The sequence below is a fragment of the Phragmites australis genome, chromosome 10 (assembly GCF_958298935.1).
Source record: "Phragmites australis chromosome 10, lpPhrAust1.1, whole genome shotgun sequence".
Classification (NCBI taxonomy): Eukaryota; Viridiplantae; Streptophyta; class Magnoliopsida; order Poales; family Poaceae; genus Phragmites; species Phragmites australis.
Window position 1 is genome coordinate 6,083,260 of NC_084930.1, and position 72,089 is coordinate 6,155,348.

Genomic DNA, 72,089 nt, shown 5'->3' on the forward strand with positions numbered 1-72,089 from the left:
AGAGAGCTCCCGCCTTCCGTGCGATAGCGCTGGTTCCCGTTCTACGTGCTCAGCGGCTTGGTTTGACCGTGGGTAGAGCTAGACAGAGTGGCGGAACAGGACGGGCCCATGCGTTCTCGAATCTCGACTAGCTTATTCTGTGAATGTTCTGTGATTGCTTTAATTTAATAGTGATGGTACTATCAAAAAGTATAAGGCTCTACTTGTGGCCAATGGTTATACCCAAAAAGAAGGTGAAGATTTCTTTGATACTTATTCACCTATTACTAGACTGTCCATGATAAGAGTATTACTTTCCTTGGTTGTCTCACATGGTCTTCTCGTTCATCAGATGAACGTTAAGATAACTTTTCTTAATGAAGAGTTGGATGAGGAAATCCATATGGATCAGCCTGATGGGTTTGTATTAGAAGATCAGAGGAATAAGGTATGTAAGTTGCTGAAATCTTTGTATGGTCTCAAACAAGCTCCTAAGAAATGGTATGAGAAGTTCCATAGAACTTTAACATATGTGGGTTGTGCAGTTAATAAAGCTAATAGATTTGTTTATTATCACCATGATGAGGGTGAGGGAGTTATTATATGCCTGTATATTTATGACATACTGATTTTTGGAACAAATCTTGACGTGATTAATGAGGTTAAGCTGTACCTATCTAAAAATTTTGATATGAAAGATCTAGGAGAGGCTGATGTCATCTTAAACATCAAGTTGATCAGAAGTGAGAATGAGATTACACTTTTGCAATCCCATTACGTGGAAAAAATATTGCGCCACTTTGGCTACATGGACAGTAAGATCGCTCTAACACCTTATGATCCTAACTTAATACTTCGAAAAAATAAAAAAAATTGCTAGAGATCAACTGAGATACTCTTAGATAATTGGATCACTCATGTACCTAGCTAGTGCTACAAGGCCTGATATCTTATTTGCTGTGAAGAAATTGAGTCGGTTTACTTCTAACTCGGGTGATGGTCATTGGCATACGCTTGAGTGAGTCATGCGCTACTTGCTAGATACTATGAATTATGGACTTTACTATATTGGATACCTATCAGTACTGAAGGGTTATATTTATTCAAATTGGATATCCAATATTGATGAGATCAAGGCCACAAGTGAATATGTATTCACTCTTGACGGTGCTGTTGTTTCATGGAGATCTTGCAAATAGACCATATTGATGAGGTCAACCATGGAAGCAAAACTCACAGCATTAGACATAGCTATTGCGTGAACTCTTGATGAATTTGTCATTGGTTGAAAAACTGATATCAGCTATCTTTATGAACTTCGATAATCAAATGGTTATTGTCGAAGTGAATAGTTCTAAGGACAACATGAAATCCTCAAGACATGTAAAGAGAAGATTGAAATCTATCAAAAATCTGGAAAACTCCGGAGTGATAGTGTTGGATTATATACAAACAGTTAAAAACCTGGCAGATCAATTTACAAAGGGACTATCACGATGTGTGATAAATAATGCATCGAAGGAGATGGATATGAGACCTATGTGAGTTATACCATAGTGGTAACCCAACTTATATGATCGGAGATTCCATGAGTTAGAACCTGGGAAGAACAAGCCATTGGTTAATTGAAGAAGAGTACCACATAACCCACTCGAGTGAAAATGCAATACTCTCAAAATATGCAAGGTAGGTTGGCTATTGTCTTAACGTGTTCTATTGGTTTTAATTAGCAAAGATGCTATCCTGCAAGGCATTCTTGAAAGAATACACCTATATGAGCACGATTGTTGGTCGCAGTCTAAGAAACTTAGGTGATCTCTGATAATCTCATGAAGAGATCATGGAGTACGACTTATATGCTTCACCCGAGGGGTAAGTATCAGTTATGTCATTAAGTGAAACTTGTTTGCACGAAACATGTAATTCAAGGTTTAGTCTATTGTCCAAGTTGCGAATGAGTGTAACTTAATATTCTAGGTGGATGTTCAATCCTAGTAGGTCTCTATCGAAACACTGATATATAAAACATAATTAAAAAAGGCAAATCTCTATAGGACTTTGAGATATGGTGGGGGATTTTAGAATATATGAGTTTGGTCCATTATATTTGTGTAATTCCAAATAAATCTCAAAGGTCCAATCATGTGGAGGTGGGTATGTATCTTTTAGTCCCACCTTGATAGTAGATGTGGAGGAAGACCAACTTAAAAGGGTTTATCTCTCCACCCACATAGCATGTGTGGATGAGAGGACTAGAAAAATACACGCGCGCGCCCGCTCACCGCACCTACATGAATGGTCAACCAAAATAGGGTCCAGTTGCTTGCGCAAGTGCGGCTTTCTTTTGCCGTTTTATTCTTTCCGCTGCCTGGACAAACATATAAGTATATAAAAATCGTGTCGATTAAGAGTCTGATCGTGGTGCATAACAGAGTCTGATCATGGCGCGCCTCAACCGCACAATCATCCTTCTATATATATTTGCCAGCCGCATTCACAAAGAAATATACATAATTAGGGTTTTGCCAATTTCTCTCTATTGTGCTATTACACGTAGTCTGCTCTATGCCGCTGCGTCGGTGTGCACTGACGAACGGGAAAGCAGATCTCTGGAACCCGTCACTCTTGTGCTCCTTCACCGAGAGAGGATGAATAAGGTTTTTGGAAAACGCTCATCGTGACTGCTCACGATTTGCTTTCTCTACATCATCGTGATCTTCTTCGACTATTTCATCATCTTGGTCATCGTCTACTGCTTCAACATCACGAGAGCCTTTGCATCACACGTCGTCATTGGGTGCGTACATTGCTATCTAGTCGAACCTTACTCGAGTAATAGTCGAATATAGTTGAGACTCATCAGAGCTACTCGAGCTATACTCGAGTGATAGTTGAATCTAGTCAAGACTCGTCGGAGCTAGTCAAAACCTAGTCGATGTTGATTATCTGCATCTATTCTTGTTCATGTTATATCATGATTGAATTAAATTAAATCTGAAAGTGCTATTTTTTCAACATTTGTAATCATGAGGAGGAGCATCCGTAGTCATACTCTGGGGATGTAGGCTTTGGCTGAACCTCGAGTGTCTCCAGTATCATTCATGATTGTGTGTGCATCATCTTGGTAAATCAATTCGTCGCTTCCACAAGGCTAAATTTTCGTCGCTTCCATGAGGCTAAATTTCCTAACAAGCACTGCATTTGTTCGCATGCAGCACACTAAGGGTGTGTTTGGTTGGATGGATGAGCTCATCCGGGTAAGGGTGAAAAATGGATAGTAGGTATCGAATTATCCGATATTCGTATATATTAAAATACGAATATGGATATTCGTATCTATATTCATTTCTAAAATGGATACTAAAATAGATGTATCCGAATTTGTTTTTGAGATTCGTATTCAAATGTGGATATCCGAATTACTTTGAATTTGTATTCAAATTTGACCAAAAATTTAAACTTCTGACATGAATTTCGAACGAAATTTCTAAAATTTCGGTAATTCCAGTAATTCCAAATGTGAATTATTTTTTGCACACCAAAATAAAAATTCTTGTCATCAAAGGTGTAGGATAATTGCATATAACTGGTCGATCAAGTAGATATTCGAATGCAGATTCGGATTCGAACTATCTGATTCGTATCCGCATTCGAGGATATTTGGATTTATTTTCGTATTCATATTAAAAATATGTATACCAATATAAAAAGTGGAGTATTCTATCCGTATCCGATCGGTTTCCACGCCTACATCCGTTAGATGACCATCCATTTTTATGATGTTTGATACGCTGGATGGGTAGGATGGGGCAGCCAGGATGTAGAAATATTCTCTAATATGCTGGATGAGATGATCCAGGTGAAATCGAGTGAACTGAGCCATCCAAGTTGGTTTGTGTGTTGTTGCATTAGTTAGTGCGTGTCCGTTCATGTTTTTCATTTAACACTTGATTTTATTTGGGAGTATAAGAATAGTCTAAAAATTCTAAATATTTTAATGAGTAAATTAGAGCTCATTAGCAACCTATTTTAATTGGTTTGATTCAAATCATATGAGTCAATATTTAATTAAAATTCTTCAAAGAAATCTACTTTCAAATGAATTCCCAAAAATCTGAGAAAATTTACTAATATTCTTCTCATGTGATATATTAATTTATAAATATGTTTCTAACCCTAGGTTATTTGGTGAAAAAATGAGTTCTTTTATAATACTCCATTTATATGCAATTTTATCATTTCATGTAATATTCTCTTTTTAATTCAATTTGAATTTAATATGCACAAATTCATTCAAATGCTTATAGAATGTATGTAATACGAATGAATGATTATATCCACTAATCCTACTAACCAAACAGAAAATTAGCACATTCTATCCATTTTAATCCCACAAACTAAACAGAAAACTAGCTCATCTCGTCCATCCTAACACAAAAAGTAGATTATCCTATATAAAATATATAGATAACTATACCATCCAAACTCACCCTCTAACTAAATACACACTAAACTATTCATGGGTTTAGATTCAAGAAAGAGCTAGCTCGCTGGAGAAGTCCGAAAGAATTTGTCAGGTTTTCTGTTGAAAATTAATCTTTTTTATGATAGGTTTAGTTTTGATATGTAGGAGAGTCCATGTTAAAGTAGAGAGTTGGAGTAGGATTAGAGTCCTAATAGGAATAGGATTGTATCGGAGTAGGATTAGGAGTTTAGTATTTAGCCCTTATATAATGAAGGGAGGGGACACCCTATAACGTGCCACGGAGAAGAGAGATGTGCGTGAAAAAAAAATCGTGTTCGTGAATTATAAAGTGTGCGTGTGTGAGAAATAAAGTAGCAACGTGTGTTGAGAAAAATCTCGTCATTCTTTTATGTGTTTGTATTTTTCGTGGTTGTTCAATCCTGGTGAAAAAACCAACATTTTCAAGGTGCGGTACTTTGCACCGTCGTCTGAAAAATCCTTCACGCAACTCGCACAACATCTCGTTCGCACGTTGCGCAGATCGGTCTCCGCCGTCGGATGCCGCCGCAGAAGCAATGAGGGGCGCCTCCCCTCCCCAGCTCCCCCTATAAATTGCTCCCCTCTGAACTCAAGCAAGCTGCAACTGCTTCCGATTGAACATTAGCTACTAGTACGGTTCCAAGAAGCTACAGGTGATAATTGAAAAATGGGAGCCAGCCTTTCTTGCTTCGGGTCGGGAGGGTACTACCAGGACGTCGACGAGCCGGGGTACGAGCAGCAGCCGCAGTCGTTGAGGAAGGTGCGGCCGAGCGACGAGGACGGGCTTGGGTACGTCGGCGAGCCGGACGTCGACTTGAAGGCGTCGGAGTTCATCAAGAAGTTCCGCGCCTCCATTAGTCTCTCGGAGGCTGGAGCTGATGATGTACACGCAACGGCCGGGCACCAGTGAAATCCTTGTTCTATCTGGGTCTCTCTATCTCTAGTTATCTACTGCGTCTGCTGGTCTTTGCTAGCTGCTGGCTAGTCTGCTTCCTTGGTTCTTGTGCCATTTGTTCTTGTTTGATAAGTCCCATGCATGGCTATCGATCTACACTAAAAATCTATGCAACTATGTAAGGATGTGTAAATCTGTATCTAGCTCCTGAATAAGAGCAATGCTGGAGGAGCTTACAGATGTAGATGGTTACCAAGTTGGTCTTTGAAATGAAAGCTTAGTTTGTATATCTCTCATCTTTTCTCTTAGATGCTGGTATGCAATTCTGCTAGAATTTGTACCGTGATGGCCGAGTTTTAGTTCAAGATTTGAGAAAGGTTTTCTCAAAAATAAAAAATAAATCAGAGAATGAATAGCGATACACTGAGCAAAGACGTGTGGTTGATCAGTTAATTTTGGCAATCTTGTGTTAAGAGATGAAGTGTTGGTTCATGAGACTGGTTTCCTCCTTACCCTGAAGCCCTAAATCAGACATGTTCTTTTTTTCACAAGCAAGAATGTTCATGGTAGGTTACCCACTGTGAAAATAGTATTACTATCATTTAACGTAGCAAGTGATGATCAGTTACCTTCAGTTTTGCTGACAGTACCGACTGTAATTGCATCAGTGAAACCCATTTGGATATGCAAAACAATACTGTAATCCCACAATGGAACCTCCTCTCTTATTATATCATCCTCCTATTTTCACTTCTTGCACTTTGTCGCTGATTATCTTGTCATCAACAGCCCTTACAGAAATGATGGACGATTTATTTCTTGGCTAGCCAATTGTAATCACGATAAAATAGTAATTGAAGTTGTGCAAACATATTTCTTTGGAAAGTACGTTAATATATTTTTTTTAAAAGACAGCAAGAGAATTACCGAGCATAAATTAGAAGGAAAAAAATAGGACAAAACAAAAGGTAGTGCGTCAATATATTCAGAATGATCGATGAGCGTTAAAATGATTTGAGCGAGTTGCTTTTTAAAAATATATTCAGAAGAGATTTCAAGTAAAGCGAATTGAAAAAAAAAGATTAAAAAAAATCATTTTAAGGACTCAGCGAATTGGAATTTCAGATAGGACGCATAGAGTAAGAGAGCGATAAAAAGCATGGCTGAGCAGTTAAACTTGTTAAACAACTCTACTATTCTTCCATTTGAGATTCATAATGATAGTTGATCCTCGTTATTTTTTAAGATGCTTCGTTCCTACAGCACTTTAGTTTTCTTTCCTGTGATTAAAATTTAACTGCAATTAAACTCGCAGGACGTTTATGCCACTTTTCCATATTTCTAGAACTTCAAAATATTTGGTATAGGATTAAAAGGTTTGCACTCATCTTAAAGAAACGGAGTAGACGATCAATCTTCACACAATATATTTCACATGACTAAAACATTACCTAGATGCAACTTTTCTCGAACAATTACCTAGATGCAACTAGCAAGATAGTTAAGCAGAAAGGAAATGTTTTGCCTTGCCTGATACTTTTGTAATAACATGGAAATTCCCTACTGAAAAAATCAGAAAAGAATTCCTGTCCGCAAAGGAGTGCCATTTTGGTTGCCGTATGGTCTTTTCAGTGCAATGGACATATTCTACAACTACATACAATTCACCGTTTAAGCACTTAACCACAAAATGAACCATTAAAAATAATAAAATGAGTAGTATGTCGATCTTTCCCGACAAAAGTTCGATCAAAATCTGTTCTGCTAACTTGTCCCCGTTTCATGTATAGTGGTATCTCGTAGGCCAGAACCGTGTTCCAGCCTAGCAATGTAACCATGTCCCTGCCGATTATTGTGTCACATTACATGACTAATAATCAATCTTGCAAAGTTTCAATAGTCACCTCTTGTACTCGCTGCCATGACATTTCCTCCATGCCATCAAAAGTTGGCAGCGAGCACATGTAGTCTGGTGTGTTGTCTGGCTATTTGTTTGCTTCTGACTGTATCTGTATGATAGTAACAGATATATTTATAAAAATTATTTGTGAGTTATGTCATACTCAAACGAACGGTCATCTTATAGACATGTCTGCTATACAATCATCTTCGGGTATTTTATCAGTGACGGGTCCTAGAAAACCGCTTATGTCACTCCGTCTGTTTTCACTGTTTTTTGGTAGTGATCCATGACAACACCGAAAAGATCTAACCTTCCACTTCTCTTGAATGTCTATGATTGAATTTCGATGAATATATCTGATTTATAATTGAGATGATTTACTCTTCTCTTTGAAGAAGCGGTTCAATTCTTCGGATATTATATTTGTCGGCTATTGTATTTACATAGCCCTCCTGGTTTCATAAAAATTAACCACAAAATGAACCATTACAAACAATAAAATTATAAGTGTGATGATCTTCTCCGACAAATCTTAGATCATAAACATATTTGTTCCGTTAACTTGTCCCTGTTTCATGTATTGTATCTCATAGGCCAGAACCGTGTTCCAGCCTAGCAATGTAACCATGTCCTGCCTACCAATGTGTCACGTTAGATTATCTTGCAAAGTTGGAATGTCACTTCTTGTTCTTACTTCCATGACATTTCCTCCATATGCCATGACAAGTTGGCAATGATATTCCCCTACAAAAATAGCAATCATATTCTGAATTCTGAGAACATGTGGTGTGATGCGTTGCCTGGCAATTCATTTCCTTATCCATCTGTTCCATCAAAATCTAAGTCCATCACAATTCAGATATAATTACTCGCAAAAAAAAGCAGATATGAACTACCACATATCTTTTTTCTGATTTCCACTAAAACTACAAAATGTACACTGCAATTGGCATAACATTTTTCTCAAGGATTTTTCTTTTTTCTAGTAAATATTAATAGCACGGTCGACAAGGATCATCAACATCCAAGCTCCCAAGAACGTGTGATGCAAACTTTCCCCGCCAAAAGTCGGGTCACATCAATTTGTCTCTGAGTTCTCATCCTTTCTTTCGTTAACGTTCCAAATTCCCCCTCTGGCCATGATCACTTAGGGGTATCAAGTGTTCTCGAACAAAACTCTATGGCTATCAAATCGTCCCATGGCAGATAAGAACGAGCCAATGATTTTTGACAATTCATTGGACCGTGTGTCGGGAAAGATCGTTGATTCGTTGCACACCAATGGCTTCGCCGACTCATCAGCCCGATCACTTACATTCTTCAGTGCGGGTGCAATTACCAATTACTCACTGTGTTTGACTGTCAATCCACAGATTTTGTGAACAGACCGGTGAATCTGAACATTCTAAAGAGATGGTGGAGATATCGTTCTGATGAAATGGCATATTCTAGAAACCCTCACTTTCAATTGTGCCAAATGGTGAGACACCTGCTTGACTTGTATACATTTTTTGTTGGAGGACAAGAGGAGAGAGAGAGAGAATTATGTCATCACTTTAGACAGCATTGGACGGAGGAGAACCATCTTCAGACTGTTGGAGGTTGCAAAGGCTACTTGGGAAGTACCGGTTTTCCCCTGAACAAGTACAGCATGTATCTTGAAACAATCTTAACCATTGTAAATGCTTATCTTGTTGGAAAAATTCTGTACGACTGAGAACAGTAAAAGGGAGTTAATAGACGTCCCGTCAAATTCTTGGATGACTTTTTTTTATTTCTCACCTAATGCACTCAAAACAAAGAGTGAAAAAAGAAACGTAGAGAAACAAAACAAAATCACAATGATCATAAAAAAAACCATAATTTTATTGGATGGATCTGAACACTAGGTTCTATAAAAAATTAATCTAAGTGTCATCGCTCGCAAACTCTTGCAACTTGAATGAAAAACACTTAGATTCAAAGAAATAAGAGACTAAAAAAGAAATTCTCCAAATTGATAGATCTAGAGGATGAGGATTGTTCGAGACCAATTTATATATGATTCTTATCCCTCTAGCAACAAGAAGAACAATTACAATAAGGTGGAAAATTTCAGCTTTCAAATAAAAACAAAAATTGCAACAAAAATCGAAAAACTTGCAACCAAGCAAAAGAGTCAATAGAGAAAAACTAGAAAGAGATGAACACAAGCACAAGAGAAAATAAAACTTCATTTCTTGCAGAGAAATGACCTATTTTTGACGGATTACAAAGTATATTTACATACAAAAACTCTCACCTAATACATAGGCTAAGCACTCATATCTTCTCTCTTGAAACTCTAGCACACAACTCTCAAATGGATAGTTCAAGGGCTCAATCAACCCTCTCCTCTATTTATAGCCTAAGTTCTTTGACCCCTAAGTTTTCTATATTGTTCCCAAAATATCCCTCTCTACCAATACACTCCTAACTACTACTGAAGATATTTTTGTTCATCTTTTTTCTTGTCCATCAAACGACGTGATGTCTTAATGACTTAACTTCGTTTTGACGCAAGCTTTACGATGATGCCACGTGCACTTCACACTTTTCCACAGTTTTCAGACCAAACCGCGAATCCGTCTCACACATTTCTCAAAGCATGACTCGCTGCCACTTACTTACACTTTAAGCAAGCCACCCTATATCGACGTGTATACTCCGTCTTGCGATCTTAACCGTCGGCAAGGCTCTCCCTCCCCTGCTCTCAATCCTCGGACCACCTTGTAACTTGCACCGACATCCCTTATGTTTGACTTTATCAACATGCTCTCTTCATCCACCTCACGCTTTGCTTGCACACCACTTATACAGCTAGGATCACCTTTGACTCTGTCCGGCCACCTTGATCGTCCGATACCAAACACCCCGCTTAGTCTCCATCATCCCGCCGTCGACCACCAAGTTGCATCCATCACCTGTATATCATAAGACAAGCTCAAATGTATCTCCAATTCCATCTCCAATTAGACAAAATCAAAAAAATTTGTTGAAGAACTTATCTCAGAAAAATCGTGAATACCAGATGATCTAGCGTGTATTGTCCTCTTATCAACGAACCGGCTGCACTAAAAACTTTTTGGAAAATCCTCCGACAAAGCATCTGGTGTACACTCCTTTATCGTCGGATCATCCGGTGAGTGCAACTCACCAAATAAGTTATTTTACAACCTATCCGGAATAAATGCTCTAGTGAGGCATCTGGCGTTCACATCCTCTATCACCGGACCATCCGGTGTATAGAATTCCTGAATTCCACCTCTTAAAATGCTCCGGCGTACACAATGCCTCATCGCCGAATCATCGGACATGTACAAATTCTCCAGCGCCGGATTATCCGACAATTGCAAATTTCCTGGTTCACAGGCAAACACTCCAACTCCAATATCTTTGATTAGTTTCAAACATAGACAAACACAATTATGCTTGTACAATATAAAAGATGATCAAACCAACTCAATAAACTTATCAATCACTCATCACAAATAAACGAAGATACGTATCAATTTGATTTCTCAAATCCTTAAGTCTTTACTAACCTAGTTGATCTGGTAGTTCAAGTACGATTCAATGAACCTTTTCACCTAATAAAGGATACCCTTTTCTGTTTTTGAACGATTCTTTAAGCACCGTGAAGCTGAAAAACTATGTTTCTGATTTATGACATCATAGGCATTATGTATTGTTCAGTGAATCAAACCTGAGAACCTAATTCTCATCTAGTTTGGATAGCTCCTCAGCGACACAATCTTCACTCAAATCTTCAACTTAATACTATCATCTGGCAAGTGACAGATACTTGGCTATAACCAAGATTTGCGCTCATCTTGCCAAGCTATAACCCACAGAATCAGGAAAATAAATTAAAGGAAAAAAAAAAAGGCGAGCCGTTCTGTGGGGCAACTATCAAAATTAGTAAGTTTTGTCAGATCTCTGTGACAGTGCTCATCTGAACAGAGTGTAATTCCATTGCTCAATGACAAGTTTAGAGCACAGAATTTACGTTGGTTGATGATAACCTATTCCAGATTGGAGCCACACCTGAAATTTCACTTTCAACCAGCAGATAAGGCTGCCCAGAGCATCGATTCTCTGCTACGCAACAATCTCATGTAGCATGTGCAGTTGTTCATACCTCTTTTATCTCTTCTGAACCTCCGGTTCTTATGGGACTTTTAAACACATTTTAGCATGTATGTACGCTGGCAAGTGAGCAACTTAGCATTAGCAGAAACAAAAGGTGGGCACTGGGCAGGAAAGGAGATGAGTACATGCACCGATGATACATCGACTAATCTACCGACATTCAACAAACGTCAATGTTTTAGTGACCCAAACATAGATTGACATATCTACCGGACTTCCATATACCAAGTTGAGTGCCATATTTTCACAGGCATTCACATGAAAATCACTAACAAAGAACTGACCTTTCACAAGTGGCATTGGCAGGCAAATACTGGGACTAGTTTTCGCTTCTACTAGTTGGACACAATCGTGACATGCCAGACCCTTGTTTCTATGACATTGAAGGTGCAGCAGTCGCCATCTTTTACCTTGTTATCCTCGCAAAACCTTTTCCAACCTGGTCCAGTTATGTAGCAGTAGGTGTTGGCGGTGTTGTCCATGGATGTTTTCAGTGTAATTTCACATGGTCCCAGAACGCCAACTGAAGAGCAAAAGGTCCCTTTCACAGCCTGCATTGTTACCACAATCTGCATAAACTCAGTATTTTTGATAAACTAAATGTCACAAGTACTACTCATGTAGATGTTGAAGATTAAGTGTTATAAGAAGAACACGGCATTTTCTTTGATGTTTTTGTGCAGTGTAAAAGTATTTGTCTAGGTTGAAACACGTGCAAAATTACAGTAGATGCGTTGCTTTCCCTGAAGAAACAATAATTATTTAAGATAAAATGTTTGATTTTCGTTTCATAGATCAGAATCAGGGACCTATCTTTGCAATTTTCCAAGTTATCAGTTCAGGACTTCATGTCAGGTCATTGTCACCATTTAACTCAAGATACTGCAAAAATAATCAAAAGAAACATAACAATTGAAACTGATGTCGTGTGTTTCTGAACAAACAATTTGAAGTTTGTGGGTTTAACTGCTTGGTGAGAAAATCCTTAGTAGGAAAACTTGGTTTCGGAATTTCAAGGAACAAGGGGCCTCATTCAGACTAATGTATCCTTTTTTCACGATTTTGTATACTAGCCAATTAGCTTAAATAAAAGTCTCAGAAAATGTAGTTCTTACAAGCAGGGGTTTAAGATCATACCAGGTAATCTGCTTTGTTATTGAATGCGGCGGCACTTTGCTGACAATTTTCTCCTGCGATACAACCTTCTTTGCAGGAACTGCGGAAACCTTTGGTCTCTTGTGTGATCCATGTACACATGCATTCTCATTCCTGTTCTTCCTTTCCCTCTTGACAGGTGAAACTCCAAGCTGCTTGGCACCTGCACAATTAACGTATCACATAATCTTAAAGTGACAATCCATAACTGAAGCTATTCAGGACTTGCAATGCACTGGGTCACCTTCTTGAAGCACAGATTTTGGCCCTACTACATCATCAGATATGTCTGCAGCTGCTGCTGCTTCATACTCCTTCAGGCACCCGTTCTGCAGGAACACCTCAACTGTAAACACCATGTTGCCTTCATACCGGAACACCAGGATGTTCCCTTCGGACAGATCATGAGCCGTGAGAAACTTCTCCCAGCCATCTCCGAGTAGCACACCCGGCTGATCTCGGTCTAGCTCGATGCGCCAGAACTTGCCGAGAGCGCTGCAAATCATGGCGTTTTGGCTGCTTGGGCAACTTTCAGTCAGGTGCTCTTGCACAAACTTATCAGGGATTTTCTGGAAGAACATTGGCAAAAAAAAAGAAGCAGTGCACGGATAACTACGTTAGAATGCTAAGTCTGTGACTACACAAGTAGTAGCATGGTAGTTGGTGTATGTATTGTCTGAAGAGAGAAGCAGGTTTAGTTTGGTCACCATCTTTTCCAGGTCGTCCGGGTGAAGCAAACTGATGAACCGGGGCCTGTTCTTGCCTACTACCACACCCGTGCAACCATGCAAAATTTGTTGAAAAACTAGCAAAAGTTTGTCAAAATCGATCTAGAATTTAACTCATGTGATGTTTACCTGCGTGAGACGTGCAGAAGCGCGCGAGGCAGCAGGCCGCGTCGAATGCCCTGACGGTGGCCACCCCGCGCCGCTCGAGCCTGAACACCACGCTCCACCCGACGCCGACGCCGTGCGCGGCCGCGAAGTCCGCCCAGCCGCCGCCGAGCTGCCGCGCCCCGCCTCCTCCCGCACGGCGCAGCTCCACGCGCCAGACCTTGCCGAGCGGGCTCACCAGGAGCACCACCACCGCCCGGCCCACCGCTCCCTCTCCCTCGCCGGCATCGCCGCCGCCGAGCCGCGCCGCGAACTCGCGCGGGACGCGCCGCACGGATCACGCACAACGGCACAAGTCGGAACACGTAGCATCGCGAGCGCGCGAGAGAACATGCATGTCAGAAGAAGCCATGATCGTGCAGGAGGACGGCGGTCGTGCCGCTATTTACCAGCTTGTGAAGGCAGGACGGCGACAGCGGCGCCACCGTGTACTTGGGCCGCGCGCGGTGGACGGAGCGCGCCATGCTCGGTGGACGTAGCGCAGTGCGGTGGGGCTGTGCGCGTGGGAAGAACAGGAAGCGGGCTGCGACGGTTGGAGTCCCCGAGGAGAGGACAGCCATGAGCGATCCATGACTAAGCCAGAGGTGGATCGGAGCAGTTAAACAAAGAAAATTATTCCATGACTCGCGTCAAAATGCAGATATGGTTCAAGCTTAGCTTCCCTCCAAGGTTTGTTCAAAAGGCTTGAAATTCAGTTATCAAAGAAATTGCAATAACCCTCTGGCCAATGCCACTAAGCATGAGCAATTGAGTGAGTTATCAAAGAGATCACAAGGCATGACTACAGATTCACAGTAGCAGAATGCCTTTGCCTTATAGTGCCTAATACCTTCTACAAAGAAAACACCGCAATTATCAGTTCAGAAATTACTAGAAAACACAATAACGATGCACCTTAAGAACTCTAGGGAAACAATCCTCGTTTTTTTCGTCGAAGCAATTCTTTTTTGAATAATAACATGAACAGATACAATATGACTGATGAATTCACAGCTCCCAATTATGCTAAAACAAAACAAATACTGCCCCAACGCAACAGCAAAATGCCAAAATAGCTCACTATCTTGCGTCTGCTCATGTTATAGAGTGCTCGCTGTTCAGTCATGGATGGCCTCATGGGTAAGCCAACATAGCACAGCAAACATGTCAGAACTGACTCAGTGTAGATGTATAATGCCAAAAGAAATACACCAGTGCTGTGCCTCTGGAATAAGAAAGAGAAATTATACGATTTGCTATCGAATAACTATCGATTCTACAATTCGCTATCAAATAAATTCTGTTTACTTCTGTACCATCGAATAAATGTTTCAGTTCTTTATATGCCATCGACTTCCGATACTACACTCCGATGTACTGTTTATGAACAGTACTCGAGAGTAAAAAAAGTCAAAAAAATATATCGATTTTTGTGCACGCTCTATAATTCATAATCAACCCATTTTAATTGTATTCACTAAAAATACTGTGTAAAATTCAAACTAAAATTTCTCAAAATTTGCTACTTTTGTAATACTATGCATTACCAAGAACTCATTTTTTCACCGCGGGAGATAATTTTAGAAATTATTACATCACATTAGAGGAATATTAGTAAATTTTCTCATATTTTTTGTAAATTTTTATGAGGCTTAAAAATTGCAAGAAGTTACAAAAATAGTACATTTTGAAGAATTTTAGTTTGAATTCTACACAATATTTTTAGGTGAATATAGTTAAAACGGGTTGATTATGAATTATAGAGCGTGCACAAAAATCGACATATTTTTTGACTTTTTTTACTCTCGGGTACTGTTCATAAACAGTACAACTGAGGATAGTATCGGAAGCCGATGGTATATAAGGAACTGAAACATTTATTCGATGATATAGAAGTAAACAGAATTTATTCGATGACGAATTGTAGAATCTGTAGTTATTCGATGGTAAATCGTAGAATTTCTCAAGAAGAAATTGCTCCCCAAAGAACAAGTCGAATGTGTCAGAACAGTTATGAACTACAAACAAATAATGTTGAAAATTTCGACCAAAAAATGACTTTCAAGTCATTGTAATTACCTGTCTTGCCTAATATGGTAATTGGTAAGAAAGCCACACAGCAGCCAGAACGGTAAAGGAACGAGAAAAAACTGGATTGCAGTACAACAGACTTGCCAAGGCTTCCCCAACGGTGTCAGCTACAATGTTTACTTCACAAGCTTGGATACAGTTAGTCTAAGCAATGGAGGAATACAGAGCAATTTAGAGCTAAATCAACACTAGAGAATATATCACAGATTATCAAAAGAAACAGCAGCACTAACATTGAAGAGAACAACGAGAGCAACTCTCCGCGTTAATGTACATTGCAGAACAGAACCGATGGGTAAAGATTATGTACTGATAGGAACTTTGCAAGTTGCCTTGTTGTGACCATAACCCTTACACCTGCTGCAGCGCACTGCCCTCTTAATTGCAATGCGAGGATCAGCTGGCTTCTCTTTTGGCCGGCCAACCCGACGACGGGTTCGCACTGGGCATGGGTATGTTGCTGGACTCTGAGCTGGATCAATTAATGTAGGAGGCACAATAACATCAGGTATTGGATTTATTGACATGGAGTAGGTCAAGCGGTAGCATTCCGTCGTGAAATACTTAACACAGTAGTCATATGCATATTGTCCAGCACGCTCAAATACTGCAATTGCATGCATGCATGGCAACCCAGAAATATGCCACCTTCGGCAGGTGCATTCCCATGTGTCTAGGTTCACAACATTAACCGAGTCATCACAAACCTTAAACACATTACCATTTTCACCACTTTCTGTTGGGATGACATTGAGTGTGTGGGCTTTGCTCACCTCTTCCTGCAATCTCTGATTAGCTGCAGGTGTTAATACCTCAGTCCATGCATTAGAAGACTCCCTGCGCATGTACATCATCTCCATGAGCTTGCATCTGATCGTGTCAACCAACTGCACAACCGAAAGCTCATATCTTGTGGGGATCCACTCAACAACAGTGCCAAAAATATTGCACGAATACTGGCCATGCCGCAATCCCTTGAAAAAGGCATCTGACCACCGCTCAGGTTTGATCTCCAAAAGCCAATCAGAAAGCTTGTCAGATTCACCTTTGATGAGCTCGATATACTGATTGAACTCGTCAACTGTGCATGAATATATGGCCTTCTTAAGATGCTCAACCATGGAATCTCTCAGTTCCTCAGTCCATGCATCATCCAGTTGCGTCTTAAATTCTTCAATAAGAGACTCCACGCAGTATCCATGATGACTCTCAGGGAAAACCAAAGATACTACATCAAATAGTTCATTTTCTCCACTCGATATAAATGTCATGGCTCCAGATGTCGCCAGTGAAGATTTTAGTTGCTCGAGAAACCAATGCCAATTTTCACGACCCTCAGCATCCACAACACCAAATGCAACTGGGAACACATCGCCTTCCCCGTCAACTGAAGTAGCGGTCAGTAGCTTCCAATGCTTATTTGGTTTTGCAGTTATCGCATCAAGAAAAAGGAGTGGCCTGCACCCATGCTCAAAACCATGGAGCGATGCATGGAATGCAACAAAGAAACGGAATTTTGAATCTTCCAAAGCCACAACAGTTGCCACACTTTCAGGGTTTGTTTCTACAATCCTTTCACAAAACCATGGTAGCTGACTGCATGCCTCTTCATGTGAGCTATAAAGTTCTTTTTGAGCAATTGATCTTCCACGCCAAGCCTGTGAATAGTTCAGGCACAGTCCATACTCCCGTTGAAGATCATTTGCAATATCTCTTGGCCTGTAGTTTGGACTATCACGTAACTTTTCTTTTATAACACTAGCAACCCATCGTTGAGAAGCCAGACGATGACTTTTGACTGTTTCTGATTCACAGGTGTGGCTTTCAGATATTTTCTTGACCATGAATTCTTTCTTTGCAGGGGACTTGGAAGCATGTATTCGCCATGGGCAATCTTCACCAGTACATTCCGCAGTCACACGAGATGAGTCATTCTTGATAAATCTGTAATGGAATCTATGCGCAATGGCATACTTATGTAAGGCATCACGAAAATCCTTAGGACCTTCGAACACTTGGCCAACTCCAGTGATCACATTCTTCCAGCTTACACAAACCTTTTGTCTCTTAGACCCATCCTGAGTTGTTGGAACAACTGCAAAGGCATCTACAGCAGCAGGAGTGCCCGAGTCAGCAACAATGCTCTTTGACCTGCAGAAATGACTCGTGTCATTCCGTCATTTGTTAATGCGATTACAAAAATGTTATGACAGTTGGCAAGTACCTGTTGTCAAATTTCTTCATGACATAAATGTATGTTGTTTCAGACTCCGCATGGAATTCAACCATGCGGCGTAGGTCCTTGTCATTGGAAATAGAAATCAAGGTTTTATCATTCTTTGGAAGGAAATACTTGAGTGCAAACTGGTCGAGCTTCAGATTGTTAAGTGTCGATGATATCTCTTGCTTAAATGCACTAAAAGTCCAGTCACTTTTGACAAGCATTGCATGTGCCTCTCCACCAGAATAAGACATGTGACCATCTGCATCAGTGGTGAATTCTCCACCTATTTGAAGAACAGCCACAATTTGCCCCTTCCTCATAAGTATATGCTTCCTACAAAGAGACAACAGGTCCGACAATTAGGCTAATTGTAACAAGACTCTTTTAGAAACTCCATGTGCGAGCGAGAGGCTAACCGAGTGCGAGAAACTTCATTAAATAATCAAGGTTACACGTTTACAGAAGGAGTAAAACATATCTCCAGCAATGAAATGCAATGCTTAATAACAACCAACCATCAGCAAGAATTCAAACTCCGCACTAGTTCTTGAAATATAGGCTTCCATGTGAGAACAGAAGGTAGTGCTCCTCTAACAAATACTTTATTTCTTGCCAACTAAATGGACGACAAGACTGCAATGATTAGAGCATTCCAGACTTGTCTCTTCCACAAACTAACTCCAAATTATTTGATCTAGGTATAGTAGCAATGTTTTTGGATCACACACTAGTTGTTTGAGCATTTTAAACATTATCTCACGGTTTCCTTTGAACTTCCTGCTAGAAACTAATGCAAGGGCCGTGTATGAAAGGTTGATTTAGCTGGTCCCTTTTCTCAATCACAGAGAGGGCGTTAGATGTACAACGATACATTACTTTGAGAAAGAAAACAGCAGAAATTGCATAGTCCGCAGTAACAAGCAGGGAAACCCTGAATCGTTCTGATTTTCAGTTGAACGGTTTCGCGTGCCCAACTCGGATCGGTCAACCCGATTTCAAATACACAGCCCGAACCAAACCTAGCAAACAATCCGCTCCCGCAGTGCAGGCGCTTCGATTACCTAGGACGTCGCCGGATCTGCGAGTCGAGGGCGCGGTGCTCCCGTCCGGGGGCGGCGGCGGCGACTGGAGGAGAGGGCGACGGGAGGCGGTGGAGCTCCCAGCAACGGAGGGCGCCGACCTGAGGCCCGACGACGACGAGAGGCCACTCGACGCGCGCGAGCGGAGGAGGGTGGCCGGCAACGGGGCTCCCGGTTCCAGCCGCCGCTGGTATGACTCGGAATGATAAGGCGGGCGTGTGCGCGAGTGCGGGTTCGGATCTAGGGTTCGCGCGCCAGGACTCGCATGTCAGAAACCATTAGAGCCATCGTTTCAGAACCGGAGTTCGCCTGCCGGTCGGTCGGTTTGACCTTTTTATTTTTATATTTCGAAATTAAAAAATTGTAAGAATAGGTATCCTTTTGAAAAAATATAGAACTAGACTATTGTTCTCTATTGAAAGAGCTGTCAAAATTATAAAAATAGTTTAGTTTTGCAATTTTTTTAAATGGAGGCTATTTTTGTAACTTTTTTTTTTCGAAATAAAAAAAAATCAAGCCGGCTCAAGGTTCGTGGGGCAAGGCCTTTGAGGCTGCTGGGTCGATCTGGCAGGCCGGCCGCTACCGGGTGGAGCCACGGCCCACTCGGTCGGGCTGCACAAGCACTAGAGCAGGCCCAGCCACACACACGGACGTGTGCACGGGCTCATTGGCCAGCGGAGCGGTGAAGGGATCAATGGGCGGTAAGCAATTGCGGCGAAACCGTGTCAGAGAGCTCGCCGGAATCGTGCTCCTAGCGAGGAATTATGACGATGAAGATGTGACGAACATCTACGCACTATGGGGAACTTGTCTAGAAGCTCTTCGACGGCAGGCGATACTTGGGGTGGTGCTAGATGGCGGCCGAGGAAGACGGCAGTGGCACAAAGAAACTGGACAACATCACCCTTCAACTACTCGTGATCAACCTGCATGGAAAAGGGGCCTAAAACTCCCTGGGCTACTCGGCACTAAGGCCAAACCACATATAAGGGCATATGCACACCGGCGACGACCATGGCACGACAGTGGAGGACCAAACGCATGGTTGCACATGACCGCACGAAGAGAGAGCATGCTAACAACAACCTGCTAGCTAGGAGGGTGTGCAAGGGGACTGGGATGCTCACCGAGCTTGAAAACGGCAAGAAGTTAGACTACGGCCAGCGAAGCGACGGTGGGGCGGCGGCGGAATGGCTTGGCTTCCAACGAGGGTGGGCTCCGGTCAGGCTTCCGGTCCATGGAGAGCGGCATAGGGACGGCGGTGACCTTATGGTGCTTCTCAGCAGCTCGCGGGGAAGAATTAGTGACGGCGAAGCTACAACAGCGAGAATGACGATGGTGGCGATATGGTGGTGGTGGCGAAGTGGGAAAACAGAGAGAGGGAGAGAGATCAGGCCGCTCTATTTACAGAGGGAGAGGGCGCACAAAGAGGCGATGGGAGCACGATGACGTGACACAGGGGGGCAACGATAGCGGGAAGGTGCGGTGCGGCTTCTCTGTGGCGGTGGCAGGTCTACGCTGGCCATGCGCGTGCATGGGCGCGGAAGTCGCACGACGTCAGACGCTCGGGAGGCGGCTATGAGGGTGGAGAGAGAGGAGAGTGGGCAAGAGTGCAAAGAGATGTCGGGGGGGGGGGCGAGAAAGTCGCTGGCGTATTCATTGTGTTGGCCATCGCGGTGGCGCGGCGTTGTGCTGGAGGAGAGGGAGAAGGCGCGGACGTACGAGCGTGGGATAGACGACACATGGATGACCAAGGCTCGCACGTGGGCGCTAGCGAGTGGGTGGTCGGCGAGCGAGGAAGTTGGGCTGGCAGTGCGGTTGCGGCCTAGACGCGGGAGAAGGGAGGGGGAAGGGAGCTGGGCCGGTTGGGCTGGCTTGCTGGGCCACGTTGAGAGGGAAAAATGAGAAGCAGCCCGAGGAGAGAAAAAAGCTCGGGGTGAAAACAAGAAAAGGAAAACAAAAGAATGTTTGGGTTTACATTCAAATGAGAGATTTGAATTTAGATTTGACTTTGGATTAGAATCAATTCAAATGGGAATATTTGAATTATGAATTAGAAGTAAAGCTTTGAGATTTGGAAGATGATTTGAATCAAATTAAATTTGAGCTGAATAGAATCTAAGAATAAATTTAAAATTGAGAGACAGTTAATTTTAAATCTCCACTCAAGGAACCATAAAAACCATAAAACAAATGTAGATGAATCGATTAATACATGAAGAAGTTTAGAGTTTAAGGTGGTGCATTTTGGAATACTTAACCAAAGTAATACATTTGAATATTTGAATATGTATGTATACATATAAGTATATATTTAAATGTATAATTCCTTGATTTTATTTGATTTAATTAACTATAAATTTTTTAATTTGCAGTGAATCTTGCTATTACCTAAAATGCTAAAACTCAGGATGTTATAATAACTAATATTCATATACTATATAATGTAAACATTATTCATCAATAAATAAAAAATTATTCTCCCTAGTTACTATCTATGTATGTCTCTTTTCTAATTCCAATACTCGGCACCGGTAAGCAAAGCGGAAACAAACATCTTTTAGGCTATCTCCAATTATTTTTTTCTTTATTTTATTTTCTTTCTGATTAGTCTTCTTGTTCTTATTTTTTTTCATTTTTTTTTTATCTTCAATAGTTTTCTTTCAAGTGGATTCACAAACGAAAAGAAGAGAAAATACCGAGGTAAAAAGAAACCGTTATATCGTTGAAGAGAACGAGAATTAAAAAAAAATAGGACTAGAAAACAGTTGGAGATGGTCTTTACCAAATGCGACGGCACGTCCGGGAGCCACTTCGATCCTCGGCCGGATCGCAACGTGCAAAACAACATTGAGGGTAAAAAAAGAAGAGGACTTTTACAGTACACCAAAATAAGTGCATATCGTCCATTTTTTCATCCAGTGGCTTAGATTGGCCCAATAATACTCTATCACCTATCAGTATCATGGGTATCATTAAAGAGTATCATGGGTATCATAAGGGTAGGATTGGAAAAAAAAAACTATGATAAACTTGTAAATTATATGTTTAATTAGGGAAGATCAAAATGTTAGTTTATTCTTCGGATAAGCTTTCACTTATTCTGTTTATTTCATTTATTAGGGTTTTCACCCTCCGTCGGTCGGTCGATGATGGGTGACGAAGGTCCGAAGTCCGGTCAGTCAATGACGTAATTACCCCTAAGGGTATCAAGATAATTACAATAATACATACTAAAATAGACAGTTGGATCACAACAATGATACTCTTCATCATCTAGTATCATGGTGTACTATAAAGGTTCTCAAAAAGAAACGATCGGTGCACGCAACGAACATAACAGATTCAGTGCCCCGTCGCTCTCACGCACGCGATTTGCCACGGATATATACTCTTTCATCTCCCTTTGGTGGATAGACGACGCGATCAGTGCCTGGCACACACCATCCATGTACATCACATCACCAACCAAGGCCACCCCACCGTCGCCGCATCACCAGTGCTGGCTGCTCCTGAGACAGCGTGATGAGACACGTTTAGCACGCCAAAAATCGTGCCGCAAACCAGAAAAAAAAAACCCAGCGAAATGGCACGTCGCCCTGTCTAATGTTTGACCTCCCATCGTTCGAACGTGATCGAAGCAAAGCCAGCCCAACTCGCGACAGGAACGTGTGTTGGCGTGATGGTTACTGTCAGCAACGAAAAAGGGCGAACCGGCCTGAAAGCGACGATTCCTCGATTTGCCAAAGATATACAGGGCGCTGGGCGCTACGAGTTGTTTGCTTTCGATCGCCGAATGCAAAAGAACACAAACAAGGGGCGCCGAATCAGAATCATATCGTATCGTCGCCACTAGCCGCCCTGCACTGGAACATGCATCGACCAAAGTGTGCACGTATATTTAAACAGGTCCAAAAGGGATGTTGGTGTGTGGACTGCTAAAACTGCTTGATTCTGTAGTTATGTATGGGGTTGCGAAAGGGGATCTGGATTTGTTAGTAATGCCAGCCAACTGAGTTCGATATCGACCAATCGTTTAGGTTTGACATTCTTGATTGGGTTTCTAAACTTATAATTGGATTGATTTGGTTGCCCTCAATGTTCTTGATAAGGCAGCGCAATCTAGAGTATATATTCCCATCGGGTGAGCATATTTGTTTCCATGTTGGAGTCAACTCATATTTACCATCGTATATACATCTTGTAAGTTGTATAGTAAGACTTAATAACTTATTATTATTCTCTTGTATTTGTAACTCTTTTGACATAGTGAAGATAGTTGCTATCACCTATGGTTTTTAATTGCAAGGTTTTTTCACGTAAAAATTGGTATATTATATCCTCACTATCACGATCTACTTTTGTGTTTCATGGATTTCTAACCAGTGGCACGACAGTCGTGAGACGGATGGGACCCATGGAGGTCGATCGAGTTTCTAGGAACTGAGATCACGTAGCAATCACGATACTATTGTACGCTGGGGCGAAGCTAGGTAGGTACTTAGTGCACCGTAACCAGAGTAAATTAAAATTGAGAAAACAAGTGGATAAGTGTCTTAGTTGATATGTTTGATGAGTCATTGATATCGTTTGAGTTGAGATAGACTTGGTTAACATGCGTTTGTTGATGTATGTTCTTATTCATGACTAACTCAAGTTGAAGGAGAATAGAATTGAAATGATTTTCTCTAAGTCTAGATGATTTGTTCTCACCAGAATATCCGGTGCCTAGGAAATTGGTTTCACCGGATGGTCCAGTGTGGTGCTGATGCTGATGTCGGAGGTTTGCAGTTTGATGACAAATTTTGAAACGGGCACCTGATGGTCCAATGTTTGCTACTTGTGTGCACCAGACTATTTCTAATAGAAAATAATGCAAACTGGGTTCTGGTGAGTTGTACTTATTGAACAGTACGGTGATAAGCTGTGTGAGCACTAGAGAGTACACCAGAGCTTTTTTTGCAGAGATGGTGCAATTATGGAGTGTGATGCAGTGGCACTCACCGGAAAGTCCAGTGTGTGCAGGCTTAAACACCAGACTAATCACCGGACCATTTCTTTTCGAGGGATTGTAACAGCGTGTTCTAGTGGAGAAGAAGGCAACGGATGTTCCGGTGACTAAATAGTGAACACCAGAGCAATGCACCAGACTTTTTCTTGTAGAGAGCAAATTCTATGAGCGCAAAATGGAGTTGAACTCACCATATGGTCCGGTATTCAGTAGCAGAACACACTAGAACATCCGGTGTTCACATTTTCTATAAGATATGCTCTGAGTTGAAGTTTTTTATTTTGTGCTAACCTAAAGATGTTTTGGAGTTTGAAGAAACATGTTTGGTTGTTTCATGGTGTGCAGGTGATGGATGCAACTTGGCGGTCAACGGCGAGATGATCGGGGCTAAACGGGGAGCCTGGTGCCAAACAAACAAGGAGACCGAGCGAAGTCAATGATGATTCTAGCGGTACACGTGAAGGTTAAGCAACGTATGGGATGGAGGTTGACGAAGACGGTGTGTTAACAAAGTTAAACGAATGGGATACCGGTGCAAGTGACAAGGTGGTCCGAGGGAGCAGGAGCGAGAGAGACTTACCGGTGGTCAAGATTGCAAGATAGAGAACACGCGTTGACATCGAAGCGCTTGCTTGAGGCAAAACAAGTGGTGGAGAGTCACGCTTTGAAAAGCGTGCAGAGAGTTTCATAGTTGGGCTTCAAAACCGTAGGAGGACTAAAGGAGTATGTGGACCAATCGCAAAGCTTGCATTGAGAAGAAGAAAATCGTGAAGGCAACGTGGCCGTTCGATGGACGGAGTAAGAAATAGACCAAAATACTCTCGATGGTAAATATGAGTGTACTATAAGAGAGGATATTTTAGTAACAAGATAGAAAACTTAGAGGTTAAGTTTTCAAGAGCTATAAATAGAGGAGTACAGTTATGGGAGGGATAGAGCCAGCAATTTGAGCCTATTGTGTCACCTATTTGAGAGTCTAGTGCTAGGGTTTAAGAAGCTCATTTAGGAGTATTCTAGGTCTACTCTCTTAGACGCTTACAAGAATTACCCTTTGCTTACAAAGAATGTTGAACTGAAAGACAAACGTCTTAAGGAGCTAGAATCTAGATTGAAGACTACTGGGTGTTTAAAGGATATGCAGCCGAACTGTTCCACATGTATAGTCTTTCAGGATAAGCTTAGCTGAGTTAAAAAGCAAGTTCAAAAACTTCTAACAGAAAATGAGTATCTTCTTTCTCTAGTGGATCCTTCCACCTGCATGTTCTTCTTATTGCTAAGGTATAAACGTTTATATATTTATGTATTTGAGATGATATTAAATCTCATTGTCTCTAGACTATCAACTTGAAGAGTTGCTTCTTCGCTGACTGTCTCTTGGTTTTGTTATTCGTTCAAGTTTCAAGCTTTTGTGCTTAAAGATATATATAATGGTCTGAAATAGAGTTTATGTTTCTATTTGTGTGTTTTTAGAATATTATGTGAACAAGAAGGAGGTCATCTATTTTATAAGAAATTTGTAAGCCGTCTATTCAAGCATTTCTAGTCGTCACTTTCGGGAAAAAAAATTAAGTAGCAATTGTTTTATTTTGATCATATGTATATCATGATAAATTAATCTTTAGGATCAATATTTGTTTTGTATGATGTATTTGATACCATCATAATTTAAGTTCTAGTTTTGTCCCTAGTTGTAGGCGCCAGCCCGGACGTGTTCGAGCGTTAGCCGTGTTTCGAGTTGCGCAACAGCACAAGGTGGATTGCGCGCCCTCGCCTCGCCGCGTTGCACAGGTGAAAAGCGAGAAAGTTTCGTGGAAACGAACGTGCCGACGGCCTTAGTCGCGTATGGGCGCGCGGATGATCGGATCAGTCGCCTGTTCTTCACGCGAGCGGACAAGAAACACCTTTTAGCAAAGGCAATCGCCTCACGATCGCACGCACGCACGCACTCCGATCCTCGGCCCGATCGCAACGTGCAACGAAGAAATTCTAGTGCCCCATCGCTCTCGCGCACACGATGCTGCTTCTCTCTTTCACCAACCTTTTCGCGCGATCGCTGTCTGGCACACACCACACATACCTCGTCGCCGACTAACCGAGTCCACCACCATCGCCGATTCACCGGTGCAGTGGCTGCCGCTCCTGACAAGAGTGGTAAGCCGCATTTGTCACGTCAAAAACGCGACGCCGCTTAATCGAAGTGTTACGGCGAAATGGCAAGAAACCTCGCCAGCTCCCTGTTGATGTTGACCTCATCGTATGATCCGCGTGCGTACAGAAAAAAGGCAGCCGAATGTGTGGCGTTGGTTACTGGTAGTGTCGTGCCGATCGATTCACCGCACCACAGCACGACCGAATCGGCCTGAAAACCAGCCGAAAGGAGTATTCGTCAAAGATCGGGTACTGGCTGAGCACTACTGGCTTATGCTTTCGTCGAATGCGAAGAGAACAAATCAAGGGGCGCTTAATCATATCGTCGCCACTAGCCACCCTGCACAGGGTTTGAGATGCTCTTCCTGTTATAGTTTGTTTCTTACTTAACCTTATGATTCCAGCTTGATGATGAACGTTTGTACTATGAACCGCGCTGCGTGCATTAAGATGATGTAGATGCCGAAATTGACTTTCCAAAAGGGGTGACCGGAGCAATTCTGCCCCAAGTCTCACCTAAATTAGGCAGCTCTGGTGGCTCCCCGCCGTCCGCTCCCTCACTCACCGCTCTCATTTTGACACCTCCGTCACCGACCCTCCCCACCGGTAGTCCTCCATCACCTCGGTCGGCGGCGCCCTCGCTGTCTCGCCGCACCGTCCACCATCTGCCTCCCCATCGGGTTCGCCTCCCTCCCTAGCACCTCTTTCGAAGCCTGAGGAGACCGAACCCCCAAATCACAACCCTGAATCCCTTAATCCCTAACCCTAACACGTTGGAGTTCAAGTGAGAAGCCCCTCCCTCGAACCCTAACCTCTGGGAGGCTCGAGGCTCACCTGAGATAGAGGAGATGGAGGAGAGGATGAAAAGGAGGCAGAGAAAAATTCAGATATAAAGAGGTTCCAAATTACCCAAACAAAGTATAGCAATCCCATTCCAAAAAGACAAGCAAGTATGCACATGTATTTTTATTATTTTTTTTTTAAAAAAGCAAGCAAAATGTGCGCATCTATATCTATACTACAGACTAAAGAGCCAGGACTCAAGTGGCCTATCTACTGTAGCTCATGCATCATCTACTGTGTCTACTGTTCACACTATCGTATGTACTGTTAGTCACTGTAGTGCATAGCTGTCCGTATTGTACATACTGTTCACCAAATATATATATATGAACGACAAAAGATGGGTAGTGATGTGTGTCTATAAGCACCATCCTAAAAGATATCTCTCGAATATGTAGCACTACTCTTTCCTGTCGCCAACGTCGGTGGACGTGAAGTAGTCGAACACTAACTTTTTCTCACCTAAAAAGCAAAGCAGCGTGAGTATGAAGGTACTCGCAAGACTTAATCCATAATAGTTACTTAATAACAAACCGACTCTAAGGAGAATGCATTTGAGGATGCGTAGAAATGAATCAGCCATAAAGGTTAAATGAATTTCATATGCAGAGCAGAATTTAACTTAATGTGTGAGCATCTACACCTAACCATAAGCAATCTTCAATCCTGAGATAATTGACATAACACATCTATCATTGGAACCATCTCAACTCGTTATCAACATCACCATCAATTCCCAACATACTATGACAACGTCCCAATATCTAAACTGTACGGTTGATGCAAATGGACAGAAGTATACTCACAACAGATAGCGTGATAATTTGAATTGATCTTATACTCTGCAGTGGTACATCTTTACCCACATGACACGATGACCATTCAGCTTGTGCTACCCGCTAAAGCACACACAAGGAGTTACTTAGGACAACCTTTTTCAATGAGCCCGACCGTTTGAACATGCACCTATAGGTGCGGAGGTCCACTAGAGTTACTCCCGGGGCACCTTAGATACACCTACAGGTGTGAAGATAGCTAGAACTATTATGCCCATAACACTTTTATGTCGTTACCTCTGTAAACCTATTATGCCCACAACACTATAGGCCAACAAGCCAAAAGGTTACAGCTACAAAAGGTATTTGGTTTATCTTACCATTATCTCGATATGTGATAAGTACGGAAAGTGTTAGAGCCAACTGCAACAACAGAAGATGCTTAATTGATGCGATGCAGACGATTTATGGCATCCGGGACTCCTTTCCCAACATACCCCTAGCATCGCCCGCATCTCGTCCCATCCTCACACTCTTACAACCCAACATCGTCATTATCTTTGTGAATAATTAAATAAGCTCTAAACTCGTGAACGATGCCCGAACCACGGATCGACTTCTACTAATGACCTAAGCTTGCTAAGCACATCACATTTATTTTACGTTTGACAATTACATGAGAACCACCCAAGTTACAACGGATAAACAAAGTCAAAGTAGGGCAATGCAATGTTAGGATCTACCCATAAACCGATATTGACTCGCTAACATGTAAACATACATAAGCATTATTAACAACCAAAGTAATAGGCAGAGTATGCTTAGATACTTGTTTTGCTGCTCAACTTCACAATTAACAACCACAAAGTCTTGATCACCCCTAAGCACGTCCGCATCACACTCCGGTCCTTTGTTCTATAAGCAAGAGCATGTGCAAATGCGATTAGCATGAATGAGGTGCAAAGATGTATGCTACAGAAACAAAATAAAAGGGGATGCAATACAAAGATGAGAGTATAAGACACGCGAAAGGACTAACGAGTTCTAAGATCTAAACCATATTGGAACTTCTAACAGGAAGTTGGAAGTTTCGGGTTGAACTCGGAACTTTTGGCTTAACCTCCGGACAGGGGTCCTCGTTTAAATCCTAACTCAAACTAATCTGAAACTTTCGGGCTAAGGCCGAAACTTTCGGATAATCGGAACCTCCGGGTGTTCCTCCGAGCGAGGGCTCTTGGTTAGGCTTTCCCCAGTTTAACCTAGAACATCCGGGTTATACTTGAAACTTCTGGGTAGAGTTCCTCGGGTGGTTTCTGCTAGGATTACTTGGAACTTCCGGGTCAGGTTCTGAACGAGGGTTCTCGGTTAAAATTACTCGGATTAATACGGAACTTCTGGGCTATACCTGGAACTTCCGAGTAGGGTTCTTGGGTATTTTTAGCTAGAATTACTCAGAACTTCTAAGTTGTAACCCGAAACTTCCGAGTTTTAGCAGAACGCGAGTTTTGCGCTGATTCTTCGGTCGATTCCACTTGCATGTCTTTCTGGTTAGAGGATAAGTGTGTTTGCACTAACCAAAAGGCTCTAGGATCCATCTACCCACAAGAACAAATCCCGGGTCCTACCTCATTCAATTTCCTCCTATTAGCTCCAAGTCATCAAGAATGAAGCAATGTTTCGCAAAAGCAAGAATGCCGCTGCAAAACCCATCCAAAGCAAAACTAAAATGGCATTCCCACCATGACACCCTAGGGAACTTACCCAAGGTTCTTGTTGAGACTGGAGACCTTCGGGTGCAGAAGAAAATGGAGGAAGAAGCTCGGAGAAGAGGATGAAGGCTGCTGAAAATTTCAGAGCAAAGGGGGTGACGAATTTGATTTGAAATTACTCCAAATCTTCATGCATGCAAGAAAATCTTAGATGGATGGAAAGCTAAGGAGCTAGGGATTGCAATGAGGTGACATGCATACCTTGATTCTTGCTCTTGGGAGTTAGAGGGGTGGGATGTGGGGGAGAAGGAGGAGAGTTTGAGTGATGGAGAGGAGAGAGCAGCAACTCCTTTGTGCTGCTCAGTTTGGGAGTCAGAGGGAGCACGTGAGGGATAAAGTGAGCTGAGAGAGAGGGCTGGGGATGCTGCTTTGCAGCCATGTAGGAAAGGGAGTGTGAGGTGTGCGGTCAGCTAATGGGTCCCACATGCTAGAGAAACAAGTTCAAATTTAGCTGCAAAAAAATAACTTTGAGACTATGCGTAGCGATTACCACAAGATGAACTCATTTTAAATGGATTCACCCATCGCGCCTATGCGGGACTTAAACTAAACAAAAACTCTAGTGTCGGGTATTTTAAAAATACTTAGCAAATACTAATCCAACATTAAAATAACAAGCACTCCTCAAATACTTAGTAATTAAACATGATACTAATGATGCATGATTGTGTTTAATGACCTATTTACGGATTTGGGATGTGACACCCAATATAGTTTAGATAATGTGGTGGAACGGAGAATGGATGTGATTTCCTAGGAATCGTAAGGAGCAAGAGAGGGCTTCCATTATTGAGGATATTTGTGTCACTCGGTAGTGAAATCTTAGCGGATAGACACTTATTGGGAGAAACTTTGTAAAGGCCTTGTAGTGGTCAACTCTGTGTACACCTCGAAAGTGTGTAAGGTACCGATGGGTACCGACAAAAGAGTTTGATCATATCTTATGGGTATAGTGTACAACATCTATAGAGTGTAAAACTGATATATTAGCTGTGCTCAAGGACATGAGCAACGAGGAATGCCACACATGATTAGATACACTATTTTGGATAACTTTGGGTTGGTGCTTCATTCATGTTTGCGGGAACCATATTTGTGAAGGATCGAGATTGTGGGGGTATGAATAAGCATTCTTCAAAAAATCCTCTAAACAAGCTAAAATTTTGCCTTAATAAAATTAAATACGAAATTAAAGCTACTCTAAAGCAAGTAACAAAGTGCAATCCTATATGAGATATAAGCAAATAGGATTGACACAAAATAATTTATGAACTTGCAATAAAGTAAAGGAAATATGTGAAATAACCAAAAGATGGAGACACGTGGATGTTGTTCCCAAAGTTTGGATCCTTGGGGGGATACTATGTATACATTAAGGGACTCGATCACATTTGAGCTGGGTCTCTTTCAACTCTTTTCCTCCCGAGGTTGCACAGAGCACTCCTCAGCTTCCTTGTGGTATTTCTTCCCTTGCGGAGGTGAAATTCGACCTTCACAATTTTTCTCATGCCGCACCACAAACATGTTGGCGGTGACTCCTAGCCATCTAGTAGTTCTCAAACTCAAAGAGAAATAAATGCAAACATAAAAACTTGGAGATAACACCTAGTGCTCAAAGGTAAACTTCTTTGTAGCACTCAAGCTCTCTTTTCAAATCTCTCTCAAAAGATAAGACACTTTATTTGGAGAGGAGATGAGCTTTTTGCTTTGGAGAGCTCTCTGGTTCGAAAATAGCAAGGTGAAAGGAGTGGGACTGTGGGAGGGGGAAGGGGTGTATAAATAGATCCCTTAAAAAATAGCCGTTGGACACCTTTTCAACTCACAATAGAAGTTCCGATCCCCACAATCAGAACATTCGATCAGTTTAAAATAACAGATTTGAACTTCAAAACGCAACCCAGACTTGGTAAAAAAACAACACATAGAAACATCCAATGCAAATATCAGAATATCCGATGTGAAAAATTAAATCAAAACAGAATGGTCTATGTTGACAAAAACAGATGTTCTGACTTTGATCGGAACATCCGATCCAACCATCGAAACATCTAATGGAGACCTTTCATGGTTGAGAAAGTTAGACTGTCTGACCCACATCAAAACTTTCGATGTTAAAAAGAATCCCTAACTGAGAATTCCATGTTCTGAAATTTCGGACTACCTGATGACATTGGAGCTTCCGATGTAAACATCACAACATCACTAAGAAGTATTTGACTCAGTGTTAGTGTTGTGAACTTGTGTAGCTTTCTAGACTGAGTGTATGTATTTTTGAGCACTAAGTTTAAGACCAAATCACAGTGTTGCACCATCTTAATAGTATGGTGGTCATATACTTGGTTTCAAAAATAAAAGAGTGCTTTAAATGTAAAACCGTTTGTTGTCTTCTTGCTTCAATTTTTGGGAGTTGTCAACGTCGTGTCACTTACATCAATAAAACTTTTACCTATTAAATACTCATTATATACATTAGTCCCTTAATTATTTATCGTCAATTATCAAAACCTATATAGGAGGCTATATGCACTTTCAGTTTGAGGTGGTCAACTTAGGTTGACATAGTCAACTTCAGTTAAGGTCAAGAATGTTAATTCATGCGGTTATTTAATTTAGTCTTTACTTTCACTTTTACTAAATGTTTTATTTAACTTCTACCTTTATAAAAATAAGCCCCTGCAACCTTTATTATTGTGAGTGTATTCATATCATTACTTTACCAGAACTTGTGAAGTACTCAGACGTACTCACACTTTGTATAACCATAATGCTTAGTTCGGAAAGATTATGAAGATTACTCTGAGGATGGAAATTCTAAGGTGATGCTCTACTTCAACCTATGGAAAATACGGAATAAGAAGACGCTAGTTGCGGTGTTTATTTTCTTATTGACCCTCAAAGTTCCTTTAATTATGTTAAGTTATGATATTATGTTTTGTTTATCATCTATGAAATTACTAAATATTAAAATTAATTTCTGACTCAATATATAGTATAGGTATTGGTCTATTTTTAGATTAGTGCCGACAAGATCACATTCCTGGGGGCGCACATTCCTGGGTTATATTTAATCGCACTAGTTTTTTTTTTTTTTTATTCCTCAGATCTAGGGACAAGTTGGGAGTATATATTTAATCGCACTAGTTGGGAGTATATATGATTACTTTCCTAGTTTCCGTTTGAGGGGACAAGTTGAGATATATGAACTGTTACTTTGTAGAAGAAGACTATCGACCTGACAAACAAATGGTGCTACAATTAAGTGCCCACAAATAGCATTCAATAATAAAGAGGGGCTAGTTAAGTGCCCTACTTTTAAAAATAAAAAAGGATAACGAGTGCTAGTATCGTACTACCACTGTCCTCCCGCCCACCCAAGTTTTAATTTGAGAATCGGCTGAATAAGAAAAATCTGGCGATTGATGGTGCGATTAATTTTAGTTTCCCAGGTTTATAATGCTCCAAGCCTTTGCTTTTCATCTATAACACTTTTGTTTTGCACGCTTTCTACACTACATGTGACTGTTTTTTCGTTTTATTTTTCGGCAGGGATTTTCGTCACTATAAAATTAGAAGGAGGTCGGAGAATGCATGGCGGCTTGACAGTGGTGGTGGGCACAGAGGTAGGGTGGGTCGCCGGATGAGCAGTGCTAGGGTGGGGGCTAGAGTAGACGATATCGGTGGAGTCATGTTAGCACGGGGTGGGTGGTGGCTGCAAATCTATCGTAGGCCACTGAAGAAATTATTCTGAAGGTCTACAGGAAGATAAAAAAATAAAGACAGCGAGAGGCAGGCAAAGCGAGGGTTGAGCATGAGAGACAAAGAAACACTAGAGAGAAGATCTGAAAGTTGGAGAAGACTCGTGGCGTGATGGATTAAGATCCAACGGCTTTGCAACATTGACTAAAATAAAACATATTTTAGGCAACTGAAAAATAACAGCTCTATTTATTCCATTATCTTACTGTAGAGGATCATGAGCTCAAAAGCAGTTCCTTTTTACTGCAGTGAGCGAGACTTAATCCAAAGAAGCTCATCCCACTTTCGGACGAGAAGTCGATCTGAGTTAGAAAGCCGACAGTATTCGTTACTTTCGGACAGGGGCGGACGCAGACTAAAATTATAGGAGAGGCTGCTCCTCCAGGCTCTAGGCTTGACAATCGTCAGCGGGGGCTGGTCGTCTTGGAGTCTTGGGGTGCTGGAGGGAGGGGCGCTCAACTGCTCAAGTGCGTCGGTCATGTAGAAGAGGCTCGAGCCCCCTGCTGCACCGTTGAATCCGCCCCTGCTTTCGGATGAACTCGGAGCATCTGGCATCATGCATCCGGATCATTCTTCGTCCAGAATGGTTTCGCTCAACGTAATCAGCAGCGGAATCTTCCCAAAAGCCTGCCCCTAGGATTAACACCAGCCATCGAGCACTCGAGTGGACATGTGCAGTCAAAAGTTCAGAACCATTCCACGGATTGACTGACCACACCGCGACGCATTCTCACCCTGCTTTGCTCGATCCATCCTCCATGCATACGCGTGTGGAAGGAATGGGAGGATCGTCGTCGTCTCCAACTTGGCTTGCCACCGCCCGGGCGCTATGAAAAGGCGCGCGACGATTTTATAGCAGCACGACCGAGACCGATACGCGGCAGTTTTGAGAAAAAAATTCAAAATTAGACAACATATATGTGTATTTGTCGAAATCGATAATAACATATTTACAATTTTAGTATTCGTATTCGGTATCTTATTTATTGAAAAATAATTTTTGGTATACTATATATTAAAAATACGCAGGTATAATTATATTCGACATACCATGTGCCTAGCTCAGCTGCCGTCGTCTCATTGTGGTAAGTGATACGATACTTCTAATGATTTTTATTAGTATTAAAACTTGACGAGACCCTGACAACATGTGATGCGACAACGAAGCAACGTCAACCGGGCTCGGCTATATTTGGCACATGGTATACTGAATATGGTCGAACTAGCGTATTTTCGGGGTACAGTGTATCAAAAATCGTTTATCGGCAAATGATGTGTCGAATACCGATACTAAAATTATAAATACACTAATATATTATTTATTTTAGTAAATACGTTTATATATGTTCTATTTTTGGATTTTCTTTCGGTCCTGACCGTCCTCTTGTGCACTCCTTGCATGCGTTTATTTTCTGTGCTCCGTTCCGTTATGGTTTAGCTGCGCATGCAGCCATTGAATACATCAGGTTGAGAGGCAGAGATGACACGACACATAATGCAACGATCATATAGGGTGTGTTTAGTTGTTCGTGTTAGGAATATTATGATTTTGTTTATACGTATATTTTTATGAAGAAGTTTGTTTGGTTATCTATATATATTGTTTCTACTTGTATTTATGGACGCAGATATAATTATACGATTGGAACTTGACCTTGTGGAAACGTCTGAATTGTGCTTTTCTATGGAGCATGGCATGATGGATACATTGGATCTACTCGTTAATCTGAGGTGTAGGATTACATAATCCACTCATACAAGTAATCAAACACTTTCACATGATTATTGCATCTATAGATACAGAATCATTATATCCGTCTATGCAAACAATCAAATATTATTCATTTCAGAGTTACTACATCCGCTCAATCTACTTCTACTTATCCAAAATACACGTTGCAGCTCTATAAACACTCATACAGATAACTAAATACACCAGTACTAATATCATGCATATCTGAAAGTGCCTAGAGGGGGTGAATAGGCTTTTCTGAAAATTAAAACTAAACAGCATATTAAAAGCTGCCGGATACTCCGGTGAAGGTCGGATACTCCGGTCAGTTCAGAGTATCCGGTCTAGTCCGAAGTCTCTGATCTATACAGGATATCAAGAGAAACTTAGAATTAAAGCGAGCAGCTAGAATCTAAAGATGATACTAAATCTACTAGATATCACAAAGCTTAAACAACAATAAATACTAGCAAGATGATCACTAAAATAATTTATATGTAAATTCTCAAATCCACACGATTAAGTAAATTGCACAAATAAGAACATAAGGGATTATCCTGGAGTTCGCCCACCTCACAAAGAAGTACCTACATCTCCGTTGAGGAGCTCACAAAGAGCCAGGTCTTTTCCAACCCTATCCTCTTCTAGCGACCACAAAGATCAAGCTAGAATTTCCTTACTCAATTTGAAGTCGATTACAAACTTCCCGTGGCACTCCACAAAGGTTGGGTGCTCTACGGGCGACGTCTTGCCGTCTAGAAGCACAAAGCTTTAAGAGAAAAAATCACAGCGAATGCTCGATGAAGAACTCAATGCTCAAGTGCCTTAATCTCACTCCAAACCCAAACTCACTAAATTTTTGTAAAACTTAGCACTAGAGGTGGTTGAAGGGATTTTGAATGCTCTTGGAATGCTCAATGAGTCTAGAGTTCAGCAGCAACAGCAAGCCTTTAATGCCATGTGGTGTGGAAATATATATAGTCCTCTCTCAAAAACTAGCCGTTACTGTTTTATCAGACCTAACCCAGAGTATCCGGTCTCAGTTCCAAAAATAGCGTTAGAACGGTCACAGAACATGTCAGAACTAGCCGTTACAAATCTGTTAAGTTACCGGAGTCTTCGGTGAACACCGGAATCTCCTGTCCCGACAGGGCTACCACTCGGACTAAGTCCGGAGACTTGCCGGACCCTCCGGCTTCTTCAGGTACCGGAGTATCCGGTGAACACCGGAGACTCCGATCCTTTTATCAAAAGAATAAATATTAACCGAGCCACCCCTGCCGAAGTCTCCCTCGGAGACTTCGGTAAAAACATTTTCTCCTACCGGAGTATCCGGTGAACACCGGAGACTCCGGTCTTTTTCAACAAAAATAAATGTCTAACCGATCGACCTCTGGCGGAGTCTCCCTCGGAGACTCCGGCCTTAAAACTCACCAACTACCGGAGTATCCGGTGTACACCGAAGACTCCGATCTTTTTCAACAAAAATAAAATAGAACCGAGCACCTTCTGCTGGAGTCTGACTCGGAGGCTCCAAACTAAATACTGAGTACCGGAGTATCCGGTGAACACCGGAGACTCCGGACTCAGTAAACTTCTGTTAAACAACCCGATGTCCGTGGATGAGTGTGTCTCTCAACTTATTGGTTCTAAAGGATATCTTGAGCATTGAGACACTAAACAAATAATAAAATGCAACCCTCTTAATAGAGCGGCTATCTTAAACTCAATTTCAAAAAATAGAGAAATTTAAATCATATTGAGTACTTCTAGTTGTTTCTACTTTCTTTTTGAAAGGCGTCAAACGTCATATGTCTTCTCAATTTAGACTTAGACATGTTCATGACTTAGATAAACATATTAGATCTTTAATCGTTTTGTCATCAATAAGACAAACCCCACTTAAGGGGCTTAGATGCACTTTCAATATCTCTCTCCTATATGATGAAATCAGGTGAATATATATATGCACGGATGATATATTGAGAAATCAAGTTGAAATGTGTATTGTTTTATTTGTGATGAGTGATTGACATTGGTATTTATTTGGTTTGATGATCTTCGGTTTTGCATAAGCTTTGATGTGATTTGAATAGATTTAGGATTTCATTTGAGCATATTGATTATATACTAACTAAAATTGGAGTTAGAGATATGTGTTTGCTTGTCTCATGGTATGCAGATGATGGATGCAACTTAGCGGTCGACGATGGGATGATCGGGGCCAACGAAGTGCTTAGTGCCGAACGATTAAGGAGGCTGGTGGAGTCAAGGATGATTCTAGCTGAACACGTGAAGGTCAAGTAGAGCATAGAAGGTGGATGGAGATAGCATGTTGATAAAATCAAGCGAAGGGGATGCTGGTACAAGTGATAAGGCGGCCCGAGGGACCGGGAGCGGGAGAGATTTACCAGCGGTCAAGATCGCATAATGGAGTACACACATCGATATCGAAGCTCTTACTTAAGGTGTAAGTAAAACGACGAGTCATTCTTTGAGAAGCGTGCAGATGGTTTCGCGGTTTGGTCTCAAAATCGTGGGAGAACTGAAGAAGTATGTGGCACCATCGTGAAGCTTGCGTCGAGGTGAAGCTAAGTCATGAAGATGCAGTGGCTATCCGGTGAATAGAGAAGAAAATAGACTAAAATGTCCTCAGTTATAGGTAAGAGTGTACTATAAGAGAGGGGTATTTTATAAAAGAACTAGGAAACTTAGGAGTCAAATTTACTAGGCCTATAAATAGAAGGGTAGGATTATGAGAGAGTTTGAATCAGCCATTAAAGCCTCCTTATGTCACTCATTTGAGAGTTTAGAGTTAGGGTTTTAGAGAAGAAAATTATGAGTGCTTAGCCTATGTAATATGTGAGAGTTTTGATAGATAAATTTTTGTAATCCGTCTAAAATATGGCGATCTCTTCGAGTAATAAAGTTTATATTTTTTCATATGCTTGAATTACCCTACTTTTAGTTTTCCTCTATTGGTTCCTTTATAAGTTTGTAAGTTTTTCGGTTTCTGGTTTTGATTTTCGTTTTGTTTTTTTGGCTAAAATGTCAGCACCTTATGAGGTCATTTCTCTTATTGCTAGAGGCATAAAATTCGTATACACACGCTTATGTGATAGGTTTTTGAATTCTCTTGATTCTAGATAATCAACTTAGAGAGTTTTGTTGCTCGGTATTCATCTATTTTTGTTTCTTTACAAGTTATGATCTTTCGATACTAAGAAACATAAATTAATTTTAAATAGAACCTATGATTTATATATCATCTATAGAGTCGTGTTGTCTCGATTTTTTATTGTTAAAATTTCTCTCTATTTTTGTTTTTTCTTTAGTTTTGAGATACATTATGTGATCTAAATAAAAAAAGACTATCAATTTTAAAAAAATATAATATATCTATTCACACCCTCTAATCATCAATCCCGTTACTACCTTTATGTTTCCGGCTGTGATCGGTCGACGACGTCCGCGGCGAAATCTGGCGGCTAGGCTAACTTGTTGCTTGAAACGAAGCTCGCTCGCACTGTCGCTCACGCGCTTGCTCCGAGGCGCACGCGGGGAGCTTGCGTAGCATACGTGCAGATCAAACCGGCCCTCCATCCCTAGCTTGCTCTCCGCCGCGACAAGTTTCCACGCATGCAGATGCATTCGATCGAATTGAATGCGGAATGCGGCGAGTCGGGAACGCCGCCACCTGCTCCCTCTCCCTGCGCAGCATGCCAGCTCATTTCCGGCTACCTGACGCATGGCTAAGCTCCTCGGCCCACGTACACTACTCTACACTACTACTCCGTGTCATGCATGGAGACGTTTTTTCTTTTTTTTTTTAACGACAGTGGCTACGCATGCATATATCCTCCTGTAGTGTACGTACCGAACTACGTCCCGAAGCATTCAGAGAGATGGAAGCTAGCTTGGAGATGTAGCGCAACAAGATAACGGAGTTCTATCGTCATCGATCATGCACGCTACAGGAGTACTAGCACGAACGCACGGCTCGACCGACGTCAATCGTTCGAAGGTCGCACTAGCTACTAGGAGGAGTACTGTATAGCCAGACGCATGGCTAGGTTCAATGAACCCACTTTCCCATGCACTACGCTACGGTTTTAGCTCATCATTACATCACGTAGGCGCTGCCAACATTTTCGAGTATCCGCGTCTCACCGTCTCTCTAGTCCCCAAAAAAACTTCCTGACCCAAAACTAAAAAAATCGAGCCACAGCGCAGGAGTGCGTGTTGCCTGTGCTCCAGTGCTGGGAGTCGTACTACTCCACTGTCCACTCCATGCATTTCCGAATTTTCACATCACACTGGCTGGTGTAGCACGCACCTTTCTCCGTTCCGGTGTGCCCACCTGTCTCGAAAGGCAAAAACCAGCTGCTTCACCATGCGGCCAAGCCCAGCAGGCAGCAGCCAGAGGAGAGGTACGGTAGCCCTGCCAATCTGCAACCGCCCTCTCCTCCCTGCGCGTGCATGCATGCAGCAGCTGGCTAGCGCTGCAGCTTCACGCACTGACGCACCACCTTGGGGAAGGGTGCGCCTTAGCAGATCTATTCGTATGTGATTTTAGACACTAAAATGGTAATTATACGTGTTAGCTTGTCTCTTTTTTTCTTGTCTTTAGCAGCTCGTCCCCGCTCCTTCTTCGGCGACTCACCTCTGCTCTACCTTTTTTTTATAGGCTTCGGTGGTTTTCCATCTCCAGATTCGTCACCGCCGTCACGTTAACCCAATATTATCAGGCGGTTGCTTTACAGTCCCTATTCCTGACACAATCTATCGGCGATCCTCCACCTCTCGCCCGATGGCACCCTCGTCGCCCGGCTTCAGTCATCCCCTGTTTGCCTCCTCCGCCTTACCGGTCACCACCTCAGACCTCTCTATCAAAACCCTAAACCCTAGTTTTAACCTTAACCTGGATCTACCTAGCCAGCCGCCATCCACAACCAACTTTGATACGCAACTTCCCAAGATGCTTGTATTGGCAGAGAGGGAGCAACTCGGCAAAACAAGCGAGCACGGTTTCTTTTCCCCTCTCTCTGCACGCCCCTATATATACCCTCTCCATCTCATCCCACCTCTCAATCGCAACCAACCAAGCAACCCCTCCACACTGACAGAAGCAAGGTAGAGGGAGAAAGCTAGAGAGAGAGAGAGAGATGAGACCGGGGAGAGGAGGAGGAGCAGGAGGAGAAGGTGTGGAGGTGGCGCTAATGGGTGGCGGGACGCCGAGCCTGTGGAGAACGCCGACGCCGTACCTGTTCCTGGCGTTCGCGGTCATGATGGGCCTCATCGCGGTGGCGCTGCTCGTGCTCATCTGCACGCGCCGCAAGACGTCCTCGAGGCAGGAGGCCGACGAGAAGGCCGCGTTCGGGAGGGTGCTCGTGCCGCTCGACAGGGAGCCCAAGGTCGTCGTCATCATGGCCGGCGAACACGCGCCGTCCTTCCTCGCCAGCGCCAAGCCGCTCGCCTTCGTCCCCGCCCCCGCCCCACGCGGCGCTGAGGCTGACGGCGCCGCAGCCGTGTAGGCGCGGCCGCACGCGCGAGCGAACACCCGCGTGGCGAAGCGGCGACACGTGGCCAATTTTGTCGATACATTTTCTTTGGTTTTTTTTTTTGGCTTGGAGTTCGCCGGCGGTGAGCCGATCGAGCGCCGCCCAGACGGCGGCTTTGAAATCTGTTCCGGGCTTTCGGCAAAACTCAATAAACGCGTACGGCTTTTTGTCTGCCTTCCTCACCTGGATCGCATCGATTTGGCTTCTTTTTTACGCAATTTTCCGCTGCATCGTGCTTGTTCGTCCAATAATCGCTCGTAGGCCATTCCTTGAAGTTCACGACCACGGGAATACGAGAAGATATGACATCATCGCGGCGATGACGAGTCTCTCTGTTTCCCTGCGTGGCTGCTTCACATAAATTCTAACCATGAATATTTTTTGTGTTTCGTTTGAACTTTTGAAACGATAAAGCTAGATTTGACTTCAAAAATAGTTTTATGACATGCAACTCTGTTATATCTTGCAAAATAACACACTCTATTTGTGAACGGAGAAATTCTTCGTGTTGTCCAAAACAGTATGGACTATCGAACGGGCTCACCTTTCAGTTGTCATGTTTAGACAGTCTAGTATACTGGCATTTTGGCCCGTTAGAAGAAGAGACAACTTCACGTAGCCGAAGCCATGCAGCCGTGGACAAATAACAGATCCACACAGGCCGGCCGGACAGCAATGACACGAAGATAGCAGAGTGGTGTGCGTAGCGGCACGTTTGAGTAGAATTTATGCAGCGGGTATTTATATACGTCGCGATACTTTAGCAAACCAAGGGGCCATAAACTTTAAATTCGCCACTAGATTATTTTGAAATAAAGGCCGCCATTTTCCCCCACCTGTACGACCAAGTGCTCCCATTAGTTCTAAAAAAATCCTGTACAGATAGTTCTCTATCTCTCTCTCACACACACACATATATGTATGTTTGCACTCCTATGCCCTTTATAATTCGTCAACAGAAAGTATTGCTGCCACCTATCCGATTGTACTTATTGTTACACCAGCTGATTTCTTGCTAAATCGGTGGCAGACGAGCAGATCAGATAAGTCACTTGAAAAGCCCATCCAGATTCGTGTTAATCCTGTGCTAACCAATTCAGAGAGAAATGGTAGAGTCGCCATGTTTGCGGTTGAGATAAATCATTCAGTTTTGGCAATGTAAGGAGAACTTATCCAATCCACAACAACCGGAACTAGAGTAAGATCATTTTATATATATTAGCCCCTTTTAGCAAAGGTGCTTTGTTTACATTAAAAAACAGATAAATAAGACACGAAGTTAGTGATGGATCGTAATCATTTATGTTAAAAGTGATGGGTCATCCTAGGTGAGACATAAGTGACGGATCAAATTGTGACGTATCATTTATGACTCGTTATCAGTGATGGATCATCCTAGGTGAGATATAAGTGACGGATTAAATTGTGACCTATCACTTATGACTCGGATCATCTTGGCAAGTCATAAGTGACATGTCAAGTATGATTCGTCACCAATGACTAACTCATCAGTGGTGAGTCATCCTAGAGAGTCATTAGTGATGAATTAAGTTTTGATCCATCACTATTGAACAGTTTGATGCAACAAAGCAGAAGAAAGAATTTTGATTACTCAATTATTAGGTGCATTAGTCAATCAGTTTGATGAAACATTATATGCATTAGCCCATCAACTCATCAATTTTTTTTATGTAGTTATGAGAAAAAATAATTTATCCTTCATAATTTATATCAATTATAAATCTAGCTACTATGAATTAAAAATAATAACTAATTGCATTTATTTGCAGACCATAAAATGTGTAGTAAAATAAATAATGGACATTCAACAATTTACTTATATAGTAAATATGTACATATCTGCTCAAATTTGATGTAAGGGGTGATAGCTATGGACACAAATATACCTTCTGAAAACGGTGTAGAAACTTTCAGGGACGAGAACTCAATCTTTCAAGCCGGTTTTGGCATTGAAAAATTCACTAAACCCGAAAAAGTTAGAGAGAAACGGATGTAATTTGTTCTGTAGATGTTTGTAGAGTAAAAAAAGTTAAATTTGGAGTCTGTATTCAAAAGTTATTCCTGTTTTACCGAGGACGCTTCGAGTCACTTATTTGAAATATTAGTTATATTGCTTATTTCAATTCTGCAGCTGCTTTCGATCGAAGTGAACAGCTCAATTGAACTTTAATTCATCTCTTTGATTCCAAACTTTGAATCAAACTATTAAAAGTGTTTTTAATTCTTTTACGATTAAACTCTAGAGCAACCTATAATTTAAATTGATAACATAAACATATTTGACGGGTCATAACCGTGATCACGGTTATGAGCCATCACATATAACCTTCGGCAACAAAGCATAAAAGGATAAAATGTCCATTTCATATCATAACAATGTGATAGATGAGTTAGTGAGAGGGTTCGCATACGAGAGAGGTGACGGGTTTGCTTGTGGGGCCTATGCGACTGGCTCGGGTTGGGTAAAAACATATTTTTGAGACTTTTTATGTTTTTAAAAATGCGAAAAAATTTCATCAAGTCATAAGACCTGTTACCCATAATGATTATAAGTTATCACGGTCACGACGATTGCGACGGAATGTTATGGTGTTCATCAAATCAAAAGAATATATATAGATGTATTTATATATAACTAGCTATAGAATATCTTATTCTATGGCCGAATTCAACTCACACATCCGACCCAACCCGAATGACCCGACCCAACCCATTTGCTCAAATTGTGAGTTTTTTTTTTTTCCTATTTTGATCTTCAGTGGGTCCGCGTCATGGACAATAGCGCTGATATTGTAGCGCGAACATGGCCAACACCCGCGCTATTGTCCATGGGGTCCGCGCCATGGACAATGGCGCGGATATTGTAGCGCGAACACGGCCAACACCCGCGCCATTGTCCATGGGGGTCCGCGCCATGGACAATGGCGCGGATATTGTAACACGAACACGGCCAACACCCGCGCCATTGTCCATGGCGCGGACCCCTGGCATCACCTCCAGTACCGAGCCTTTGGGGTCCGCGCCATAGACAATGGCGCGGATATTGTAGCGCGAACACGGACAACACCCTCGCCATTGTCCATGGCGCGGACCCCTGGCTTCACCTCCAGTACCGAGCCTTTGGGGTCCGCGCCATGGACAATGGCGCAGATATTGTAGCGCGAACACGGACAACACCTGCGCCATTGTCCATGGCGCGGACCCCTGGCATCACCTCCAGTACCGAGCCCGGGGCGCGCCATTCCTGGGTCCCGAGCCTGGGGCGCGCCATTCCTGGGTTCGCGCCATGGACAATGACGCGAAACGCCTCACGTACCCTGGCTACAGAATAACCTATATTATAGCTAGCTACATATTATACTTGTCGTATATATATATATATACACACACCACGTGGGGCCCTGCGACCCACTGCTCTTGTTGCGGCTAGCCTGGAAGCGGCGCCTTGAGCGTGAAGAGGGTGCTCACTAGAACAATCGGAACTAGAGTAAGATGACTTTATATATATTAGCCCCTTTAAGCAAAGGTGCTTTGATTAATTCATTTTGATTTCATGAACACCAGAACATTCCGTCGCATAAGTCAGTGAATTTGCAAAGTGAGACAGCGATTCGTTCCTTGAGTTCTAGCTCTCCTCTATAGTTGTTTTTTTATTTCATCTCTCTCTATATATAAACCACGTGGGGCCCTGCCATCCACTACTCTTGTTGCGGCTAGCCTGGAAGCGGCGCCTTGAGCGCGCAGAGGCTGCTCACTGGAAAAGCCACTCTCTGCCTCCTCTCTCTCTTCCTCTTAGTCCTTGTCACCATGTTCTGGTCTAGGTCTAGAAAACCAACACGCAGGGGCATGGATGGGTGGATCCACATGCAGGGTTCAAGCCCCCTTTCTACAGGCAGGAACGTTATTGAAAAGATGTGCACGAGTAGGAGCAGAAGGGAGCAGAAGAAAGAAAAAGAGAACTCTACATTTTGTTCCTGTGTCTGCCATTAGGGTATACGAGTACCACAGCTGCTCCTAGTAGCAAATGTTATCTTTTGCATCATGCATGCTTTTGTATGTACATCTCTATGGTCAATTTGTCTGTCTGGAGCATAAGAATTTTTCTAGAGTATTTCAAGAAAAGAAAAAAGTTCAATTTAATAGAAATTCTTCGGTTCCAAATGGGGCCTAAGTAAAACTGTGGTTGCACACAATCCACTCGACCGTGCAACATACATCTAAGAGTGGCACATCATCTATTTTTTTTTAGTGAACGCACATTATCAAATTGATTATTTATATGTCTACCTTTTTTAGCTCTATTTTTTTGCCATTTGGTAGAAAAAAGAATCGGTGTTTCAGCTTTAGGTGGGTAATGTACTTTCTTCCTATCTTTTCTTTGGACTGGTAACGTACATTGTACTCTCATACTGGTACTACTATAGTACTCCCTCATCGTAAATACCACTATATTTTATTAAAATATATTTATAAAATTTATTGAATTTATGATATTATGAATTATTTTTAAGATAAATTTACACATATAATTTTAGATTTTTCAAACTAAATATTTTAAAAGCTATTATTAGTTAAAATTTTAAAATTTTGACCAAAAAGTTTCCTAAAATGATATGTATTTATGACCAGAGGGAGTACCAATATAATTACTAGGGGTGTGCTTAGTTCTCTGAATGAGATTTTGTAGAACTATATTGTATAAGTAGGCTGAGTGGAAGCATATTGAGTATTGTTATATTTATTGAAAAAATAGTGTTTGGTTGATTGTATATGTCTGAACAGGGTAAAATAAGTTTATGTTTGATTGATTGAATCTGAGATCGTATGAGCAGATGCAACAATTGATATTATGATTGGTTACTCGTATAAAGATTATTTTAAAATACTAACAAATAAGTCTATCCGTATAAGCGGGTCAGACCACTGAGTGGAGCTCAAGTTAGGACAATGCTATATATTTGTATTAATCGTGCTATGCTAAAACAATATATATACACAACTAAACAGACTTCTAACTAAGATTAATAAATTGTACGTATCTACTAAACTAGGCTAGAAAAGATTGGAACAACCAAACACATCTCATTATAAACGGCACATGCGAGTGCGCGCACCAACTTTAGAAGAAGTCTACGAGCTGCGGGTGGAGCTTTTGGGAGTGGGGACGTGAGTCATGAACCAAAGCCAAAAGGGAGGGGCCAGCCAGGAGCAGCTTGTAACCAGGCATGGCCATCATTGCCTCCACCAATGCACCACAGTATCAGGCCATTTCTTTCTCCATTGCCGTGCAGAATATCTCCAAGCATATGACTTCTCCATTTGCTCCATCAAGGTCCATAGTCTCAACTTTTTAAGACCTCCACCATCATGTCCACGGAGAAAATGTTTCGGCCCAGATCGGTTTGTGCCTCCCAGGGTGATCAAGGAGACGCTACATTTTCTTATAAGAAAACTTAGCATTGATTCTGGTATATATCCAGCGAAGAAGATTAGCATCCGAGCCATTCTATGTGACTCGAGTCTAAGTGAGCGGGAGCTAAACAGAAGTAAATTTTATAAGACACTTCATCGAAAGATTTTTACGAGACTCTTATTCATATCATTATTCTCTGATCTAACGGCTGACACGTGCAACTAAGAGGAAGAAGGTGACACGTGGTATGTACATAAGGGAATTTTTCTGTTATACCAGATCTCACAAAATTTCCTTCCAACTAAACCATCTCCAACATGTAGCGTCGTAGGCTACTATATATTGTTTTGGATCTAAAATTAGGGTGTGGTTGGTGAGGCGTCAGTCACTCAATTTATACATGATTTCACTCTAATATGAATCTTAAAGCTAATTCGACCACACAAATACTGCATTTCCGCGGACTTCGCCTGTACAAGTGAGATCGCATTTCTGATATGCAGGAAAGCCTGCACTCATTTTTTAGGAAAACATACTCATCATGGTTGGCCTAACTGGAACAAGATATTTCGACGACAATTTGGAGACGGAAACCTAGCACTGTACATTGCTTCCCAATAATTAACTTCCCAAATTTCAAATAAGCCACTTGGTAAAAAGTGAACCAGCTAGGTAGGCCCTTCACGTTGGCCTCCTCATGCATGCGTGGCCTCCGCCGTCCGCCTTCTGGGGTGTTTCGGAACTTGGAAGCATCATCCCCACGAATATTCCGGCCCGGTTTGGAGCCTTCCTCTCTGTTGCAAACAGTGCACGCACGTATGCAATGCTGCAGCCTACGACTGCGATGGTTGCCAGTTGCTGATCCTTCCAATGAGCCACTGGCAGTGCTACGCTACACTCTAGCCGCCGATAGAGGGAAAAGGATGAGAATGCTGAGTATGTTGCGCGTCAGATCATCACCATTCACCAGGACAACAGCAACCCCTGCTGCTTTTTCAACCCCCGCCGCCCCACCCCCCCCCCCCCCACCCCTTTAACAGGACCTAGTCCAAATGGGAGAACAACACTCGTTTGGTGGCTAAGCATGGCAACAGGGCAGGTCATGTCTAGATGCTGTAAGAATGCATCCGATTTGAAGCCTAAATTAAAATACTCGGTCCGTCTCCGAAACACCTAACGGTTGAAAATCACTTCTACCCGCAAACCCGATAGGGACCCCGCAGACGGGAGCTGCGAGCAGCTGCAGGTGCGGGCAGCAGCGCAGTGCCGACCGTCAAGGCGGGTGCGATCGGGAGCGGTTGCGGCAAGCGCGAACAGCGACGTGGAGCGGCGGTGGCCAGATGCGCGGTTATTGCGAGCTGACAAGAGGGTGGGCTGGGCTCTTCAGACTCCCATGGACGTCCACGGGTAAATATGTGTCCTCGCTTCCTGACCCGAACCCAAATAAAGCACCCGACCCAAGACCCCATGAGACAAAACTTGCCCCCGTCCTTCTCCGCTAGATGTAAAAGCTGCGAAGACCAGATCTGATCCGTCATGTTGCCAGCCCTATTGCTGGCTGGCTTTTCTGTTGGCGCCAAAGCTTCCCTTCTGGCCCATAGGTTTCAGAGAGAAAACTCAAAAGCGATCGATGACATCTGCCGAAGTGTCCGGTGTTGGGTGCGCTACTTTCTTCTATCAGTGGAGCCAGCCAGTCTCCTTCGATCAATCACTTGACTGATGGCCACAGTTCAAGTGCCGATACCTAGTCCTAGCTAGGAGCGGCATGCAGTGTTCAGCAAGCCTGGATGGATCCACTCACGGCGGCCAGTGGCCGGGGCTATTCGCCGCAGTAGAAGGGTGTCGTCACACTGGCACATGATGTCGACACACGCGCGTTGCGTAACACTCGGCACCCGGTCCGGAGCTCTGAACGCACGGCCGGTTCGCTTCGCTCCATCATCCGGCGGCAGTGGAGCGCGACCGCGCGATCGGGTGGACGCGCTCGCTCCATCGTCAGCAGTGCCGCCGCGAGCGGCCGCTCCCGATTGGACAATCTCTTCTAGCTTGATCCGGTACATACGTATAATCTATAAGAAAAATAACTTTAATTATTTGTATCTAATTGATAGGTATAAATATAAGAACTGGTGTAGGTCGGGAGTGAAGCTCTTCGTAGCTTAACTCGACATATGCAGACTATGCATTTGTTTATTCAAGCAGATCACTTATTAATATTATAAAATTATATTCATACGAGTAATCAATTATAATCTTAACTCTTATATCTGCTCATGTGATCTTAGAATTAGATCATGTTTATTTTTTGCTTCTGTTGCTTGTCAGAAGTTAGAAACTAGAAACCAGAAACCAGAATAAATAGGATTCTATAGCAGTGGTTTTTGGAGAAGTCCGAAGTCTATTTTTGAGAAAAATAAACTAAAGTGAGAAGCTCGTTAAGAAACGTTTTTTTTCTGAAAAACTACATCTTGAAAGCTAAAAATTTATTATACAAATCAATAATCTATTTTTTAAAAAACAACTTTTTAAATAAAAAACATAATTTTTCAAAAAAGATCAAAAACAAAAATCCAAACAGACAGACCATTAGTCAACCAAATAGAATTCAGCCTAATCTATCTAGACACATACAATTAATCAAATATTCTTCTTTTCAATACATATAACTTTATTCAACATTCTTTCACCGTATCTACTTATACACGCAGCTCTGCTAACTTCCGGTGATCACCGCCTGGCGCCTGTGCTCCAGCCCTGCAGCCCGCCTGTTCGCGGCGCTGCGTGCGTCCCTAGTCGCGTGGCACAGAAGGACATGGAAAAAGAAAAGAAAATTTGCCCTAGAGTGGCCCTTCTGGGCTGAAATGCTGCGTGGGCAATTGGTCTTGGGCCTAGTCACTAAAATTACGGCAAGGCGGTAATGGCATCCCCCATAAAAAAAAAAGTAGAGACCATAATGGAGTTTAATGTGGGCTGCCTGATCATTATCGCATCGGGTAGCTGAAAGCATGGACAGAGACAAGAATTCAGATTGAGCCGGCCGAATACTACAAACTATCACGCTAATAGCGTAAGTAACCTCGTTATAATATTTTATCACGATAATTTTTTAATTAAAAAATAGTCCCTTTTATTATTTATTTTATTTTTTACTCTTTATTTTGATATTTTTCTTCTCAAACCGTATGAAAATCTTTTTTATAATTTTTAATTTCGAATTTAATTATTTATTAATCATATTTGATATAGATTTTTTTGCTTAACGTAGACCGTTAGATGTTAAAAAATGAGTAATCTAGGTTTTTTATTTTTATTCCGATTAATATGATAATTTGTGACTTTGAGAGTAAATATGGTAACTCCTTTTTAACACTTAAATAATAATATAATAGATGACGATGAAATTTGCTACTCAAATCAAATGATTGTAACACACGTTTTGATGATAATGCATGGGGCCTAGGTCTCTGCCAGCCCTCATTTCCCTCCGCCCCCTGACACGAAGGACCACTAATCGTTTTTAAGAAGAGAGCACAGTGCAGATGCACACGCTCAACACGCACCACCAACGCACACACGGTATCAGAATTGTTGGGTCACACTTCCACATGTCAGCAAGTTCATTTTCACTGGGATGGATATCCGCACGTATGTATTGAAGTTCTTTTAGAAAATTCTACCGGAAAGAAACTAACACCACCAACAATCATTTGCATGCTTTTGGAATAAATTTTGGCATCATTTTCCGAAAACCAGAAACAAAAGATGTACTGAATACCCTCTGGTAAATTACAAGGAGTTTTTAGAATGAGAGAAAGCTGCATAAATTACTAGGACATTTACACCGCTGGCAAATAAACTACTATGGCTAGCTGGCATAAGGACCAAAAGGTACTCGAATACCAATACTACTACTTCATTACCAAAACTCGGCACCGGTGCTTTCAGTGATCAAACGTGTGTCTATACTACTTAAGGTTATATCTATAACTTTATTTAAATATATGTTAGGACATATCTACGTAAATGTGTGTGAGCGTGAGTGTTATATGCGTGTACTACTATAGAATTTATTTAGTGAGATATTCCTGTATAGACGAATCTATAGAGTCGTCTGTACAAAGGGTAATACAGATAGCTTCAAATTTAAAACGTTTGAGAAAATGGCAACAAGTAGCTGTAACAAAATGGGACGCTACAGATCAGACGATAACAAACTACAACCATCTGTACTAATAGCACATACGGTTCTAATTTAGAACCGTCTGTACTGTTATTTTTTTATTGACGGTTCTAACGGTTTCAAATTAGAACCGTCTATACTATTAACAATAATAGTACAGACGATTTTAAATTAGAACCATCTGTACTTAATAGCGCCCTACTTGTTTTGAGCGTACATTTTGTATAGATTATTTTCATATAATGATCAGTAATGAACGACATGTGAGACGATAAGGAAGGTTCGTGCAAGGTTAGAGGTTGCGGGTTCGACTCGTGGTATTTCGTGTGAAAAATCTTGTGACTTGCGATCGCACCTATATAATAGTATAGAGGGTTGGTGTGGGTAGAAAAAATATATTGTTTTAGGTTTTTATCTTCAGAAAACTTAGTACAGACGATTTCAATAACAAATCGTCTGTACAAATTATTTATAAAGATGGTTTTAATAACGAGTCGTCTGTACAAATCTGATTTATACGGACTATTTTTCATAGACGGTTAAAAAAGTGTTCGGCACAGATTTCCGAACCGTCTGTACAAATTATTTTTCTACTTAGTGGTGCATTTGACTTGTACTTAAAAACTAGTTACTGGCTAATTATACACCGTACACTGAACAGTGAACATTCCTAAACAAAACTGAAAGAAGAAAATACTCCAAGAAATTAAATATGAGCTACTAGCGAACAATTTATGGGTGTTTGACATCTTGGGTGTAGATGTAATCCGTATGGAGTTCTGCCCATTTCGCCGTATCACAATGCGCCTGGCCCTCGTCTGCACTGCCTGTGCTCCCTCCCCCGCCACTGCATGGTTCCTGTAGATTATTCAGCAAACAACACACCAATTATTTTACTTACTCTGAAGTACTTATCTCGAGTAACCAAGAAGCATCTTTCCGCACTAAGATATAACAGTGGGTACTAATTCTGTAATCCAATCGCATGTCAAAACGTGGAGGTAACATGCATCCTATTGTTCTTGGACCACAATCGATGATTTGGTCGTGCATGCATGTAGATGAGCATGTGGATTGTTATCAGCTGCATCAAGAATGGTGCTACTGTTCTGGGCGCCACATCAGGGGCGGTTTCCCATGCTATTGCTCTCCAATCTCTCAACACAAGCAAAACTTAAATTAAACCCGCAGCTATATTTATGTCTCCAGAGAACATAAAGAATACTACACTGATGCAGTATATGTAATGTTCTCACTTCTCAATATACACTGGCAACGCAAGCAAGCATGCAAAACTCATCAAAATAAGTTGCTTTAATTTTCTGCAATAGTGCAATTTCAGAGAGGATTTTAGCAGAGTACCTTGGAAGGTTCAGAGAGATGCATGCTTACCGCGGCTGAGGTGGGTGTGCCAGTGCCATGGCTGCCAAAGCTATCATGGCTTTGCTTCTCCTGCACCGTCCACAAGAGCTTCCTGGACTGAACGTCCTGGACCAGCAGCAGAGCCAGGAAGAGAAGACAGACCAGTGCCATGGCCCTTCTTCCTGCGTGCATCATTGTTTCGGCCAAAGAAAGAACTGTCGCTGGTTGCTCTGATCTGATCTCCTTCCTGCAATCCTGCCTGCCTTTGTTTCTTCTCTCAGTTGCTGCTTTGTTGCCGTGGCCAACATAAGCAGGAAGAACATATGTATATATAAGCAATGGAGATTGTAGAGGGAGGGAGACGATCGACGGGGGTTTAATTTCTTGGGAAAATATATTTCATGTGCAGTGCGCATGCGCTATCTCCGACGAGATAGTAGCAGTAAAACAAAAAATTGGTCCGTGTGCCTCACCTCGATCGAGGTGCTAGAATCTATGATCCGATACCGATAGGCAGCCCGATTAGCCGTCCAAGCTACCATCTCAAATTAGCGTAATCAACAAGGGTTATACTCAAATTAGCGTAGGTCACCTAGCTCTGTGTAAACAACTTAAAAAGTAAGTCGTTATACGTTGACGTACATTTACCATACGACTAACTCTTTAGACAGCTGACATGGGGTCTTCGTATGTGAAGAAATAGCTAACAATTGTATTGGAGCTTAGTACATAATCTAAGAGATAAGATATAGGCAAAACAATATATTATGGTGAATATAATTTCTACAAATAGTATCTATATTTATTGATTGAACCTACTAATAGATACTAAGTATTGTGAGAGTTTATTACACTAGTGTCTACTCCCTCTGATTGTAAATGTAGATCGTTTTAGTCTCCTCAACTATTATCTAAATATAAGTCATTCTCAAACTTCTATACACTTTTTTCTCTTTTGTTCTTTTCTTACTCTTGTTTAATAAATACTATCACTCTCACAAATGAATGAGTTATTTTTTCCAATACAAAATAAATAAAGGGCAACAAGGTCATTTGATCCACTTTCTTAATCCTTATGTATAAGTCTAAAACGACCTACATTTGCAATCGGAGAGAGTAAATGATATTAAAGAATAAAATATTACCATCTTCGTTCTAAAATAGATGTCGTCCTAGAATACGCGTAGTCAAACTTTAGAAAATTTTGATTACTAATATACACAAAACTATTACTACATCCGTTCTGAAATAGATGTCATCCTAAAATGCATACAGTCAAACTTTAGAAATTTTGACTACTAATATAATCAAAACTATTAGGATTTGTCATATAAAAACAATAGTAATAAATTTGTCATGAAAATACTTTAACATCATCTAATTCAACTTTTATCAAGAGGTAGTTGTCAAAAGTAATAATCAAACGTGCTTGTTAGAGATCATGTCGATATCCTGAATAATAAGTAAAAGAGAACAGAGGTAGTAAGATTTGGCATATGAAAATGATAATAATGAAATTGTTATAAAAAATATTTTAACATCATCTAATTTTTATTAATTTTTATGAAGAGATAGTTATCGAAACTAATAATTAAATATGCTTGTTGATTACTATATCGACATCCTGAATGATACTGTACTAAGGAGAGATAGTCCACGGTCTTAAACCTCGAGGAGTGAAACGATCAGATAACCCGTGTTCCCGGTTCACCGCCAATGTTTCGTGTTGACTTTTGTAACGTTTGCACCGAGTATCTTTACTCTAGCGAGAACACGACCCGGTATAGCGGCCTGCACGGCTGCACGTCCGAGGCCGGGCACATACCAAGGCAGAAAAATAAATGTGATCGACCAAGGGGAGGGATGAGCAGGGAGACACGAGCAAGGAAGATTGAGAAACGGAAGTAAATGGCATTGGGTTGAGAGAGAGAGAGACCATTGCATCGGGAGGTGCACGACGACTGGCTAATCAATGGGTTCAAACCAAAAGTCAAATCGCAATGCAGACGCAGGCCATGCACGAGCTTCCATTCCCTTCTCCTTGCAGGGTTGGCAGCGTCTGGACATCGTTGGTGAAGGCGCCGTCCATGCCTTCCCACAGGAAACCAAATTAGCACATGTCTATGCATTCACACGTGTCATGTGTGGAGAGTATTTGTTAGATGCCATGGTTGAAGGACTTGATTATCATCAAAGACCCGAGCTTGAGTTTAGTGGGCTTGGCTCGAGCTCGCGGCAAGCTCGAGCTGGGTTTGAGTGAGTTTAAGGGTATATTTGGTTGGCAACAATAATTTGTAACAGTTTGTAACGTTTAAGGTGAGATAATTTTGATTAGCTTAGGAACTTGTCTCATTCGTAGCTATAGTTACGACAAGATTCTATTCAAGCTACCTGGGCCCTATGTGTCAATTATTAAAAAAAGAAGTTCATTTTTGTTCCTCAATTTTTTTTACCAAAATCCTATATGATTTTAGAAACTTTAATACCCGACAACTTTGATCCCTGAACAGTTCAAATCGGACATTTTTAGACCTCGAGCCCACTCAAAAATGGTTTTGCTCCAACGTGACGCAGACATTGAGGTGTTTTGCTGTGTGGCATTGATGTAGGAGCACTATCATCAAATATGTAGCAGGACTCACCACCAGTAAGGTTATTCCCCCCCCTCCTCTCTCATTTCTAACCAAGCTCCACTAGGCCACCACTAGTTATCTTTTGTTTATTATCTTCTTCCTCCGGCGGGGTCACACCGACGCTTAATCTCCCACACCACGTGCGCTACCGCCTAGAGTCTTGCTGCTCTGCTGCTCCATTCATGTAGTTCCATCCACTGGCCTTGTGCTTGAGCCTTCAAGGAGTTGCCGTCAGCCCCGTGCTCGTGCCACTGTAGACCATCACTAAGAGGTTTATTCCCCTATGCCATGGGCAGCACGTCGCCGCGCTCACTAACTGTGCCCATGGCCTCTCTCATGTCGACGCACTCCACTGGACCCGAGCCCGTGGCCTTTGAGCTCGAGCGGTAGATGCTATGCATACTCACTTCATCAAAAGATAAATGAAATGACAGGAGTTAGAGGGCAAGCAGGTAGCCGGGGTGGCACGTCCTCTACGACAATGGCTAGCTTCGGCATCACAGAGTAGACAAGGCAGCAACAGGGAAGATGTTCTTTCTGCTGGTGAGGGAGAAGGGGCACACATCATTCTTTCAATAAGGGAAGGATTGCAACGAGCGTGCGGCAGCGCTGAGCAAGGACCTGGCAGCACCATGGATTTGGATAGATAAAGGCTAACAAGTTGGTCCTTATTATTTTTTTGTTGAATTTGGTGACTGGACTGTAATGCCAACTAAAAACCATCATACCGGGTGAAACCATCGCCACGTCAGCTACAAACCAGCTTCAAATAGGCTAAATGGTCTAAAATGTCTAGTCTAAATAGTTCAAGGGTCAGAGTTGTCTGATATTAGAGTTTGAGAGCTAAAATTAGACTTGTGATAGTTCAAGGGCAAAAATTAGACTTCTTCCTTCAGAAGAGTGTGACAAAATTCTCTTAGGCTTACCAAAGTGTGCCAAACATTTTGGGCACCTAACCTTAGGCGAGTTGGCATTTTTTTTTGGAAAATGGTGGCAACCTTCATCAAGCATGCCCTAGGTTAGGTTTGACTTTGGAGATTGGCTTGGTCAAACATTGAGATCAATTTGAGTAAGCTCGGTAACAAGAGCACATTTGTCTTCCACGTCTGAAAGCTAATAGGAAGACATAAGCTTAGAGTGGCTCGAGTAAGCTTGCTAATAGTATAAGGTTAGCTTGAGTAAGCTCCATAGTGTAATTTAGTGTAGGATCGAGAGTGACGACTGGAGGGGGGAGGGGGGGGCGAATATGCGCCTAAATATTTTTTTTGAAAAATTGATGGTCTTCTCCTATTCAATCACCCGAAAACTCTAAATCAACCCAGAAAATCCAGAGAGTCTGGGGAAATGAGCAAAGAGTCCGAATTTTCCGAGGTTATCGGAGAAATAAGCAGAGAGTCCAGAGTTTCCAAAGAACTAAGTGGAGAGTCCGAAGTTTTAGCAGAACAACAATCAAAAAGTGAGTATCATGGTTGGAATTGAATACTAGGTCCTATAGTGACCCAATCCATGACTCATCACCCCATAAAGGCTGAAACTTGCAAAGGAAATCCAAAGATATGGCAAGATAGACACTGGGCAACGACACTCCGAGTTGATTGTACAGAGGTAAGGGGACTCAAAACCTACTAGTGTACATGAGTATGTGAATTTTTATACCTCTAGCAACTAGAAGAGTAACTTTGCAAAATGGGTAAAAACACAGTTCCAAAGGAAAAATAAAAATCAACAGAAAACTAGAAAAACCTACACAAAGGCAAGGGTACCAAAAGCAAGAGACTAGAAGAAGATGAACAAGATCACTTGCAAGAAAATAAACTTCATTTCAAATAGAGGATAACCCTCTTTTCGACAGATTACAGAAGTTCTTCTCTCACAAAAGCTCTAGCCTATTACAAAGAATAAGCCTACTATTTTTTCTTCTCCAATACTTAACTTAACTCTAGGCTCTCAAATGGCTCGCTTAAGGCTCTTCCTAGCCCTACCCCTCTATTTATAGGCCTAGAAAATTTGAACCCTAAGTTTCCTAGTTTTTTCCTAAAATACCCCTCCCATGTAGTACACTCCTACCTACCATCAAAGATATTTTGGTCTATTTTCTTCTCAATTTATCGGACGGCCGCGGTGCCTTCATGACTTAGGTTCGTCTTGATGCAAGCTTTACGATGGTGCCACGTACTCCACTAGTCCTCCTATGGTTTTAAGCCAAACCGCAAAACCCTCTACACGCTTTTCAAAGCGTGACATGCCGCTTGCTTACACATTAAGCAAGCGCTCTGATGTCAACGATCCTAACTGTCTGCAAGTCTCTCCCACTCCCTATCCCTCAGGCCACCTTGTCATTTGCACTACATCTCTTTCATTTGACTTTGTCAACACGCCGTCTTCATCCATCTTTCAAACTTTGCTTAACCTCCACGTGTATTGCTAGGATCACCCTTGACTCCGCCTGGCCTCTTTGATCGTCCGGCACTAAGCACCCCACTTGGCCCTGATCACCCGCCGTCGACCGCCAAGCTGCATCTATCACCTGCACATCACGAGACGAGCAAACACATATTTCCAACCCCATCTACAGTTAGTCTATAATCAAAATGCTCAATTGAAAACTCAAATCAACTCAGAGCATATTTCAATTGAAATTCAAATTCTGCTCAACTGCGGACTCTCCGAAGAAAAGAGCGCACACTCCGCAAAAATATGGACTCTCCACAGAACCTAGGCAATCCGAAACTCGACAAACCAAATCGATAACCTTATCAATCACTCATTACATATAAACTAAGACACATTTTAACTTAGTTTCTCAATCTCCCCTTTGATGAGTGCATTGACAAAACCTCAAAACAAAAATATTTGGGTTTGATGAGATGAAGCACATCCAAGTGACCAAAACTCGAAAAAGAGTAAAAAACATATCACTTGACATAAGAAGGATTGCAAAATGCTGAAGAGAAGCAAAGACAAGCCAAAACCTTAAAAGAGCAAGAAAAACATAAAAACTAAAAAACAAATGCCCCCCTTGATGAATGCACATTTTTCATTTTTCTTTGAGGTTTGTTGCAAATTTTCTCTTTTCTCATCTTTGAAGCATATTTATGCATATTCTCATCTTTGTGCATATGCTCTTCCACTTTGGCAATGCAAACATCAAGGATACAAGATAATATTAAAGATGTGCAAATGAAATGTAAGCCCACAAAACTTCATATATAGATCACAAAGCACTTGTAAGGACTAGAGATGTCAAAACACTATGAGAAGTAAACAATATAACTCAAAGGCACACAAAGTCTCGAAGTGAGTTAATGTCACAAGCACCAGGAGTGAAGCAAGTTTTAATCATGTTGTTCAATTATCTAAAAGATGTCACCATAAAAACATCCACAGTTTCATGATCAGTGCAAAGATTAGAAAAACTACTGCTATGTCAAGTTCAAACTAGGCAACTAAGTTCAACCCAATAGGCTATGCAAACACACACATATCAATCCAAGCCTCGGTTTGATAACATGAAAAAGAACATTCTTAACACATTAAAAAGCACAAGTTAACTCTCTTATTTGATCATTTAACTATTCTCAGGTGAGATTTAAGCAACCATGGGTTTACTTCTTTGGCAAACCACATGAAGCTTTAAGCCACCATATTGGATTCAATTTTAACCCAAAACTTGATCATTTATTTTATTAAGTTAACATAGAATTCAAGATATACGATTTTTCACAAAGCCAAAACAAGTTGTGCTTTTACAACACAAAAAGAGCACATGCTCTCTCAAGGGTAAATCATGGGCTAAATAGACAAAGATCAAAGACCCCCAATCCGCTGAACTGAACAAAGTGACCTAGCACAAGCTTTTCACAGAACTATCCCTAATTTAAGCACTGATCAAGCTAAAGCAAATACTCAATGGTGATAAGAGATTATGTTCAAATTTCAAGTTCATTCTTAGAAAAGACAAGCTTGTTCAACAGATTTTATATCATGTTTCAATAAGAGCCTAAGCTAGCACAAATTATTATATATTCACTACACTTAGCACAAATTCACAACTAGTGCAAAAAATATATAAGTGAAGCTTGCTAATATTATTATATTACAAAATTCTATGCAATGCAAATGCAATAAAAGTAAGATAGAATATGTACAAATGATAACTCTCCCTCACATAATATTATAGGGATGGCACACACTAAGCTCTCCTCTTAAATAGGTAAATCTTGTAGCATCTAAAGGCTTGGTGAATATATCGGCTAGCTGGTGTTGGGTATCTATGTAGCTCAACTCCATATCTCCCTACTCATTGTGGTCTCTTAGAAAGTGGAATATCACATCTATGTATTTGGTTCTGGAGTGTTGAACTAGGTTGTTGGCTAAGCTTATGGTACTGGTGTTGTCACGCAAAAAAGTAGTATACTTCTGAAATTCAACCCAGAATCACTCAAAATAGCAACCATCCACAAAATTTGTGAGCAACATCTAACAGCAGCTATATATTCAACTTTAGCAGTAGACTGCACAACGTTAGACTGTTTGTGAGAAGACCAGCACACAAGATAAGTACCCAAGAAGTGATAAGTACCAGAGATACTTTTCTTGTCAATTCTACAGCTAACAAAATCTGCTCCAAAAAACCTCAAAGAAACAACAAAGAGGAAGCAGAAAACAAAAGCCTATACTCGAGAGTGTGCATCAGGTACCTCATAATGCGTTTCACTGCTTGGCGGTGAGACGTCCTCGGTGAAGCCTAGAAGTGAGCACACATGCAAATGACAAAGTGGATGTCGAGTCTTGTTGTCGTCAAATACAGGAGAGAGCCGATCATTCTTTCTCACAAGAAAGTGTGACCAAAGAGTAGCGAGAGAAATCATTAACAATGAAAAGAACATACAACTTCCCACCCGCCGAACGAATCCGAGAAGGATCAACAGTGTCCATATGGAGAAGTTCTTCCGGTCGTTCAGTCATCACCAGACTGACTGGTGGGTGGGAGGTAACAACCATCTTGCCGTGTTGACAAGGAGTACAAAGAAGATTTTTCTCAAACTTGAGCTTAGACAATCCTCGGATCAAACCTAGGCACTCAAACGAGTAAGCAAATCAAAGCTCATGTGCCCTAATCTACTATGCCACATCCAAAGCTCAGAAGAATGTGGAACAATCAAACAATGAGAAGAACCAGGAGACTAAAAAAATTACCCCCCAAAACTCTCTCAACTCGAGAAATCTTTCAAATCAAGCACCAGAAGAATCGAGAACTCGAGAAGTATCGCGTTTGAAACACACTTCTAAGTCTTCATCCAACAACTAAGATACATAGAGAAGGTTGTATCCCAGATGCTCCGCTAAAGCTATATCCTTGAGAGTGAAACTCTCATTCACTCTTACCATACCTTTGGCTTTCTCCCTTCCTTTCTGATCATCTCCGAATGTGATGCACTCGTGTCGCTTCATGGGGGTGAGGCTAGAGAACCATGATGAATCTTCAGTCATGTAGCGCAAGCAACTGGAGTCAATGAACCACTTGTTCTCCAGGCCTCCACCTGCCACCTACATATGAGAAGAATAATAGGTGGATGACTTAGTACTGTGGTTAGTCAAAAACCTCTTGGGAATCCAGTATCAGGTCATCTGTCCTAAAGTGGTAAAAGCATATGCAGTTAAAACAAGTCTAGTACGCTGAGGGCGAGTACCATGATGAGGAAAATGTGGTCCACCAAAGCGCTGAGACTCAAAGCCTCTTACACGTGGACCAAAATGATATGAGTAATGGCAAAATCCACGTCAGGCAACACCTATAGGAAGAGAAAGCGTTAGGGACATATGAGTGGAAGCGAGGAAAAGGCTCATGTACACCAACAGAGGAGCGGTTCATGTCCCGAGTGCTTCACTCCCACTCACACCACTCATCTCTCCTACGGCGAAAGCAAAACCCAACCAAGTGACCCTTTTTTGGCAGTAGGTGGTAGCGTCTCTAGGGAAATCAACTGCCGATCACTCGAGGCTCTCTCATAGGCTCTCTCATCTTAGGCTGTGGAGCTCTCTTGGATTGTGGTGCAGATTTCTTCTTTATGGATTGAAGAATGGGTTTCTTGATGGGTTGTGGTGTGACATTTATTTTTGACTTCTCAGCTTCTAGTGTAGTAGGTGTGGTGAACACAGTCTTACGCTCTCCGCTGTAAGCCACCATCTCAAAATCTAATCCAATAGCCAAACCTGCTTTGTCAGCACACATCTTGGTCTTTACCAAGATCAAATTCATTTTCCCTTTGCCCTCTGAGCACTTTTCCGCCAGAGAAAGGATATATTCATTCTCAGTCAAAAGCTTTTAAACTTGTCCTCTAACTCAGCTAAGTTTTTCCTGAAAGATAGTGCATGTGGAACAATTTGGTTGCACATTCTTAGAACTCCCAACACTCTCCAATCTAGACTCTAGCTCCTTCAGACCCTTGTCTTTTAGCTCAACATCCTTTGCAAGCAAAAGACAATTCTTACAAGCATCAAAGAGAGTAGACTTAGAATCCTCCTCAAGGAGCTTCTTCTCGGCACTCTCAAGCTGACTAATGACTTGAGCATGCACATTATGAAGCTCGACAAGTTCAGCTATGACAATCAGGTAGCTCTCACACTCATCAATGTCGAGCTTAAACCTAAGCAATGTAAGTTCAGTAGAGATAGACTCACACTTAGGCCTAAGATCTTTCAACTCACGCACAACTTTCTTAAGTAACCTATCCTTTAACTCACGCACATCATTATTCAAAGTATCGACTTGGATGAAAAGCTGGTCGTAGGAAGGCAATACCTTGGAAGGATCCAGCTCGGAGTCGCTATCGTATTTGTTGTCGTCCGCCATGAAGCAGAGGCCGGTGAAGTCCTTGCCCTTCTTCTTATTCTTTCCTCCCGGTTCATCCTCCTCCGAGCTCTCCTCCTTGCTGTAAGAGGTGTCAATGTCGCTAAGAGCCACCGCGAACACCCTAGAAGCCACCTTGGTCTCCTTCTTGATCATCTTGTCGCGGTTCTTCTTGAAGAAGGGCTTCTTATTCTTCTTCTTGTGCTTGTTGTAGTCGTGGTCACCGTCCTCCCTCTTCTTAAGCTTGGGGCAGTCCACCTTAAAGTGGGTAGTGCCACCACACTCAAAGCAAGCACGAGAACCACCCCTCCTCCGGTCTCGGTGATTGTTTTAGAAGCGGGCGAACTTCTTCATAATCAGCGCAAGTTCCTCATCATTCAGCGCGTCCATCTGCTTCTCTGTGACAGAAACCAAGAAAGACAAAGCAAATTCACTCAATAAAGTGTTAGCACAAGAAAAGTCAGCTACAGACTAGTTGCCACCACCAGGTCCGAAACCAACGTTATGTTTTGAGACAAACGATTTTCAAGACCGACCTGAGCCGCCTTGGCTATCTCGTTGGACTTGAGCTTGCTAAAGAGCTCATCATAAGTCAATGTGTCATAACTTGAAGGCTATTTAATGCTCAAGATCTTTACTCCCCATATGCTACGCTCAAGAGCATAGATAAACTTGATCACTCTCTCGTGGTCAGAATAGGAAAAAACACCGGTTGATCGAAGATTGCTAACAATCTCATCAAAGCGAGCAAACTTTGCATCCAAAGACTCCTCAGGGGCCTTGCACAAATATTTGGTATTCTTGGTTGTATGTGCTTTGGAGTCTGGCTTTAATCTGATTAGTGCCTTCATGAAAAACACTTAGAGTATTCTAGATTTTCCAGACAATACAGAGGTGTTGGACCCTGTTAAACTCATTCCGACTCAAACTAGTGAACAAAATATTTTTGGCCTTATTGTTGGTCTCATACTGTTCCATTTGAACCCAAGTCATGTGAGTAGCAGAGATCTCGTAGTTGAAATCAAGTACATCCCATTGCACTTTCTTGGCTTAGAAGATAAGCCTCCATGCATACATTCCACTACGAAAAATTATGACCACCAAACAGTGGAATCTTTCCACTTCTCTCCATATCATATACGGATTACAAAGCTACTAAAGGTCAACAAGTGATCAAACTGACTCTGATACCAATTGTAGGATCGAGAGTGACGAGTAGAGGGGGGTGAATAGGTGTCTCAACAAATTTCTTGCAAAATTAATAGCATTCTCTATTCAATCACCCAACACACCTCTACAAGAGAATCATACCAAAGAACAAAACAACAAGCAGCAAAAACTCTGAATCAACCTAGAAAATTCAGAGAGTCCGGAGAAATGAGCAGAGTCTGGATTTTCCGAAGTTTCTAGAGAAATAAGCGGAGAGTTCGGAGTTTCCGGAGTTTTCGGAGAACTAAGTAGAGAGTCCGGAGTTTTAGCAGAACAACGATCGAAAAGTGAGTCTCATGGTTAGAATTGAACACTAGGTTCCATAGTGACCCAATCCATGACTCATCACCCTATAAAGGCTGAAACTTGCAAAGGAAATTCAAAGATCTAGCAAGATGGACACCGGGTAATTAAACTCTCTAAGTTGATTGTACAGAAGCAAGGGGGCTCAAAACCTACACATGTACATGAGTATATGAGTGTTTATACCTCTAGCAACTAGAAGAGTAACTTTGCAAAAGGGGTAAAAACACAGCTCCAAAGGAAAAACAAAATCAACAGAAAACTAGAAAAAACTACACGAGGGCAAGAGAACCAAAAGCAAGAGACTAAAAGGAGATGAACAAGATCACTTACGAGAAAATAAACTTCATTTCAAACAGAGGACAACCCTCTTTTTGGCAGATTACAGAAGTTTTTCTCTCACAAATTTTTTAGCCTATTACAAAGACTAAGCCTACCCTTTCCTCTTATCCAAAACTTAACTCTATGCTCTTAAATAGTTAGCTCAAGGCTCTGTCTTGCCCTACCCCTCTATTATAATTCTAGAAAACTTAACCCCTAAGTTTTCTAGCTTTTTCCCAAAATACTCCTCTCATATAGTATACTTCTACCTACCACCGAGAATATTTTGGCCTATTTTCTTTTCCATTCATCGGACGGCCGCAACACTTTCACGACTTAGCTTCACTTCGACACAAGTTTCGCAATGGTGCCACGTAATCCTCCAGTCCTCCTATGATTTTAAGGTCAAACAGCGAAACCCTCTACACACTTCTCAAAGCGTGACACACCACTTGCTACACATTAAGCAAGCGCTCTTATGTCAACGCGTGTACTCCGTCTTACGATCCTGACTGCCTGCAAATCTCTCCCGCTCTCGATCCCTCGGGCCACCTTGTCACTTGCACCAATATCTCTTCGTTTGACTTTGTCAACGCGTCGTCTTCATCCATCTTTCAAGCTTTACTTGACCTCCACGTGTACCGCTAGGATCACCCTTGATTTCTCTCGTCCTCCTTGATCGTCTGACACTAAGCACCCCACTTGGCCCTGATCATCTGTCGTGGACCGCTAAGTTGCATCCATCATCTGCACATCATGAGACAAGTAAACACATATCTCTAACCCTGTATGTAGTTAGTCCATAACCAAAATGCTCAATTGAAAACTCAAATCAACTTAGAGCACATTCCAATCAAAATTAAAATTCCGCTCAACTGCGGACTCTCCGAAGAAAAGAGCGGACACTCCACAAAAATGCAGACTCTCTGCACAACCCAGGCAATCCGAAACACGGCAAACCAAATCGATAACCTTGTCAATCACTCATCACATATAAACCAATGCACATTTTAACTTGGTTTCTCATTTAGGTAGCTCAAGTTCAGTAAAAGAAAGTTCGTCTCAAGTATGATCAGTAACCTCGAGCCTCAACAAACTGTTTGAGCTTGGCTCGTTAAGCTTGACCATCTTTGTGGTTAAATTTGACTCATGATTATTGCTTTTCTAGCCTTGACCAAGGTTAACAAAATTGTTTGAGATCTGGAAATTGCTACTCGGCAATTTTCCAAAATTCATGAATATCACGAAAACCGCTCAAAATATGGTAAGAATTCGTTCAAATTCACTCGGTCAAATTTCTAAATCATAGGCAAAAACCGACCAAATTGACGATTTGGTAACCGCTCGATTTGAACCAAAAACCTCTTGAATTCCATCGAAGACCAATCACATTTTCTGCATTTCATTTGTACTAAGAAACCGCTCGAATTCGATCAAAAACCGCACGATTTTATCGAAAACCGCTCAAGTTCAAGAAAAAAGTTCAATCTTGTAAAATCGATAACTAATTCATTTGAGCTTCAAATCAAGTGAATCAAATTTTTTTGGTTTCCCTGTAACATTATATACATAATAAAAGTATTTATACTCATAAAAAAGTTGTATATTATCTATGAGAAAATGTATTTTCCAAACCTAGTTAAATGCATAGTTAATTCTTTGCTAATCCAAAAGTCATGAAACCAATTTTGTTAGTCTTATTACATGATTATATGTCTTTTAAAAATACAAGAACTTATGAAATAGTTATTGTAATATGTATGATTGTGTAAATATGTTGCAACTAGATTAATTCATAAGTGACCCATCACATCTCTAAAATTAGTGAAACCACTTTTATTAGTTTATTTATATTATATATATAGGAAAAATAATGGTAGACATGAAAAAATTAATTACAATATTGTTTCTTAACATGTTCATTTTATGCTTGTGAACTTTGTAAAAATCATTTAGAAATTAATAAAACTCTAAATGAAGTGAAACCAATTTTAAATATCATCTTAAGATATGCCTGACATAAAAAATGTGTTTGCATTTTAAGATTTTCCTTAATATGATGGGTCAAATCATCATGTTCATACTACCCATTTCAGTATTATTTTTCAAACTTATTCTCTATGAAATATGATGCAAACAACATTATTTTTGAATTTTCTTCACAGAAGATCTTAGAATTATTGCTAGTATTTTTAGAATTTTTTTTTGTGATTTTAATAAATTCAAATTCAAAAATCGATCGATTTCTAAATACGGTGCGGACCGAATTGGCCGATATTTGCAAATACCAAGCGGTTTTCAACGATTTTTCAAACCCTGACCTTGACTGGGAGAACCTCTATCCTCCATGTGAGTGCATATTTCGTAGGAAAAATTCCTCATTTTCCACCGCTATAAAATCCTTAATCCCGAATTTGTCACCACTTGTGTCCATGACATGTGGAGCCGAGACCCACATGTTATTGAGGCGATGGAGAATTCAGGATTAGAAAATTTAGCAGTGAAAAATAAGAAATTCACCCTATCTTATATATATTTGAGTTCCAGTATTTTTGTTGTTAACATTTGCATAAACTTCAAGATTATTGCATCTCACATAAGTGCTAAGCATGCTGCTCTAACCCACTATATGCTGCAAGCAAAGCAGAGAAAAGAGTAAAAATGCGGCCTTATATATGCTGCTTTATATTAACTACACTATAACGTATGCAATATCCATTTATGCTAGATATTACCTGCTTTTCTTTGCAAATGGAGTTCTTTAACTCCCCGCGCCTATCATGTTATCAACAGATTGCCTATCGCAATCCTTAATAGGCTATTTTTCTTTTGATTTCCATTCTTAGCAACCTTAAGAAGCAAAAATGATTCTTAATTTTGCCATGCGATTGTTTTGCCTGCTGAGATCATCAGATGATGTTTCCGATATTGTTTTCATCTTACAGACGTAACAAGAAAACATGGCTGTAGAGAAAGCCGAAGGCACTAACAACTGTGGATGACAAAAGGCATTTAGCACACTAATCACATCCATATCTTTCCCATTTGTATACTGAAAGTTTTCTCAACTAGACGGAAGAAATCAGCCAGTCGCGTCATCGAAACCGTTTCGATTAGCCGTGCATTTCCAGCTGATAGATGCCAAACGCCCAAACTAAGCTAGGCCGGCAGAAATGGAAAACTGTGTTGAATTATTATTCTTTCTTAGTTTACGATAAGTTTTGTAGTCGAAAAGGCAAAAATTCTCCAACATCCTCATTCAAAATGCTCAATTATATATGCAGCTGTGATCTTGTGCCAAAACAATGCAAGGAACGTAAATCAGGTTCACAAGAAGTTAAGTTTTTCTCATGAATCATGACCAAATAATTCATTGATGCGTAGAACAGAATGCCTAGGCATGAGCAATTATCATCCCTCCTGAATATCTTAGCAAGAAGCATTTCTAGACAACACAGCAATGAGAGCACATCACTCATGGTGGTCTGCAAAGTGCAAAAGCAAAGTTTAGCTAAGACGGTAACCTGTTTGTTGTTGAAAAAATTAGGAAGATAAAGGTTGGTCTCTCAAAAGTTGATGGTCAGCAAGAGTCACCATAAACTACTATATATTGTCGTCTTCAAAGTAAGCTCTGCTTTAGATATTAACGATTATCCTAAACTCCACAATTCCACAAATAAGTTTTGCTCTAGACAGTTCAACTTGCCTTAGGCCCTTGGAAGTAGTACTACACCGCACTGGAACAATTATTGCCACTAATGGCATTGGTAGGTACTCAAACAAAATTTAAGATATGCAAACTAAGCCTAGGAGGCCTATAAACCTAAAGAGAATATCATATATGCATAGAATGTGGGTTCAAAAAACATATGAATAGAATGTTGTTTGCAATCAAGTGACATATATTCCCTTTGTTCAGAAATAGTAGACGTTTTTTTTTTGAAAAATCAAATTTTGTATACTTTGACTAATATTTAATCAAACTATAAGAATATTTAATATATAAAAATTATATAGTTAAATTCATAATTCAAAATGATATCATACTATATAAAATTTGTAGCTATAAATGATATATTTTGTGAGAAAACGTTAGTCCAAATTCAACTTCAAAGATCGAACCGAAAATAAATACGTCTACTATTTTTGAACTGAATTAGTACCCCCTAACTTCAACATTTGAGAAAAATCCTGTCCTACTGTTCGGATCATGCAATGCTACAACCATCATTTGTCAGTCTAATGATGTCTGTCAGGGAATTCAGATATGCTACTCTGTGTCTGTATGTAAACTAGCTATCTGCGAACATGGATAGAGTATGTCAAATCACGTTATAAAGGTCTCCATACAAGGCTTAAGGGATTTTCGCCATACTCATGTCACCCATTGGAACGGTTCCAACGGTTTCCTTCACGATTTTCTCTACGAAGTAATTCTCAGGGTTATTCCTTTCAATATAGGATTATCTCCTTTCCCTTCACGATTCCTCTCGAAAGGAAGTTGTTGAAGATAAAAGAAAATAAAGGAAATAAGAACAGGAAAAAGAATCGTAAAGAAAACGAAATGAAGGAAATATGATTGTAGATGGTAAGAACGGATTCTCAGTTCCAAACAGGCCCTTATACAGGGACGGCTCACCGCAGCGGTGCTGCGGCCTGTCTTGTGGTGCCGTGCCTGGTGCGCCTCTGCCTGTGCTTTATGACTTCGGTGTAGTGCTTGACATCTTTTCCAGTACCCCTCTCTCTCAAGCCAATTGACTTATGGCAAAAAAAAAAAAAAAAAAAAAATCAATGTGGAAACGAAAAGAGTGGCAATTTGAAGTATTGCATATTAAGAGTGGTAAATTGTCGAAAGTCTAATATTGACGGTGGCAAAAAAAATAATCAATTGACTCCTCTCTCTCAAAGGCTCACAAACACATACTACAAGGAAAGAAAGACAAATTGCAAATACCAAGGAGACGGAGACAAAGGAGGCCTGGCCTTGTCGTGATTTCCTGCCCACCTTGACTTCCTTTGTATCTGCGATTCGCGTGCCCAACAATCCAATCATCCTCGTTAGCAATCCTCGATTCTACCCACGATGAGTAGGAGAAGATGCGGCCTCATCCTCTCCTGCTCATCGTGCGTCGGCTTCTCGAGCTCCATTGACGCCGCCAGCAACCGCAACGAGGAGGCCTCATCTTCCCCGCTTCTTCTCCTGCCCTCTGCGCCGACGACGACAAGGCCCCGCACGTCCGCACAACCGCGCAGGCGGTCTGCTGCAGTGGCGGAAGGGGTCTGTGCAGCTCACCGTCTCTAGATCCTCGGCATGTAACGGTCCGGCTGTCGTGCCGTTTCCGTGCTAGGCGAATTTATTTTTATTTTTATATTTTTCAATTCTGAAAATTATAATTATATATTTTTATTTTAAAAATTTACAATTATATACTTATATCTTCAGTTGGAAGGGTAATTAGCTACCTATTACTTATTGAAAGGATGATAGACTACCTGTTACCGCCGTCCTTCCAATGAGTGGCATATTTAAAAATAAAAAATATTATGTTTCAATACTTTCAAAATTTAGAACACTATTGAAATAATCATAAAAAATTCTGAAACAATTATCTGAGGTAAAGGATGCTATCATCACTAAATTTGTTTTTTTTATTTCTCATTGTACAAGTAATTTTTTTGTCTGAATTTTTTCAAAGAGCTAGATAATAACATACTCTACGTCACAATTTTTTAAGAATTTTTCATAACCATTTTGATAGTGTTTTAAATTTTGAGAGCATTGAAATACTCTATTTTTATTTATTTTTTACATGTCGTCGTTCCAACGGGTGACATGAGTATAGAGCTGTAAAAATTCAAAATGGACTAATATATTTGTAATTTTTGGATTTAAGAAATAAAAATGGCTCGAAAGAAGCTCGGCCCAAGTCTCACCTCTAACTTTGCCTCTTGTTTATGAAGTATTTCTTTATGGTGTCACTATACCATAAACATATTGTTGTCATCAGAACTAGCCAAATGGGCCACTCAGCATGGCACGGCTTGGGGTCCATTTAGGCACGGCTCAGTTGGCCTGGCTAACTAATCGGACTGTGCCGTACCGACCCATGTGCTGAAGGCATGGTCCACGGCCCGTGAAGCATAGTGTTGGCCTGGGCACGGTTACGGTACGGTGGGTCATACCGGACGATAATGGCTAGGCGACGAGGCAGAGTAACAGAGCGACGTGAATGGGGCAAGACGACCAAGCGACGAGGCAACCGGACCCGTGCCCGTGTTGACCCGTCTAAGTCATGCCATGCCATGGCATACCGCATGCCTCGTGCCATACACAGCTTGACGTCTCGTGCCATACCGGCTCGGCCTAGCTAAGCTCAGGCCAAGCCGTGTCTATAGTGATGTAACTCGGGCTGGCCAATAGGCATGACCCATTTAAATACCTTTAGCTGTCATATCTTGACACAAAAAAGGCATAAAAGCCAATGCCATCACTTTGCCACAATGAAAGGTCTAGCCAAATAAAGTACCTAGTTGCACAAGGGCACAATTCTGGTCCTTTCGTGTATATTGAGCATATCATAAAATCTGTAACATGAGAGCTAGCTCACCAAGGAAAGATTTATTAAGTCCATGATTCAAGTTCCCTAAGCAAGATCATTTTCAAAGTGCTCGCGCATACCTGATTCAACTCACGCATGCTTTGCGTGCAAATTTCCACTGAAAAAGAGGAATGGAAGTGACTTGTTGGCAGAATTTTCCACATGGGAAGAACATTTCTGGAAAATGGCTTATCTCCTCTCTATCACCCTATCTCCACCCTATGACGATTGGCATGTACTTAACAATCACAACCAAAGGACAATGACATCACATCCCAAAAATCGACAGGATAATCTCGGAATGCAGACGCAATAAGCTGCAAAAGGCAGGTTCGCTCACACCACAATGCCTGTAACTTTAGGGGTTCTCTTTTTTGCAGTTTCTTTGGGGGCTCTCTTTTTTGCAGTTTAAAGGAACTCGTCCCGATCTCAGCCTTCTTGTATCCAATGATCAAGAATTCAAGACACTCCTTCTACTCATTGCAAGTTTGCAAAGCTTGCGAAAGCTTCCAAGATACAATCATGCAGCGAGACATGGCAGCCTTGGCATTCCACTCTCTCGGTGCAGCAGACTTCGCGAGCTTCCTCCTGGTGCAGCATGGCTCGCTCGTCGACAAGTCCTACTCGGGCAGCGCGGCTGGCGCCAACGACCCTTGGTGCAGCTACGGCGTGGGCGTTGGGGAGCAGGCCAGGACCGGGGCGCGCGACGAGCGGAAGGAGAGGCGGCTGGCGTCGAACCGCGAGTCGGCGCGGCGGGCGCGTGCGCGGCGGCGAAGGCGGCTGGACGAGCTGTCCTCGCGCGCCGCGGAGCTCCGCGCCGCCAACGTGCGGCTGGTGGTGGAGCTGAACCGCGTGGCGGCCTCGCACACGCGGGCGGCGCGGGAGAACGCGCGGCTCGGGGAGGAGGCCCGCAGCCTGCGGGAGAGGCTCGCCACGGCGGAAGCGAAGGCAGCGGATCGAGTCGGCGATGAAGCTCGGGCGCCAAAGGAATAGAGAAGTATTCGACTGCATATATTTTAGTGTTTTTTAGGATGAGAGAGGACGAGATGGGAAATACGTGTATTTACAGACTAGATCTAATTTATAGTATGATTGGATCTAATTCATAGCATACCACATGATAAAGTAATTATAAAATTTGTGATGGAGTTATTAAAAATCATGTGTAAGAAAATAAACAAGGAAATAAATTACCATGTGTCCAGACCGCAAATGTATGAGACCACATCTCTTAGAATTATTTTCCAAAAGGAGATTATTACGTTGACCATAGCTAAGTAGACTTGATCCCTCGAGCTCTAAATACTTATCGTGAGCAGTAATCGTCGAGCTCCATGGATTGCTCACTCTATGATTCTCTGAACTTTCTCCATGCTTTCGTTGGCTACATGTCGATTTTTGGAATTCCATATAGGGCGGTACAATGCCCTGTTTTGAACGTCCCGGAATGGATCGAACCGTCTGCTGTGCCTGCGAATTCTTACATTCCAAAGAGACCTTAGCTACTGGCAGGGGATGAAGGAAGGTACACAGCACGAGGATGGCCTGGCCGCCGGTTGTCACTATTATGAAGGAGTCATTGATTATGAGTCCTGTGCATTATAAGACAGCTAAGAAAATATGAGATTATTTGCAATGTTGATATGTTTAGAATAGTTTTTAGCAGAATGATATATCTATGGATGAGTACTACACCGTTTTTATTGCTTGATAGGACCGTTGCTCTCAATGGTGCCTCAATGTACTGAAAAGTATTTAGGCTGTTGTGATAAAAAAAAATAAGTCCATTGAGAAGTTCCTTATATACTAATTTTGTCATGGATTATGATCAGAATTTGAGTCTATTCGTATGTAGCTGCTCAATAATCCCACTACTCTATCCATTGCTGATGTATTGTCTTCTTTGATAGCTGAAGATACTCGTCTTCGTTGCTGATGTATTTTATTCCTTATGAGCATTGCAAGAAGTTACCTGAGTTACGTGCTCGCCATGCTGCTCGTGCTCGTACTACAGCTCAAGGCTCTGTATCTGTTGATGCTGCTCATGATAGCGATTCTCAGTCTTGGGTTCTGGATTTAGGAGCTTCCTTCCATGTAACATCTAGTAAGCATTTGCTGGTTGCTTGTAAACCGATCACTACTGGAGGTTCTATTCAGACATCACTTTTCACTTTTTATTTTTTTACTTGATGTTTCTTTTATACCTCAATTATCCATGAATCTCCTCTCCATTGATCAAGTCACTGACCAAAACTGTTTTGTTGGATTTGATGCCTCATCTTGTTTTATTCAGGATCTTCAAAGCGGGATTGTGATTGGGACTGACCATCACCATAGAGGGTCCCATGGCCTCTACGTTTTGGACACTTTGCTTCTTCCTTCTTCCACCAGCTCCACCGATCGTGCCAACTGTTGCATCATCATCTGCTTCATCTTTTGTCAAGTTGCATCATCGTCTTAGTCACTTACATGGATCGCGTCTATTGACTTTGGTTCATCAAGGTCATTACATGGTTAAGGATTACAAGCTTGGTAAACATCTCTAACTCCCATATTCCAGTAGTATTTCACATTCTGCTAATCCTTTTGATCTTATTCATTTCGATGTATTGGGTTCTTCGCCTTTTGCTTCAAAAGGTGATCATAGTTATTATGTTATTTTTATTGATGATCATTCTCGATATACTTGAATTTATTTTATGAAACATCACTCGCAGTTGTGTTCTA

The 72,089-nt window shown here is 41.6% G+C and overlaps 5 protein-coding genes across 6 annotated transcripts; 2 read left to right on the forward strand and 3 right to left on the reverse strand.

The window, feature by feature from the left end:
- Positions 1–11,387: 11,387 nt before the first annotated feature.
- On the reverse strand, positions 11,388–14,260 carry LOC133883673 (putative B3 domain-containing protein Os06g0632500). 2 transcript variants are annotated; one of them, XM_062323045.1, is made up of 6 exons: positions 13,888–14,260; positions 13,449–13,766; positions 13,314–13,369; positions 12,851–13,175; positions 12,567–12,769; positions 11,388–12,002 (listed from the first exon to the last, which is right to left on the reverse strand). In XM_062323045.1, the coding sequence occupies exons 1-6, from the start codon at positions 14,057–14,059 to the stop codon at positions 11,787–11,789; spliced, it is 1,290 nt and encodes a 429-aa protein (XP_062179029.1). In that variant the 5' UTR covers positions 14,060–14,260; the 3' UTR covers positions 11,388–11,786. The 2 variants fall into 2 exon arrangements, 1 of the variants encoding a protein (XP_062179029.1); XR_009902939.1 differs by lacking the exons at positions 12,851–13,175; positions 13,314–13,369; positions 13,449–13,766; positions 13,888–14,260 and having other exon boundaries at positions 11,878–12,002; positions 12,589–12,696.
- Positions 14,261–15,615: 1,355 nt separating this feature from the next.
- LOC133883317 (uncharacterized) lies at positions 15,616–19,176 on the reverse strand. Its single transcript, XM_062322604.1, has 3 exons — positions 18,855–19,176; positions 17,794–18,126; positions 15,616–17,720 (listed from the first exon to the last, which is right to left on the reverse strand). The coding sequence occupies exons 2-3, from the start codon at positions 18,111–18,113 to the stop codon at positions 15,872–15,874; spliced, it is 2,169 nt and encodes a 722-aa protein (XP_062178588.1). The 5' UTR covers positions 18,114–18,126; positions 18,855–19,176; the 3' UTR covers positions 15,616–15,871.
- Positions 19,177–39,965: 20,789 nt separating this feature from the next.
- On the forward strand, positions 39,966–40,772 carry LOC133883497 (protein GLUTAMINE DUMPER 5-like). Its single transcript, XM_062322841.1, has one exon. The coding sequence runs from the start codon at positions 40,073–40,075 to the stop codon at positions 40,439–40,441; it is 369 nt and encodes a 122-aa protein (XP_062178825.1). The 5' UTR covers positions 39,966–40,072; the 3' UTR covers positions 40,442–40,772.
- A 9,935-nt stretch (positions 40,773–50,707) lies between these two features.
- Positions 50,708–51,725, reverse strand: LOC133930351 (phytosulfokines 1-like). Its single transcript, XM_062376990.1, has 2 exons — positions 51,475–51,725; positions 50,708–50,940 (listed from the first exon to the last, which is right to left on the reverse strand). The coding sequence occupies exons 1-2, from the start codon at positions 51,637–51,639 to the stop codon at positions 50,815–50,817; spliced, it is 291 nt and encodes a 96-aa protein (XP_062232974.1). The 5' UTR covers positions 51,640–51,725; the 3' UTR covers positions 50,708–50,814.
- Positions 51,726–69,416: 17,691 nt separating this feature from the next.
- On the forward strand, positions 69,417–70,924 carry LOC133883308 (bZIP transcription factor RISBZ2-like). The gene has a single exon (XM_062322590.1). It carries the CDS (start codon positions 69,810–69,812, stop codon positions 70,353–70,355), a length of 546 nt encoding a protein of 181 aa, XP_062178574.1. The 5' UTR covers positions 69,417–69,809; the 3' UTR covers positions 70,356–70,924.
- The last annotated feature ends 1,165 nt before the right edge of the window (positions 70,925–72,089 follow it).

What these genes read in the sequence shown, in the direction of transcription:
- LOC133883673 (XM_062323045.1), bottom strand. Translation starts at nt 14,059, where the DNA reads ATGGCTGTCCTCTCCTCGGGGACTCCAACCGTCGCAGCCCGCTTCCTG. An exon ending in CGGACGACCTGGAAAAGATG is followed by an intron (nt 13,176 to 13,313) that starts GTGACCAAACTA and finishes ATGTTCTTCCAG; the next exon opens with AAAATCCCTGATAAGTTTGT. An exon ending in AAAATCTGTGCTTCAAGAAG is followed by an intron (nt 12,770 to 12,850) that starts GTGACCCAGTGC and finishes TTAATTGTGCAG; the next exon opens with GTGCCAAGCAGCTTGGAGTT.
- LOC133883317 (XM_062322604.1), bottom strand. Translation starts at nt 18,113, where the DNA reads ATGAGGAAGGGGCAAATTGTGGCTGTTCTTCAAATAGGTGGAGAATTC. An exon ending in ATGAAGAAATTTGACAACAG is followed by an intron (nt 17,721 to 17,793) that starts GTACTTGCCAAC and finishes TCATTTCTGCAG; the next exon opens with GTCAAAGAGCATTGTTGCTG.
- LOC133883497 (XM_062322841.1), top strand. Translation starts at nt 40,073, where the DNA reads ATGAGACCGGGGAGAGGAGGAGGAGCAGGAGGAGAAGGTGTGGAGGTG.
- LOC133930351 (XM_062376990.1), bottom strand. Translation starts at nt 51,639, where the DNA reads ATGATGCACGCAGGAAGAAGGGCCATGGCACTGGTCTGTCTTCTCTTC. An exon ending in GCACACCCACCTCAGCCGCG is followed by an intron (nt 50,941 to 51,474) that starts GTAAGCATGCAT and finishes AATAATCTACAG; the next exon opens with GAACCATGCAGTGGCGGGGG.
- LOC133883308 (XM_062322590.1), top strand. Translation starts at nt 69,810, where the DNA reads ATGATCAAGAATTCAAGACACTCCTTCTACTCATTGCAAGTTTGCAAA.